The sequence below is a fragment of the Corapipo altera genome, unplaced genomic scaffold (genome assembly GCF_003945725.1).
Source record: "Corapipo altera isolate COAL_440 unplaced genomic scaffold, ASM394572v1 44, whole genome shotgun sequence".
NCBI classification, from domain to species: Eukaryota; Metazoa; Chordata; class Aves; order Passeriformes; family Pipridae; genus Corapipo; species Corapipo altera.
The window spans coordinates 1,693,472-1,765,560 of NW_020884880.1; the positions used below are offsets into that span (position 1 = coordinate 1,693,472).

At 38.9% G+C, this 72,089-nt stretch overlaps 1 protein-coding gene and 1 long non-coding RNA gene across 9 annotated transcripts in view; both read left to right on the forward strand.

Moving 5' to 3' along the window:
• Positions 1 to 1,726: 1,726 nt before the first annotated feature.
• On the forward strand, positions 1,727 to 50,943 carry LOC113945140. Of its 2 annotated transcripts, none has more exons than XR_003526962.1 (5): positions 1,727 to 1,825; positions 3,161 to 3,424; positions 40,815 to 40,913; positions 43,913 to 43,945; positions 50,838 to 50,943. It is a non-coding gene; the product is annotated as an uncharacterized LOC113945140 (long non-coding RNA). The 2 variants fall into 2 exon arrangements; XR_003526961.1 differs by lacking the exon at positions 50,838 to 50,943 and adding an exon at positions 45,945 to 46,844.
• A 15,927-nt stretch (positions 50,944 to 66,870) lies between these two features.
• The window catches only part of AKAP9 (A-kinase anchoring protein 9), a 114,156-nt gene continuing 108,937 nt past the window's right edge, over positions 66,871 to 72,089 (forward strand). For 4 of the 7 annotated variants that reach the window (XM_027639508.1, XM_027639512.1, XM_027639513.1 and 1 more), the window contains exon 1: positions 67,033 to 67,265. In XM_027639508.1, coding sequence (XP_027495309.1) covers positions 67,218 to 67,265 — 48 coding nt within the window. In that variant the 5' untranslated portion in view covers positions 67,033 to 67,217. Of the gene's footprint in view, positions 66,921 to 67,032; positions 67,266 to 72,089 lie in introns of those variants that run through there. The other 3 variants (XM_027639510.1, XM_027639509.1, XM_027639507.1) reach the window with 2 other exon arrangements.

Below are 72,089 nucleotides of genomic sequence, written 5' to 3' on the forward strand. Positions count from 1 at the left end.
CTTCAATGAATCAGAAGAAGTAAGTGTGAAGAGAACACACACAAAAACAAACAAACAAAAAAAGCTGCAAAATACACTTCCACTTTAATAGAATTGGTCTCTAATATTTTTACTTTAGTTAAAAAAAAAGACAACTGTTTTCTGATCAGAACCATCTGAAAAACTCTGCATGCCCCAATGTGATCCACAGTCCCTCTTGCATACCTGCTGAATCTGCTTTAAAGAGAAATTAATGGGTCTTCTGATATCTCAGGTGGAAGTGCATATGCCCTTCAGCATGTCTGCCATTCACTTGGCTATCTTCTTGATTCCTCTAGGTCTCTCCTTCTTCCCTTTCTCCTCTTATTTTCCTTTTATTCTAGAGAGAAAAGGTCAGAAAATCTAGCCTAAACTTTCATTGGAACAAAATTATATGACTTATTTTTATCTATATTTTAACTGTCTGTATTTTGCACAAATCTGAATGCAATAAACTCATAGGTGTATTTTTAAAAATCCATTTAAAAATTGCCATTTTTCAAGCACCCTATTAGTTGACTGATGCTTTCAACTACCTTTCCTCTATGACCACTAAAAGCTCAGTAAAGGTCTTGCTGATCCTAACAGACATCTTTCAAGTTGTCACAAAAATATTTCTCAACCAAACCCTAAAGGCACTATTTTTATCAATGTTTGTCAAGTTCAGCTGAAAATATTAAAATTAAATGAGAGAACTACAGGTCTTCAAGGCACTAACTTGAATAAATACCAGAAAATTAAACCAAATTCAGTCATGTCTCCAGCAATTCCACTCAAGCCAGTGGCATTTCAAAGGTTTCAGATAACAAGAGAATTTGTCCCAGTCAGTGTTTTGCAGGCAATTTACAACCAGAGTTCACTGACTTCAGTGAAAATTCCACCATGATAACCATGACAGAGTTGGAAATGATTATATACAGTTAAGATATAAAGACCTAATGAAGCATGCACAAATCAGTTCAATACTTGGAATATTCTCTCAGGACTGCTGGCTAGATAATAACTTAAATAGATTAAGAGTTATAAACGGGATTCTTCTTTGTCTTTATCTTCTAATTAAATAAGGACTAACCTACACTAGGAAAGTAGTAATCTATAAAGTTATTCAAAAGACAATTGTAAGAATAAATAAAATCCTAGAGATGTTTTCCCACCAAAAAAGCTTGCCCTTTCGTCCTGCATTTTTCCGGTCTTAACTAGAGCAATCTTGTTCAGAAATGTGTGGAGCAGCCAACCATATATCCACTGTCACTTCTCATTTATTGATGGTTGATATACTGATGTAGGCGCTTCAGATTTGTCAGCAATTATTAGAGATCATTCACATTACACATATATGCACAAAATTCATACAATATTGAGCAAACTTCTAATTTCTTTTCCATTTCTTTGAAGATAAAAAATCACTGTCTGGTTTTTGGAGCATGAGGAACAGCATGGAAAATACCGTAAGGGACTATTACCCTGTCTCCAGCATGGTCTCCCAACAATTCTCTGGCAGCTAGGGAATTATTCTTAATTATGTCCTGGACACTTGTAATGGTTTTGAGTTTAGGTCTTCCTTCCTGGTTGCCAGGAAGGAAGGAAGGAAGTATTCCATCCTATTCCTTTACGTAATCCAGCATATAAATAGACGGAGAGAGAAGCCTCTTTCTCTCTTCCCTTCCGGTGAGGTTTGGAGACAGCAGACTCGCTCCTGTGGGGGAGCTGAGGCCTGGCCGGGCCTACAGGGCCTGTTGTTTCTGCCGATCCAGTGTCTGGCAGTGTGGCGGCGGCGTTTGGGCGATTGTACTATCCCAAGGAAATAGTAAGATATTCTTTTGCTGATTCTTTAGTTTACCAGATCCTGAGTTTTTTGATTGTGCATATCTGTTTTGGGTTTGTCCTTTTTTTGTCCTTTTTTTCCCCTTCCCTTTCCCTTTTCCTTTTGGGATTGTATATAGTATTTCAACTGTATATAACACTTCACCGCCTTCTACCATGCAATAACCCTTAAGAACCTGGACCATCATATGTAACTGGGTCATTATCAGTTTTAGCAACGGAAATTAATCACCTCTGGTAGAGCTGCATTGGTAGAAATTGTCGTAGAATGTTACTCAGAGTTTCACTACCGTCTCTTATCCCTAAAAGGACAAGATGCTATGACCAGTTCAGGAGATGGATGGTAGATGTTTTCCTGTTTTCAGGTACTCACAAAGAGCTTGGCAGCTCTTTCATGCGTTAATCCTGCAGGCAGTACTAACTCAGAATTTCCAAAGACTTGCCATCACAGTGAGATGTGGAATGATTATGCAGTTATCTAAATGGAGTGCCATCAAATGCAGGTATGTCCAGAGTATTGGAAAAAAGCCTCTATAAGGTGCAAAACAAAATTATTGAAACAGAAGAAGCCACTGAATGCAGAAATAACTCTAATATAATTACACATTATCTAAAAATACTGAGGCTGATGGTAATAAATACAGTCATAAGAACTGGGGTAACATTCAATCCATCACAGGATTCAAAAAAAACAGTTAGAAAGAAACAAGAATCATAACAGATAAGGAACAGAACAAACAGAACAAAGTGCTGCTAATCCTTATTAGGGTAAAAAAAAGTCCAGTCTTTTATGTTCTCACTGCTAGACACTGCTTTCAAGGAAAATTACATGGTTGATATCTGATTTTTTTTCCATATTTTGCATGATCAGTATGACAGCCTTCCAATCTCTGCCTTCTCCACTTCCTGCCTTCTGTTTATGTGATGATTAAGGACAATTTAAGGAGCAGAGATTTCCATTGTGGCAGCCCCAGATGAGGAACTGGAGGATTGTAAAGCTAGTCATCCAAAGAGTAAAATGGCTTCCTCACACTTATTCACTGTGCTGTGGGCTATAGACAGCCCATGGGAGAGCTGTGTACATGGCCTATGTTGCAAAGAGAGTGCAGACCAGAGTCAGAACTTACAGTTACCTGAAAATTTTAACCAAGTTGCATATAATCAAAAGAAAAGAACAGGGAATCATGCATGGCATCACCAGTTGAACCTTCTGTGTTTGTGGCCCTTTATTATCACCATTATCCATGTCCAGATCATTCCATGTAATTGTTCAAGACTGTGTTTATAATCACAACATTTCACCCTTCCGTCACGACAGATGGGCTGCTGATTCCTGCAGCACTCCAATGACTGCTGCAATCCATAAACAGAGACCTAAGAAGTACTGGCAGAGAAAAAATGAGCTGCAGGCAGAAAGCTCAATATCAGTGTAAGCCATTTGAAAAGCCATTTGACAAACTACATAGACCTAGACCCAAAACCTCTGCTGGTTTTGGGAACAGTTCTGAAAGATGCCCTAATCTGCTTTCAGCTCTAGTGCTCCAAAGAATGACAGTGACAGATAGGAATAACAAGAGAACAGGTGCAGTAGTAGGGATGATTGAAATCTCTTATCCAAAATGTTGGCTTTAATCAGATTTTAAAAAGAGAAAAGTTCAAAGAAGGCAAGTTCTATTTTGCAACAATCCCATGAACTCTCAGAAAACAATCAGTCAGTAAATTTCTTACCAAGCCAGCATGTTTATGAAAAGTAAAAGAAAAGTATGTTCATGAGAGTACCAGGTTCGTGAGTGCCTTGCTTTCATACTTGCTCAACATTATCTTCTTCCTGCCTTTCCAAGGACTTCACAATGTGTACACATACGAATTTGTGAGTAAATGTATGCTTTTTCAAAAATTTCTAGTTAAATTGAAAATAAGTTTGTGCTACCAGCTAGTGACTTTTGGTTATAACTTCTCATTTTCTACCAATCGCTGCTTTAAAGAAAACCATGCATGTTTCTGAGCTTAATGATCCTACTTTTTCCCTGGAATGAAACCAAAAGTAAAGCTCTAATCCTTGTCACTTAACTGACAGATGACTATCATCTTAGATAAATGCAAAAAACTCTGAAAAACAGATCTCTACATAATTGTGTCAACTATGCTTGCAGGGTCCCTTCACCTCCAGCATTTTGTGTCTGATAGCAGTCTCCTGTCTCTCGAAATCAAAACTGTGTTGGTCAGAACTTTCAAGGCTGAAAATTTTCCTTTCTTTTTTCACTTGCAATCAACTGGCTAAACAGTTGTTTTGTAATTGTCACATGAAAGTAAAGCCATTTATGCAACCCTTTCATTACTAATTAAGATTTAAAATATTTTTATAACTTTCTAGAAAAAAACTTGATGAGGCCACTTTGTGAGAGAATCATGGACATCTGCTGATCTTTATCTGAGAAAAATTCATTATCAGAATAAATTCACAGAACAGTTACAGTGGCACTGCAGCTGGTGGCACACTTCGTCCTATAAGTTCAGTTCCTTTTTCTTCATGTCCTTCTTTAGAGGTTTGTCCTTTCAAATTAAAAGAAAATAAAATAATATTCATTGCAAAACTTTGTTTAAAGAATTAATTAAACATTGAGTAACTGAGTATGAATAATAAATGCTAAATAAAAGAACCCTTTTTTCCCAGCTGTGTGGTGCCAGAGAACAGTTACAACAAGATATTTCTGCCCTGGTCTGTTCCTTCCAAATGACTTCAGAGTTGATTTTTTTCATGGTTATTCTTTTTCTATTCTTCATTATTATTTTTTTAGTATGGATCTTCCCCTTCCTGTGTTTTACAAATCCACGAGCGAAAAACATGTCTTTTCCTTAAAAGACATTTGTCTCTTTTTTAAAGCAAATTACAGCAAAAGGACCTCCATTATCTGAACTGAAAAAGGTCTAGGATACCATAGGTAATGGAAATATGTAGGAAACATAGGTGCTAGTTAACCACAGATCCAGCATAAGTGTAATTTGGCCAGTGCTGACACAGAACTCATAAGCTTATCCTGACCAAGTTGAGAGCTCATACAATCCACACCAAAAATGCCCCTGCACTGTGGCTTGCTTAAGGACCAGGTCCTTAAGGTATCTATGTGTTTGGATGGAGAAATAGTTATCAGAAAACATCACCCCAACAATAGGAAAAGTATGTGCTGAGAAGTAAAACATGGAAATATCCCAAAGACTAGAAGTCCTGCTGAATACACAACATGGTCCCTGCTCGAAGAGGGGCTGGGGCACATCGCTTGATCTGTGCTGGCTCTGTGTCCTCACTCAGGGCTGCATAGGAAACCACAATTCCCTCTCACGGTATGAGAAGATGTGGAAGCGGGTCAGTAATGGCCAGTATGAGGTTTAGAAAGTCTGACACCGAAGGGCTATGTCTCTACTCAGTGTTTTCAGATCCTTGATTCTCCACAAAGGTACCTCAGATCTACCAGGATGAAAAGTCTGGCCTTGTTCTGGGTGCAGAACCAAGAGTACTGTCCTAGGACCTAATCTGGGCATGGGAGAGGAACATCCTCCTCCACGTAGCTCTGTGCCTGAGCTAAGCTTCAAGGCAAGACACTCTCCAAAATTCTAGGCAGTGGGCAAAAGAAATGTGTTGTATAAACCAGTAGTATTTTCGAGAATATGTCAGTGGTATATGCTTTGCTAAGTGCATCAAGGATTGCTATGTATTTTTATTAATTCATTATGGTTGATCCAGTTATATAAACAGGAAATGGCAATAGATTAGCTCCTGGAGAGTGTTTCATATGGGATTACATTTAATGCTGAAATTCCTGTCAAACTCTTAACTTTCAAAATACTGATAACACAGTACATACTGTGCACTTTTTTGAACACTTGAGCAATGCATTCCCTGCAACACGCTCAGAGCCCTAATAATCAAGATTGCGTTTAGAGAAGCTTAATTTTCATTCTATTAATCTCTCCAGTGGTAAGAGTAATTATTCAGTATTCACTGAGAAGCAATCCCATAACATGCACAGGGTGCCAGTATGTTAGCATGGTTTGAATGACCGCATAGTGAGAAGAAATGTTTCTCTCTCACCAGTAAATTATTATGCAGGTCCTTAAAAAGACTGTGAATTGTATTTGCAAGATATGAAATTCCCTCTGATACTCCAAATTACCTCCAAAGTGTCCTATCTTGTTTAGTACCATCTTTAAGGTCTTCCTTCCAAGACTGCCTTTCCTTTTATAACTACCTCTTTTTTTTCACCATGCACTTTTGTCCAGCCCTACATTCTGCTAAGGACTTTTACCATTATAGTCATTTCTTATTCCTCTTGCCTAAAGCCTTTTTAAACAACTCCTTCTGTATCTTGTGCAGCCTCTTCAGGTGAACAAGGCAGAAAAACAGTATTTGAATAACGTAGGAACCACTGAACGCAAACTGATGAGTTTTCTTTGTGTTAAAGCCATTTCTATTTCCAGGAAGTAAAGATTATTTTTTTACTGTGACTTTTCTTTGAAGAAAATATATCTTCTAACCAATTAATATCTTCCATTGTAAAAGATGCAGAACAGTGAAAACTAAAATGGTCTCTTAGATGACGTTGCAAATCTGTAAGTAACTAAACCTACAACTTAAACTTTGTACCTGTCAATATTATTAATCATGTCTCTTGTGTTTATTTCCTTCTGCAGACTCCTGTCATATATTTTGACTATCCTGAAAAAAACCCTATCTATAGTTTTTATTTATTTAATAACTGCAACATGAGAACAGTCTATACTGGTTTTGAGAATTTGCCCTGTGCACCTGACAGGCAAATTCCTGGATACTCAGCACTGGATGGTCACAGTTATTGTATCTAAGCTTCATATGTTAACTGACTTCTCAAATTTACAGTGGCTGAATAAACATCCAAAGCAAAGTGCCACAGGGATCTTGTCTCTTCTTCTTCAATGTAACTTCAGTAGGCAGCCATGGCACCTGCCCCTGTCTGCAGAGGCTATCTGATTGCTATTCTTTGTTCACTCTCTTAATCCTTCTAAATCTTCTTATTTCTAATTATTATTTAATCATTTATCTCGCTCTATCATCATTATTTATTTAAGTCTATCCTCAGGTGATTCACCTCTCTCCATATAAACTTTGACTACTCTTAATTCTTCTTCCCCACCTGCACTCTCAACTGCTTCTTCACCAGTTCCTACAATTACAAATTTATGAGAGTTATCAAGTCCTCCAGGTCAGGCAAACATATGTTCTCATCAAACAGGAATAAATTCATGCACGCAGTATGTACCTGGACTCTCCTCTTGATATTTTAAGGGGCACGATGTAATGAATAAGCTTATGAATCACATTTGGAAGATGCCAGATTCCTGCTGTATAAGCATTCTTGAGGGCCTGCGGGTACTATTATGTTTGCTTCAGGGTTTATGAAGATGGTGAGGAGCCAGGTTTTGAGAGAGGAATTATTAGCTGCAACGAGCCTGCCACCTCTAGATGAATGTGAGTGATCCTGTAGGAGTCGGCACCACATGCACATGTTCTGGCTTCCTGGAATCCCCAAAGGGAGCCAGACTCCATGTCTCCCTTCCAGAACAATGCAGTCTAGGATAATATAGTGTGAAAGGAAGGCTCATGGCATGCTCTGTGGAACTGAACCACCACAGCTGTGAATATTATTTTTGACTCATACAAACACACATCATACTCAGCGTAGGTGTGTTCTCTGGCGCTAAAGGCTGCACTGTCCTCAGAGAGTGCTCAAAGTTATGTTAATCCCTTGTACTGCAACTATTATGAGGAAGTATTTGTCCGTTTTAAAGAGCTATCGTATGAACTGGAATTATTTATTTTGATCTCCAGGAAAGAAAACTACTGCCATTGTTGCATCTTTATGCTGAGAATTTCTCTTCCCTGCTGATGGGAAACACAAGTCCGGGTACTGCCCTCGGCTATGTGCTTACCAGAGGAGACATCAGAGAAGATGACTGCTGTCAGTAGCTCTCTCCACGCTTTACATGAGCGTGCCCTGTAAAAAGATTGGCTTCTGGTAATCTGCATCTCAGTGAAGTTACAGAAAAACGTCTTGACACAGTTTCCATTTACAGAAGACAACTGCCTCCTCTGTCCCTCAGGCTGGCCTGGCTACCATTCCACTTTCTCCTGAATTCCCCTGAGATTAACTCTTCGTTGTCCAGCACTCCATCATTTATATCACTTCATCACCCCTCAACCTACCTCTTTCAGCTCTCTCCACATTAATTTTGACTCTTCCTTAGACCTCAAAATCATTTAGGCTTTTGCAGTGTGTATGCAGCTGTGTTCATGGTCAGACTCAAGGTCTACCTGAGAGCCAGTAAGGCCAGGGTGAACATTAATGTGTAAGAAATGAGGAAACCATTGAGTGTGACCTTGAATCCTAAACTAACATGACAGTATAAACACAGTCCCAGTTATTGCTCATATGCTCTCTGCCTGTCTGAACAATCTCTCTCTTTTTCTCTCAGGTTCCCCCATTCACTGTCACCAAACTTTCCTTGCTTCCTTCACCATTCCTCACTCTCACTGTGAGATTGGAGACCTTTTAAGCAAGTTGAATAGAGGTATTCAAACAGTACAGAAAGGCTACTAAAAAACACCTGGTCCTGAATGGCTTCACATACGTCTATGCCATAATGAAGTTCAGTCTCTATTTGGATACCTACAGGCCTCTGAAATTCTTAAACTAATCGGTCAGTGATTCATCCAAATTATTTCAGTACAGTCCTCAGAACTCACCTATGTAAGAGAATTGTGAATTCCTGTCCACAGTGTCATGACTTTGCCCAGTCATCCTTCTATCTGATTGATCAGCACTGGTACACAAAAGTATTGACACAAGTGGCCTCATCGATGGCAGAGACAGAGTTAGAACCCAGAAGATGCCTCAAATTCTGCTTCACTTACTTATGGAGAGTGGAGGAAAGCACTGTTATGCTGAATAGTTTTTTATTAAATATTCAGGTTTTTGTGTCTTGCTTTACCTTCACAAAGGGTTACCAAATTTCAGCGTATTCCCCAGCCACTGCCGTCACTCTTCATTCTGATAATTGTTTTACAGGCAGGAAACCCCACTATTTATTAAATCACTTTTTAATGAACATATAATAACAACTAACAATAAATGAAACTGGAGAAGGCAAGAAGGACCCATAATCTTAGCCATCAACTCTGTCTAAAAGTGTCAAACATGATGCTAATTTAATTTATGATTTAAGATTACAGAAATTGTACTATATTAATTTCCATTTCCACTGCCTCAGCAGTCATCTAGCATTGGACAGATGGCATCACAACCAAAACATTTTTTTGTCCCTTATATACATTTCCTCCAGTAATTTACTTTATCATGATATAGCATATCTGAAGAAAACAAAAATCACAATGTCTGTTAGGATTGTAGAAGATTGGTCTCAATTAGGGGTTACATATAAATTTCCTTTCCTATGGTTTTTCAAATAAATTATTAGTTTTCAATATCTAGTTCTCAACAAAAACTTTAAGGTTTTCATTGTTTTCCCCCGAAGGTCCTCACAAGCCTGGTTTTCCTGGATTACGTGATGGATCAGCAAGGGATGGCATATCACAGAATAAACAAACTGAGCAATAGAGAATGACAGACTAACAAGAAAATCAACTAGAAATTTTATCAAGTCTCTAGCTGCATATTTGAGTTTTGATTTTTAGACAATTTTTGTGTTTAATGTCAAAACTTCTGGGTTCTCCCTCTTACCTAAAAACTTTTTCCAGTCAGCCCTATTCCCATCTTGATAGTCTGATTCTTGTTACAAATGCTTCATCTAGACTGCAAGATTTCTTTCTATTTTCAACTTTCATTAATTATACATTAATTTTTTTCTCTATGTCCTCTGTACTCTGATGTTTCCAGACACAACCATTCTGTGACAGACAGACAGGGACTATACTAGTTGTTCTTTTCAAAGTTCAGTAATTTTAGTATGTTTACAATTCTTTTTCCTCTCCTTTTATGAACCTGACCATCTGTGACAAAGAGGAAGTGTAACCAGCCATTCAAAATACAGTAAGTTTTAGCATTTAGTTTAGGATAATATACTACTTTTTTTATAAGCTATTGAATACAGAAAAAAGCATGTTCTAACTGTACTGTGGTTTAGTGGGTACGTGAGAGAACCAAAACTAATCCTAGTTCTGGTGAAGTCCAAGACCACCAGGAACAACAATCTAATGTAGTATTCACCAAGGTAGGTGGCCTTCTGGATCAAACAATACAAGTGAAATCGTTACTGAGAATGAAACAGAGAGGTAAGAAAATATGATCAATATTCAGGAATGTATCTGGAGAAGGAGCAAGACACCTGGCATTTTAGAGGATGCAATGGAAGGAATGAAAAAGTAGGCAGGAAAGTAAACTTACATGGGGAGATAGGTAGAGATTTATAAAATGGGAGATCTATGAATTTTATGTAAGACATTCTCAGGTTTCAGTTATTGGAAAACCATGTCTGCAGCAAACATTTCACAAGAGCATGCAACATGAAGCAGTTGGTATGGAAACTGAGATGCATAAGAATATAACTTCAGAATACTACAGAGTCAGAGCAAAGACTGTCAGCACAGTATCCTGTATTTAACAGTAATTAATACCAGTTCCTTAGAGAAAAAGCAGAATAAAGACAACAGGTACAAAGTGACCTCTGCCTACTATGTATTTTCTGCCCGGGAGGAAAGCCTTCTTGAGACAGAGGGAAGTTAGTGGTCATGAACAGATATGTGTCCAAACCCCTCGTTGAATAGACTGCTTTTGGCTTTCTATGAAAACAATTTCATATTTTCATTCTGAATCTCTTCAACAAGTCATGTCTGCTATAGAAAGAACTAAAGTGAGTCTAGAATGGAAGCATGCAGAGAGATAACAATCTGTTATGATTATACTTTTCCTGAGGAAACTGTCAATTTCACTGGTGAATCTGTATATACTCACATTACACTGCATGTGTTATACCTGGAATAAGAACATCCCAAACCCTTTGCTCTTCACCATCACAATCACAAACCAAGTGCTTGGAAAGACACGGCACCTGGATGAGTTCAGGCTCCCTCCACTGCTGCCAGCAGTGTTGCGCTCAGTACAACTTTGAAAAGAGTCAGTTGCAACTTTCAACTACTTTTCTGGACAAAAAGAAAATTGAAGAGTCAAGTAAACCTGAATCATGGTTTCCTGCTAAGTTACCTCTACGGCTAGTCTGCTGCAGGACACCACAGACCTTCACACGTCAGTTGGCCATTCCAAGTCAATGATTGAAGATCCAGAAAAAATAGAAAGAGCAGTATAAAATAATGTAAATAATTCTAAAACCTTGTCTCTCAAGTCAAGTGTGTTCTTCTATACTTTCAGCCATCAATTTTAACATGCCAGGAAGCTTGACTCTACGTGAGCAAGCTGCATCATCTCCTTCGATCAGTGCTTTTAAAACATCATAGCTCACATCAGATTGTCTAGTGCAATTTCTAGATAGACTGATTTCCAATAGCATCAAAAAGGCAGTGTAAGCAGCATACTCCTCTCTTTACTTTTTTATGAACCCTGTGAAAAATTTGTCTTTTTTTTTCTTGCACTGAGCTTTAGGCTGTTAGACCAGTGAATGCTACACCAACCAGCATGACTTCCAACATCTCACAGCGAGTCATTTATGTCTGAGTGATTGTTTCAAAGCAAACAGTGGCATACATGAGAGGTGCCCAGGCTCCCCACAAAGGCAGGCCACAGGACCTAACTCAACACCTCTGCAGGTGCACATTTGCAGCACGCACAGCAAAGCCTGCCCTGAACACTTTCAGGGTTGGAGCATCCACAACATCTCTGGGCAACCTGTTCCAGGGTCTCACCACCCTCATAGCCAAAAATTTCTGCCTAACATCTAACGTAAACCTACTCACTTTCAGTTTGAACCCATTCTCTCTTGTCCTATCACAGTTCCTGATGAAGAATCCCTCTCTGGCTTCCTTGTCCACTGTCTTCAGATACTGGAAGGTTGCTATGAGGTCTCCATGCAATCTTCTCCAGGCTTAACAGCCCCAACTTTCTCAGCCTGTCTTCACAAGGAGGTGCTCTAGTAGTACCCTTATCAACTTCACGGGTCTCCTCTGGACTTGCTTTAACAATTCTATGTCCTTCTTATGTTGGGTGCACCAGAGCTGGGTGCAGCATTCTGGGTGGAGTCTCACAAAAGCAGAGTAGAGGTTCAGAATCATTTTCTTTGATCTGCTGGACACGGTCCTTTTGTTACAGACCAGGATTCATTTCATCAACCATCACTCCCAAGTCCTTTTCTGCTGGGCTGCTCTGGTTCACTTTTCCACCTAGTTCTTCTGCAAGATCATGTTTTTTAGAACTAACATGGATGTATTCCCCCATTTAACTGAGATTTATCATATTCCGCCCAGCAAAAGACCTGCAAATCTGAAGGTTGTCTTCCTGTCATGAGCAAGAAATTCCATGAGATACGCAAGTGGTCAATACCAACAGCAGCCAGAGCAGACAGAGATCTTACAGCTTCTGTAATCCTAAGCATCTGCAAGCCACATAGACTAGAAATCTCATTTCTCTTCAGAAGTTTGACTTTACCATGTATCTGTACATAATTAAATACTTCTGATTCCAAATATCAAGTATAACAATATAGCCCAAGCTAGATTCCATTTATAGTAACCACCTCCAGATTTGGATAGCATTCTGAAAAGTGGTAAGCTAAACATTTTCAGCTATCTTTACAAATGTAGTGAGAGAAAAAATAAAATGACATTTATAAGCAGGAGAGAATTTCCTTTTCAATAATTCCAGGAAAGACTATTCTTATGGTAGGGATTATACTACAAATAAGAAATGGTATAGATTTAACCCATTGTCATTAGTCTTAACGCTGTAATTCTGTGGTTGCAATCAAATGTCATGCCTTTGCTATTAGCAGATGTTCTCCAGAGTCCAGACAGAAGTAAATGTGTTCAGAAAGACCTCAGGAATATCCTGTTTTTCTGGCACCAATTTAAAATATAATTCTCATTAGAATGGTGTCTCTTTTTTTTTTTTCTAGAATTAAATATATTTTGCCTTCAAAAGAAATCCTGTTACCTTTAAGTGAAGTGCTCTTCGGATCCTATTGCCAGAACCAACATTCTGTCATTTCTATCACAGTTTACTTTGTAATATGATGATCATTTAGCTAGAAGTTTGATATTCACATTTAACAGAGAGGAAAGGAGTGCACTTTCATGCCCTCTCTATTTTTCGTATCCAAAGCCAGAAGCAAGGGTAGTTTCCCCACGATTTCAGTGAGAGCAAGACTGGGACACCAGAATATTGGGTTATGGGCACAGGGATCAGGTCTCTCTCTGTAGTCTGAACGATGCCAAACACAATAGTTGTACCAAGCAGACACTAAACACTAATAGCAATGAGGAAATCACAACACATGTTGTGGATTTTATTTGGTATATCTAATAAAACAATGCATTATCACGGGTTTAAGACTGTCTGCAAAACAACCCCATGTCAGAGGGAGCACTGTAAGGTGATCCTGGTCATTTCAGAGTGCCAACCACTTTCCCCCCATACCCATACCCCTGCTGCATCGAATGGAAGAGATGTCCTCTTCTCTTTCCCGCTCTGCCCCCTCACTTTGTCCCAAATGGGACAATGGAAAAGGAGCAAGACTGGAACAAAACCTGCAATTCATGCATATGGAGCCCAATCATCCTCAAACTATCAAGCAGATTTTCAGATGAGGTAGTAGAGCAGGGTGTCTTTCCAGTGCCAGGCAGAATTCTGCCCCTCGCTGATGTATTTCTGGATAGGATGTTTTGTTGGGTTTAGTTTTTTTTCTTTTCAAGCCAGTAGCAGATGGCTCACCCGTCTGATTTCATCTGGCAATTCCCCTGCTCCTGCATTGCCTTCCTGGACCACTCCACAGCCACAGTATGAGGCAGTTTCAGAGCTTTCTGGTGCATAATTGTCATATCTATTCAGAATTACAAAGTGAGATACTGACAACAGGAAGTTATTTTAAGTTCTGGGCTTATTTCTATCCAACGTTTCCTTCTACATTCAATTTCTTCCTAAGCTGTGAACCATTCAAACTACGCTTTTCATATAGCTGAAAGCAGATTTGATTAATATGATTTCTTTGTGAAAACCTGAGAAGATTAAGGAGCAGTGATGTAGAGAACATATGCCCTTTCTCAACATGACATTCTCTAACATTATACAGGGGTCTGCAGATCCTTCCAGTCATTATATTGTTCCCACTAGTAGTATCTAAATAGAGAAAAACCTATCATCAGGGAAGAATTTCATTTTTTTCATATTGTAGTTCCAATCTCATGTGCAGGTCAACAAATCTGCAGCTGTATCGATTTCATTCTGTAACTAGGCAGGAAAGGCCACATTTCAAGGGAGAATTTGCAGATTGTTTTTTCTTTGTATTACAGGGACTTTTTGTGATGGTCCCTTAGAAAAAAATTAAGATTGGCCAGATGACTTCTATGCTCAGTGAAGCAAAATGCCAAATAAATATATTTATAGGTACATCATTTACTGTTCTTTCTCTGTGTATCCCAGAGTGTTACTAACCATGAAACACTTTCCAAAATCAGTGGGGGGAAAAATCAGTCTGGTATTGATTGAATATGGTTTCTCATCTGTCTCATGACCTTTTCCATCATATGTAATTAGAAATGGAAAGGTCTTAGCTGCATGCTTGCAGTACCCTCCAGAATACAGATAGAAGGTTTGGTTCAGTGTTGAGATACAGTGAAAGCACACTGTCCATAGATTTTAGGATTTGGCAATGTGAGTATTTGTTTCTCAAAATAAGAAATACAGACCATGCCAGTACTTTCAAGCTGATGCAGTATAGTATCAGTAGTTTTTAACTGTATTACCATAATATCTTGGATTGGATTGCACATTGCAGAGGATTAATACAGTTTGCAACCCTCTACAGCACAGGAAAACATCAAACCTGATGATTGCATGATATGATTTTTGTTATGCTGCTGCAGGGATTTTTCTATGTCAAACAGTCAACATGATTTGCTAACCAGTGGTTAAGGAGATGATTATGATGCCTGTTTCCAAAAGCATTTATATGAGTTCCTTGTGGTGAGTCAGGCTGCTGCTTCCGAAAGTCTGAAATCTTAAGCAGTCGTATTGACCACAGACCCTTGCAAAATTAGGGCAATAGCACTTCTGATTTTGACACCTATACTTCCTTGATTTTGGCTGTATTTAAAGGTTTGTATGAATGCCATTACAAACTGACCCTGACCCCATACACACAAGGAATTAAACGACAGAATCATATGCCTTTCCCAATGTGAAAAGCAGAGATGTTGGTTATGGGAACAGAGAAAAATTAAATACCTTTCACTTTCAGATACAGCTCTATTTCTATTTTAATGTGAAAATATTCTAGCAAAGTACCAGAGAAGTTGTTGTTGATGCTTTCTTCCTGTGTGGGGCCTGCAGCTCAGCAGGATGTGTTTGTTGGCTCACTATTTGTAACTCTTGTAGAGAATTGTTTGAGAGACTGATTAACGATGGGTAAAATAGCTTTTCAGTATGGAGGATGATGTATTACTTCAGATGATAAGCAACTGTCAACCTCCTGTAACTATTTGCTGTGTGATTTCGAAAGGACAGTTACTCATATTGCACAGGACACAACTAAAATTATCACAGACTCAGAGGAGAAGTCATTGCACATCATGGGTGGCTGAAGAGATTGATCCAATTTTTGAGACTGTCATCCGCTTTAGAAATCTTTCCCCACAATCTGCGTGAGTCCACAGGGGCATGACATCTGACTGACAGTATCTGCCAATCCCATGTCTTTCAAAAATCACACACATACACAAACGCATTTTTTCAAACAGCTGACACTCCTTCCTGATTTCGGGGACCTGCTCAAACCCCTGAGGACTCTGATTAAGCAGTGCGTAAAATGTAAAAGATTCAGATCATTTCAACTCCCTGCTTTGGTTTCTGACCTTTACAAAGGTGTTGTACCTGTTATAGGAGAACAGCTTTATTGAGTCACCATAAATAAGAGATTTGTAATTCAGTGATATGTAATTGTCCTGGTTGTGAATTAATGGACTGTAATTTCTATTGGCACCACTACAAATTTTTTAAAACATAGATGTGAACAGAAACAACATTTCACAACAGAGTATATACAGGTAGTACTCTAGATACAGTTCTTCAATTTGTTTTTACCAGAAATATAATTGGATAGTAAAACAATAATGTGCTTATCAGACTGCCAGCTAAGAGCACATTGGCAGTGAGAAAGAAACATGTATGTGACAATGTGACGATTCATCATATCTGTAAAAACAAATAAACACCTCCAAAAGAACAAAACAGAAAAACACTAGTTAGTGTTGTTTCTAAAGTCCTAGTCTTCTTGTAAAGGAAAAATAAAAATAAAACAATGATGGTTTTCTTGCAAAAGATGTGATACAATGCCATCTCCTGGTTAAAAATATACCAGTTTTGTATTGAACACTTATCTACTTACACATGTGCACAACTGGATTATTTTGTGTATGATTTCACAACAACCATACACTCGATTGCTCGGACTAGTAGACCACAATATATCCACCACTGAACTCTCTGGAGCCCAGCCTGAAGGCAGAGTCTTACTACTCAACAGTTAAAGTTCAGTACAGGTTTATATCTGAAGACAAGAATATCTCTATTTCATATGCTAGCGATGGGGTTTGGCCTCCAATTTTAACATACTCATTTTTCATAAAGTATCAGATTTTTTAATAATGTTTCCTTGTTCAAAGATTTATCAGTTTTGGCAGCACAAATGTTTTAAAATTAGGCCTTTGTGAATTTTCTCTTGAGAACCTCATGTGTTATTAGAGTCATATAGCCACAAACTCTTAACTCTGTAACATGCAGAGGCATTTTCATAGCAGTTTGGAGATATGGAAGATTTAAATGTTTCCCAGTTTAACCAAAATAAGAAACATTTGCCACTAGGGAAGGCAGCAGCTCTTTTAAGATACCTTAAATACCTCACTCCTCTGGTTCTTTTGAACTGCCAAGTACTTTAAAATAGTGACAGGATCAAGGTAAAGGTAGTGCTACTGCTTATTAAACTGAATAGCTGGAAGAGTTGATAATTAATACTGGACACACAAACGCACAGAGATATCAAATTTCTGCAATACCTTTCAGTCCAGGGGCAGGGTTTATCCATTGCCTTTTACGTTTGAAGAAACTCTAGGACTTAATTCACGATACTGAAACTTTCCCTAAAATCTTCATCTATTCCAAGATCCTTTAAAAGGAGGCTACACCCCTTGTATAGTAGTTCAGCGTCCTGTCCCTTCACTGCCAGGCTACATAGTCCAAAAGTACACTATGGTCTACAGAAATCCTCTCTACAGAGACAAGCAAAGGGAGAAACCTAAAGAGGACTTGAGCATGATGAGTAGAATTGGTGGTGTTTCCCACTTCTGATTCACCCTCTTATTTCAGAATCCCACTTTGCCTTGTCTGAATTTTCTGTATGCATCTCATGAAGGGGAAAATGGGAGAGAGATGCATGGAAAGGCAACTGCCACCACTCCAGAGGAGTAGCACAAGGGAGCTCCATGAATGCATCAGTATGACCACAGTTATTGCAGCATATTTTTACTTCTTTAGACTTAGAAATATCAGAATTGTTCCTGATGGGTGATAAATTCCTTAACAAGAACTTGATTTCTATGTATGATAAGAGAATAAAGCTGATCAATGGAGAGAATTATTATATTGTAAAACTACAGCAGTGAGAGCACTGTGACAATTACTGGGTATTTATTCAACTGATTTTCCTTGAGGAATTTTAATGAGGATTTCACACTTCATAACCACATGCTTTAGATTCTGTCAGTAAAAATGTTAAATGCTTCTGTTAAAGTAATGTGACACTGCTTTTACTGCACTCACTTATATTTTAGCAGGACGAGAGCATGACCACTTTTTTTTCAGATGTCCTGGGAATGTTTTTAATTATTTATGTTGTGGTTGAATCCCTCAGTATGTCACTAAACCCAGACAAAAATGACAATGCCAGCCTCATAGTGGAACAGTTGTGGAAAGTCCTTCAGCTTCCCATGTGCAAGTTTCCCTGTGCTCTCCATGTAGCTGGCAGCAGCATTGTGCGTAATGCACAAGAAATGCTTATGGTGGGATTAGAAGTGGCAAAATCCATCAATTTATGTAGAGAAAGTTCCAAAGTTAAACTAATTTATTTGCAGTAATGGCCATCGCATGTTATTGATTTGTATGATTACAGAAAAATTAAGCTTTTGGTTCCCAGTGCTTAGATTTAATCTTATGAATATGGTAGTGGGATTTGAATAAAGAAGAGGATCAATTGAGGGTTTGGACACTCAGTTTATATTCTTGACTCAGCCCCTGATCTACACTATGATCTTCACAGGCTTCATTTTTCTGTGCTTCTCTTTCACTCTTGTCTTGCAGATTTTAAGTAACATTTTCAGAAAAGATTGTCTCTGATTATGGGATTCTACTATGCCTTGTTTAAGGGGGTGCCAAAGTCATTGAAGCCTCTAAGCTTTACAATACTGCACATAATAACGTAATAACCCATAATGCACCAAAATCATACTTCACAAACTGAAAATTATAATTTGTTATTCCAGATTGCCATTACTGACCTGTGTTTCTGACAGGAGTTGTTCTGCACTGGTTCATGGACATTTCCTAGAATTTTCAGACAACATGGTAGTGTTTAAAGTGCAAAATGTGGAAATATCTTTCAGATAATCTGCACTAAATCATTCATTGCTGTACTCGTTTAAGTGTTTCCGTGTATATGGCATGGTCTGTTTTTTTCTTCTTGGATGTTTAATGTAAATAATCACAAAAAAAGTAAGTAGAGCTGTGTGACCCCCTTGTACACAACAACATACATTTAGTTTTAAGCAATTACTATTTCCACTGATGCTTATGCCAAACCACTGTCATTTACAACTCTGTGAAGCAGAACTGAAATTTCAAATCGGGGGTCTAAATTCCTTCTTGGTGTAACTCTACAACAGTTTATGAGATTACACCAGAAACTAATACAGCCCAGCAAAAGAAAATTACTATCTGACATTTTGGGTTTGAAAATGTGAAAGAAAAATGTCTTTCTTATTGCAGACTTTAATGTCTCTCAGTCATGGTAACTAAAGGTTTGATCACACGGACATTTCATGTGAATAGCTCTTCCTTATTCAGTCATACCACTGATACCAAGCAGATAACTGGATAAAAACAACTCAAGATAATAAAACCTGCAATATTTTCCCACACTAACAATAGGTCATACTTTTTAAAAAAGGATATCAGAAAATCATCACGAAGTTAAAATGTGTGTGTTCGGTTGAAGAGAATCTCCACCATTGAAAAGAGGAGAAAAGGAGAAGTGAAAATTCTAAACTTTTGTAAGGGCTGAAAGCGAAATTGCAGTGACCAACAGTGAAGCAAATAAAAATGCAAAGACTAAAGAGCAAGAAGTATTAAAGTAGGTGAAGATTAAATATGCCGATATGTATTTTAGAGCAGTTATGAATGAATCTAAAAATAAGAGTAAACTTTTTGGCGTAAACTATAATGGTGGTTTGGAAGCTTTACATGTGTCCAAGCTTTCCAAATCTCTCAGCTGTGCTGTCTTTAGAAACCCTCACCCTGACAAAGATTGATAAACTCTAGAAGTAAATCTGGGTGAATACCTAATGCAAATATAGACTACACTCATCACAAATAGCAACATAGGATCAGGGCCATAAAAAAATAAATTGCTTAGGACAGATATAGATTGTGTCTGCTTTCCTTTGGGAGGTAGCTCTCAGCTGACACAATAAAATGGCAAATAGTAATAGCAATGGTTTCAGGTATTGTTCATCTGGGCAAAGACCTCCAAAATGCCTTCTACTACATTCCCATGTATGGCATAGCAGAGGCCAAGGGACCAGCCCTCTCTGTAGGTCTAGTCACAATGACCACATTCATGTATGTAAATGAACAGGCTGCAGGGTGAAGCACTGGTCTAACCACAGAGGGGGTGCAGAACACTCTCCTGGCTTGGGCATCATCAGAGAGTTAAGGAACTGGAGACAGGACAGCAAGAGTGAAGCCACACCCCTTTGAGTGGGAAGAGAATGGGTGCAATGAGTGCCATCCCATTTGGTCTTGGGGTGGAAGGTTGGGATTTGGCCTGTGTTATGTACTTGCCAAAGGGTTTTCTGTGAGTGAAAACCATCTCTAATAAGCAACAGAGACATACCTGTAGTAAACTAGCTCAGTATCCAGCCAAGAGCAGTGACTGACATCTGCTGCTCCAAGGGAAGGTGGAAAAAGGAACTTGGCTCAGCCAGAAGTGTCATGCACTGCATGGGGGAGAGAAAGTCCTTGCTAATAATGTCTGTGGGGACTAACATGTTCTTTAGGCTTATGCCACTTCACATACCTCCCAGGTACCTAGCTAGGAGAAAAGCAGTAGCAGCTCTGGCTCACAGGGATTCACAGTCTCACAGGGAAACGTCCTTCCCTTGCAGCTTTCCCCCAAATCAACTTGCAAATAAGCATGTGGGGAGCTCACTCCTCTGCATGGCCAAGGGAGATTAGAGACAGCATTTCATTTGTGCAGGCCTCTTGGCAAGCGCCTACTGAACTGAATGATTACACAAAAAGTCAGTTATTTTTCTGTTAAAATAAACTTGCTTTTTTAAAAGGAATCAACAAAGCAAATTTTCTGTGAAGTCATTAAACAAATTTTAGTTTAAAAGAATTTATCAGCACTGAAGGATTCAAAGAAAGAGAAGAATTAGGGGAGCCATAGCCAGTCAAAAAAGAAGAAAAGAGAAGAGAGGGGGGAGAAAAGGGAAAATTATTTCTTCTCACTGTTTTCCTTAAGCTGAGGAAGTCAAAACAATCATGAAGAAGAAAGGGAAAATGTGGCATCTGCATTAATCGGCATTAAGCACTTAAAATAAGAAGCTTCAATAACTGTGCAAATTTAAATTTTTGAACTTCTCCTTTCTACCCTTCCTCACTGATATTCATGGGGCAGTAACCATTATTTCCAAACAAAGATAAAAACCAATATTTACTCTTGCTGGAAAATGCAGCTCTAATTTGCTATGAATGCATTCAATTTAGTGTGAATCACTCTGCAAAACTTTTGTAATATAACCCAAAAAAGAACTAGACAAACAAGTATGCTTTTTTGGTTCAGTCACTAAAGAAAAAAGAAAACAAAATGTAGTCAGTTGAGTTTGAATCAGAACACACATTTTACGGTTTTTTGAAAAATATGGAATTTTCGGGGGATCAAGCTAATCTGTAGTGATTTTTACTTTCATTTTAAAACCTTTCTGTTTCAGTGAGCTATTACTAAATACTAAAAAGAAGTTTATTTTTAAAATGTCAAAAGTAAACATTCTATCATTTCTAAAATAGAAGGTTTTTTTTCTTCAGAAAATTCAGGATTAAATTTTTCTTTTTTAATATAATATCTGTTTTACACTTCATTCAGTTTAATTATCTGCAGATGATCATATTTGCAAGCAATTTCAGTCCTCTAAAAAATTCTAGTTTGTACTATTAACACAAAACCCTTCACACAATTTCAGTAAAAACCAGGAGCTTCTTCCTATTTGTCTGGAGTTCAATTCTGCACCTGAAGACTCAGGAAATATTTTGAAAATTATTGTTTATTTGCTTGGTTTGACCTGACTTTGCTTGGTTAAGTAAAACCAGGCCAATTTCCAGTAGATCCTGGAGTGACTTATATATTTGGCTGGAAACTCCAAGGGGTTTCATGCTGGGTGCTAAAATCTCTCAGCAGGTGAGAACGACTCTACTGGTCAGGTCTACGGGCTCTGAAAGGCCCCAAACACAGAACAAGTTCATGCAGAGCTTCTTGTAATACATAGAAAACAGACATTTACCACCTCAAATGTCAGGATTCGGAGCTGTGCTGTACCTACCAGAGGTGTAGAAAGTCAGCACTTAAGGCTGCTATTAGAGTGGGAAAAACAAGGAAAAGAATGAGCTGGGAATGTACATCTTCCCTCTGTCCCCAACACTAACAACTGCCCCAGACACCTCAGCAGAAGCAAACATGAGTTTCCAAGCTATGGCAGAGGGAAAGCAGGTACAGACACATAAGGATGATCGTAAGTCCGACCAAGGGACCATTTGGTTCAGCATCCTGCCCCAGCAGTGGCCAAGAGCGGCTGAGGAAGCATGGAAATGAGGACAAGCATGCAGTAATATCCCCTTGGCTTTGAGCACTCAATGACCTCCAATATTTTCTGAGCCAAAAATGGCATCTTTGTGTTTTACAGCCTTTAATGGTCCTTTTTCTGTGGATTTATATAATCCCTTTTGAAGCCATGTAAACTTCTGTCATTCTCAAAATCCTGTGCTAATGCCATCAACAATATACCTACTCCTTCTGTAAAGAAAACCTACTTTTCTTTGTCAAACCTGCTACTCCATGGCCCTATTTGTGCTACCTCCCTTTTGCTAATCATGATTTATAGATTTCTATTCCCTCTTTCCTCAGGTAACTCTTTTTCTACATAGTATACCAAGTTTATGTAGTCAATCCTCATCTGGAAGCTATTTTATAGCTTTAAGCATGCTGTCACCCTTTTCTAGTTCTGCTCTATCCTTTTTGAGATGCAGAGGACAAGACCACATGCAGTCTTCAAGGTACGTCCAACTCACAGACTTATGCCGTGCTTTCCATCCTTCTCTTAAGAATTTCAACTATTAATTCCAGAGTCAATCCCAGATGCATCAATTTACATCTTCCAACACTGAATTATATCTTCCATTTCATCATCCCAACAGCACCTTAAGATCCCTTCAAAACTACCCTGAATTTAAACATGTTAGGACCCTTCTTTTTGTGCCATGCCACTTTATTTCCCTAAAAGCATTTGACAAAAACTTCCTCAAAAGCCTTCTGGAAAACAGAGTAGAGCATATCAACAGGATTTTCCCATACAGTGCTGATTGATACCTTCAATGAAATCCACAGTGTTTAGGAGTAATTCACTATGTAAACACAAGGCTTGTGTCCTACTCAGTAAATCATATGTAAGTGTGTTCACTGGTTCTGTTCTTTATGTATGTTCATATCATATTTATGTATGTTCATTGTTTCTATTCTTTATTATAACTACTACCAATTTGCTTGTCAGATTTAGTAAGATTTTTTTATATCCTCAACTCCAGCATCAAGCCTTTTCTTTTTCAAATTGTGTAATTTTATCTTCATAAGCAAGGGCAAAATTTTAGAAGACTGTATGCCAGAATTACTCATTTCATAGTTAACTTCCTATATAACTCTTAAGTGAGCACCACATGCTACAGCTCGTCTGTTACTCTTTCTAGTAGAAAAAACTCAAAATATTTCTAACAATTGTTACCTATTTTCTTCAAAAACCTCTTTTTTGCCTATGCTTCATTCTATAACAGATCTTCTGAGATGTCCCATTAAAAAATATTCTGGAGCAAGAATCCATCTAAACTTCTACAGTGAATACAGCTTTAAACAGAGTGGGGGTTTTTTTGTGCTTTTATAGTTGGATCATAGTGTTTAAAAAAGCATTTTTAAACCCTTTAGCAAAAGGGTTTAAAAAGGGTTAACCAAGTCGGCTATGGTACTATCCCGAATGTGTTACTGTCTTAAAGTAACGCAGGGGGGAAAAAAGGGGATATATAGGATATTATTCAAAAATCTGTGGTGGGTCTGGCTGAGCCAGAATTTATTTTCCCATAGTAGTCCTCACAGTGCCATGCTCTGAATTGGTAGCTAGAGGAGTGTTGATAACACACCCATGTTTTGGCTACTGCTGAGCACAGCACTGTAATACTCCTTCTTCCGTTGAAGGCGAGATCCTAGGAGGGGACACAAGCAGGCCAGTTGACCCACACTGACCAAGGGGATATTCTAGACCATATGATGTCAACCCAGATATAAAAGCTGAGGCAAGGAGCAGGACTGGAGGCACTCATTGTCTCTGATGGCTGCCTGCTGTCAACTGTTACGCGTGTTGGAGCCCTGCTTCTCAGAGAAATGGCCAACCATCGCTGCTTATGGGAAGATAAACTGCTGGCTTCTGCTTTGTGCGTGCACACACTGCTTTTGCTTTTTTTTCTTTTGTATAAATATGAACTGAATTATTGCAACCCATGATTTGTGTTGTTTTCTTTTCCCACCCTACTCTCTCCCCTGTCCAGTTGAGGAGGGATAGAGAAGCTGGGTGGGCACTTGGCATCTGGCCAAGGTGAACCCACCACAAATTATTATTTATTTCTTACTGTCTAATGATGAGTGGAATGATGGTAATCTTGATTTCATAGTATTTATTTCTACCACATCACAGCTATTTACATACAGAGAGTGTGAGGACAGGCCAACCAGCACTGAAATATTCATGGAGGATTTGTGCACAACCAGTGCACTCTCCTCAATAACCTTCCCCTCTTCCTTCTTTGGAATGAGAAGTGAAAATGAATCTTTGCTAGTCGAGCAAAACCCTCTTTTTTTTTTTTATCTTCTTTACCTTCCCCAAAGCATCTGTGAACTATGACCCATAATCTGGCCCCACTTGTTTTATTTGCAAAATATGACAATTCAGTATAAACATTCCCTGTCTCAAGCAAGCTCAGTTTAAGTTATAAAATGGAGTAAAAACATAGATTAGATACTGCTGAACCTAACTTTGAAGTTGTTGTATTTAAGCTAAACATTAGTGAAATCAGAATCCTTTATTTGAAGCAGAGGTTGATAAATAAAGCAAAAAGGAATAACGAAAAGTTGATTCAAATAAACAACATCTACACTTACTTGCTTAGGCGAGAGTGCTTCCTGCCACACAGAGCCAAAAGCATTTCCCTCCTCATCAAGGTTTTCATAGGAAAGAACTCTGGCTGTGTGAGCTAGAATGATGCACTTTCCTATTTAAACATTTTGGGGAGTGAGTCTAAGGTGGTCAGAGCCCACTTGCCATACAGAGGCGAGACAGTGACATGTACTGGCCTTATGCCTAACAGCTACAGCTTTTATGCATCTTAGTCATAGAAATGACTCATCATATCTTCCATCAAAATCAAGACTACCACATACTGGTGTAGGAACAAGGTAATTCTCAACATGTAGCACATATGCCTGTGCAATTTACCTCACACTCACACCCAAACGAGTAGCTCTTCTGTAAGAGGATAACAGCTTGACAGTGGAGGAAGGTGTTTTCTATTGTTGGTCAAAGTCAATCCCAAATTCTGTCATTTATTTTAAGGTCTAAGTTTTGACTAAAACTCAAGAGTAAGTGAAAATATTTTTAGCATAAGACCTTCCAATGGAAAATGCTGACCTATCTATCTACCTGTAAAATACTAAGTTTCATTAATTTTCCTTTTTAAAGAAAACCTTGGAAGGAGGTTTTGAAACTGTCAAAACATTTTTTGGCATTTTTTCAACATTTTTTAAAATTTCAAATATGGAGTTCATTTATATTTGAAGTATTAAAAAGGAAAAAAAAAACAAAGGACAGAATTGAAAGAAGGCATGGTGAACCTATTGCAATATTTCAGCCACTGCACTCTGATTACCCATTGAATTATAATTCCTAAAATGAATTTAACAAATGCATTTTGATTTTTCAGTCTACTTTCAGACAAGAAGACTCTAAAAAATGGATATTCTTATAAAACAGGCAAACTGATTCTCCTCCCAATTCCAGCTTAAATCTAAGTTCAGAATTGTCCGTCATCCTGTGCTATTTTTGGCTACAGATTAACAAGTGATGTAGTGCAGAGGACAGGTATACTTGGGGTATTTTGACAGGTAAGAAAACACTCAACCCCCTAAAACAGAATCCTGAAGCTAAACCTTGAAGTGATACCCACTGAAGCGTATACTGTTGTGTATTTCAGCAATCTTGTATCTAACTTTACTTAAACTTGAGAGACAAAACATGACCTTAGTGAAATGGATGGAAATTTTGCTAGGTTAGATGGGACCTTAACCTGGCCTCAAATTTCTGCATAGAAGTAACATTGATTTGAGGATTTGCATAAGCAACACGTTTTATCAAAGCATCCTATCTCACTTTCATCCCACTGCTGCTGCCCCTGCTGTTACCATGCTGACCCCTCGTTCACATCACAATATTGGTTACCTCTGAAATTGAGATTTGAGTTCAGGATTTTACTGATAACTTTCAAGGTTCTTCAAGCCTTGACCCCTCTGTTCCTGCATAACCTGGTCCACATTTCTGTTTCCTTTCGTAACCTACTTTCTGTTTCTCATTTATCTCTGCTCCCGCATCACTTTTTAAGTTGACTGTGTCAAAATACAGTGCTTTTGCACAGTTGACCCCAATGTGGTGGAACTTCGTTCCTCTTGATATCTACAGATACAGGAGATAAAATCCCTCCCTCTACTTCTCCAAGATTTTGGCGGCCTGTCTCATAGGGTACAAAGTGTGGTCAGGCCATGTGATACAGCTTTCATTCCCCCCAGACCTCCTCCCTCTTCAATTTTTTAAAGTTAAGGTCAGGCTGTGTAAAAGAATCAGAGCTCACAGCCGAATAATTGGAGTCATCTGAGGCTCACGCGAAGGTCACGTAGGTTAGTGCTTTTGAGGAATCTGTGATAAGGAAGTTTCTGAGAGGGATTTATGATCCAAGCCAATATTTCTGCTTAGTGTAATTTATGGGAGAATTTAAAAAAAAATCATAATAGGGACAAGCCCCCTTTTGCTGTGCCACTTATCATAAAGTTTATGAGTTTTGTGTGCAATATTGGACATGTTAAGTTGATGTCCCCTTGTTTTCCTGAAAAGTCTTTGTAGCTGTTGTTGCAGTCTAACTCTGCTATTGAGAGCTTTCTTCCCAAATAAACAGCTTGAAGACACCTCAAGTATGTTTAAGAATTCATTCCTCCTTTAACACATTGCCTTTTGAAAGAGCATGGTTTGATTTTGAGAGAAATATGAATTAACTGGGAAAAATATAATTTCAACACTGTATTAATTTAACTTAGAAAAATGCCTTTGTTTTACTTATATAATTTTGTATTTCAGAAAACCCTGGAAACAGTTGCACTGCTCACAGGTTTCTTAAACTACAAGAGGAAAAAATGTCCTTTCATATTTTTCCTATATAATGGCATTTTTTTCATTACTATTCCAGGTTAGTTTCATTTTGATTATGAATTTTATGACCATAAGAATTAGTCACAGCAGTCAAGCATGTTTCTTTACAAAGCTATTTCTTCCTTTAAGTCGTTGTTTGCATTACAGCAGGTTCTTGAACAAGGTCTCCAGTATAGTTAGCACTGAAGAGGGACTGAACAAGATTCTTCACCAGGATTCTTTTTTAAATAGCTTGGTTATTTATTTTTGTTAAAGAAGAATCAAAAATTAATAAGAACCAATTCTAAGAGTATCTTCAGTGTGCTGCTGCTGCCCTTACCAAAATGTGCAATTTCCTGTATTGACCAAGCTCCACAGAGAGAAGACTTCAATATAAGTCAGGAATGAAACATGTACCTTGTGGGGCTAAATTTTCTCTGGGCCTGAAATAGAGACCCTGATGTGGATGAAGAACTTGACCAGATTAGCTTCGGAGTTTGCAAAAACATATTAAAAAAAAAAAAGAGAGAGAGAATGTATTTGTGATCTGACCTTAACTTCTCCTAGCAATAATAGTGTGTTTCTCTTTCTGTCGGTGAACACTTCTCACCCAAAGCCAGCTTGTCATCATATAAATCAACCTGAGAAGTCACACAGTAGACAGAGAAAACTGTGTCTCTTGCATTTAGACTTTTTGTAACTCTAAAAATAATATAAAGCAACAAATAGTAATCTGTATTTTGCAAAAACAGAATTCAAACCTCTGTTTCAGCATTTCCTGGAACTAAGGTAAAATAGCTCTTTCAAAGGTATATTTGGAAAATCACTTGCAGTTCACCTTTCCAGCTGTGCAGTGCCTTGACTTGTGTGTGCCTTTTCAGTGCAATCAAACATCCACAGTGATACAACAAAGCTCAAACTTGCATTGAACTTTATCAATTTGTGCAGTCTCACAGGCTCAGGTGATTTGGGCCTTTCAAAGAACAGTTCAGCTAAGCTCTGCCTTGGCAAGAACAAAGACTTGATAAATGTTTATCTCTTCATACCACACTTCCCTCCTAAACTGACTGCCAGGTCATCAAAAATTCCACCCAAAAATGGGTGGAATTCAGAATAATGACTATATCTTAAACATGTGGGTTTTGCTAAAGAAAATGATTCTTCACCAGTCCCTCACATTAGGCCTTTACTTTACAAGCACAATTAAGCACTGCTTCCAAAATTTGTTTTCTGCATATTTTACAGATCTTTTCAGTGATGTAGGATTATTGGGTTGGCTAACCAACAAATATATGAGTTGTAAACATTCCTCAGGAGTGCAGCGTCCCACAGCATAACGAACGGCTCCAGGAATTCTTTTTTCCCCACTCTTTTCCAGATCTTCTGAAGTGTAACAGATGGTTGTTATTATTTCTCTTTTTGGTTTCTACTCCTTTTATCTTTACCCAAAGTATTTCACCACCACATATTTGTACTGTCAAATTGCACCATGCTGGAATTATGCACACTTCTGGAATGTAGGATGATCTCTTCAGTTCTTCAGCCTTCCTACCACTTCCAGATAAATCCTCATTTTTGCTGGCATTCTAATTCTGAGAATCGTTTAACAAATTATATACTTTTTCTTTCTCCCCAAATCACATTCTCTGCATTTTAGAGTGATTTTTCAGTTCTACTGTTGCTTTTCTTTCCTTATTTTTCATTTACAGTGAAACATACGAATATTAAAATACTTATAATACACAATATCCTTTACCATAAATTTGGTTTCGGAAAACATCTCATCTGGACAAAAGGCATGATCCCACAAGATTTCCAGGGCTCATGCCACCACCAGGTTTGTCATTGCTTAGATACCTTGCTTTCTTCCTCCAGACATAATCCTGCACTGATGAAAATTTTTCAGACGTATCATTCCAACTTTCATTTCTTTCTTTACAGGGTCATGACTTTTTCATAGGGAAACTATCCCGTCCTTTACTTTCATATGGGTTCTTTAAACAGTAAAAGATACCTTTCAGTCGTTATCATGCCATCTGATATATATATCAAAAATTAACAGCATTATGGAAAAAAACCACAATCTGTGGTCTGTTCATAACTTCTGTAACAAAAGCATCAGCTGGCACTTACTTAGTTAGACAGTTGGCCTCCATTTATACTACTCTACTGATGCACAATTTATTGTTGGACTCATTTGTTCAGTATGGCTACGATTAATTTCACAAGTTTCATCATTATTCAGAAAGATCTTCCAGTGTAGCCATTCTTTATATTGTACTCTTATCACACCTCTTAAATAACCTAATGCATTTCAGCTCAAATAATGTCTGTCACTTGCATTTACACTACAAGACTATTCATTCTGAGCAATAAAGCAAGGCACATTTTATTCACATCTTACATTCTTCTGAAGATAAACATATTTATCAAAATTCCTGTTACAGTTTGAGTTTGTAGGATGAGGTTAAAGAAATGACAAATTCACTTTAGAAAAAATATTTCTTCAGAATGCTTTACCCCACTTCTAGTCCCAAGAGCTGTGCCTTCAACGTGCTTGAAAAGATTTCTGTATTGGCAACAGGAACGTGGGTTTTAATTTGAACAAAACAGGTATTATAGAAGAAGCTGTATATGAAAGCAGCAAGAAGCCTTTGAGGTTCAAGAGGCCTTTATTATCTTCCTAAGGGACCTGTTTAGCTCTGGCACAAAAAATAATTTTTATACCTCTAGTCTTCTTTATTTTCATAGGAATAATTATTTCTTCCTGTTACAGTTTTCCTTCTGTTGCTACTTTATCCCTAGTGCAGTTTAACCTCTTTGTAACATATAGTTACAAAACATTGCTTGCAACATTAATTTCAAAGTGGCATCTCAACCTTCTTTGAAGGTGTCTTCAGTTCAGTATATGCAGCATTTCTCCTGCATTCGGATGTTTTTTTCCCAAATTTAGTTAGCTATTTTTATCAAAGATGAGCAGAACTGCTGACAGGACAAAAAGCAGAAAAAACAGGGTCTCACAAGTGTGAAAAGAAACAGATCAGAGATGGTAGCCTGAGTTGTGGGTTAATGTAAATTGTATACACCCCTGCTAGAAGTTATCTCTCTGTCTAGTATGCATAGGGACATCCTTGCTACTCTACTTACACAGTTCAAATGTCAATATGGCTAGCACAATAAAGCATCAAGGTAGAAGGTAAAAAAAGACATCTAGAAATAATCTCATATCAAAGAATTGATGTGAAACCTAGATTTAAAAATTAGATAATCTAGAGATGTGATTAATCTCTATGGGAAGCTGGAAGTAGAATGCAGTGACTGGAAGTCCTAAACTGAATTACCTCCTAAGCAATTCATAGAGGGCCACATAATTATAGGAAAGGAGATTTTTTTTTTCTTTCCAAAGTTGTCAACCTTCTGTTCTCAGCTCAGGTTTGCAAAAAAAAAGCTAGATATTTTCTCTTTCTTACACTTTCTTCAATAACACACTATGCTTCTGTAATTCAAAATTCTCTCATTACTTTGATACTAATTGAAGTAGAATATGATCTACCTCCCTTTTCCTCTGCTGCACGGAAAATAAACTGTAAAATGTGGGTTTGTCAGTTTTATGCAAGCAGACAGGACTTAAAGACATATGGGGTTAAAGGTTGAAACATTTTCAATTCATCATCCAGCTCTAGTTCTCAAGTATTTGGCTGTTCAATTTTGCAAGCACAAGACAGCAATTATATGTGGAAATTGAGAAAATAGAACTCTTATCAAGCCCATGTATTTGTATAATGGCGCAATTTAAAAAAAAAAAAAAAAACAGGGTGTGTAAGGGCACATACAAGGACTGCAATGTGGTCTGAAAGGGTATCAAAAAAAGATAGAATCTATCAAATGTTTGCTGAGTAGAGTCTGTATATGTGTATGTGGGAGGCAGTGGTTCTAAAAGATGCTCTTAAAGGAGATAAGCATTTCTACATGTCTTTATGGATAGCTGACTTCAGTTTTTTAAATATGCAGTGCCTCTGAGCATTTCCAAGCATTATTATTATCCTGCTCCATTGTGATATAAAATGAGTGAAAAGCATTGAGTTGAACATTCCACAAAGATATATAATGAGAATTTAAACTCTGAAAATTGTGCTCGCTGCAAACAACTACTAGGTTTTCCTACATTTAAAATCATAATCTTGATATGGGGCTTGACTTTCAGAAGAACAGTCTCATTTTATACTTATAAGAAACTGCTGCAATTTTCCAAGTAAAAATTTTCACAAGATTGTTATTCCATGACTGATCCTCCTTCCGGCTCAGCCGGCCCCAGCCACACCAAGGGGGCTTCTCCTGGCAGCCACGGGGGCTACAGCCCCTGAGGATAGGAGAGGAGGAACTTCAGAGCACACAGAGGTTTGCCAGTTCAATTTGGGGGAGTGGGAGGGGGTCCGGTGGGCTGTGGGGTCCCCGGATGGGCAGGAGGGTGGATAGGGCAGTCCTGTTTGGAGGGTTGTGGGTGGGCAGTGTAAGAAAAGTCCTGTAGTAAAATATGTCCATGGGCAGAATGGGCTCACTAGCCTTCTGGCAGTCATCCTAGGAGGACAACTCTAATTCCAAACCCAGGCAGATGGAGCTCACTTAGCCCTGTTAGGCCATCCATCTAAGAGAAGGATACTCTAATTAAACCTATGTCCTGAGGACCTCACTGCCACCGTCCAAGCTCTCTCGGCCCTGGCAGATGAATCCTAGGACTAAAGGGTGGGTCCAGTTCTGTGCATGCTGCGTCTCATCTAAAAAATCCATTGTGCAGGCCTGAAAGTTATACCCACATTTGTAAAGCCCTGTAGCAACAGGCGAGGGTCGAAACGGTAGGTGAAAGGTGCACTGGAAGCCACAGACCCAACCCTGCATGCAGGCGGTTCAGGACATTGGTCGCCTGAGACTGATCCCAGAGATGACAGTCTCTTTTGGCAGCATCCTGAATGACCAAGTAGCCTTTTTCAAGGAGAGCACTGTTTACTCCACTTGGAGAGGGACCTAGAAAAGGGAGCCTAACCAAAGCTCATCTCCACCCTTCACCTGGCTGGTTAACCGCGGCCAACAGACATCTTCTACAAATGCGGTCACACAAAGATCAAAAGACAAAGGCACACACTTGCCTTCAAAGGTGTACCCAAACTGACACACCCATGCTGGAACATCAGAACCATGCTTGATACTGGGGATAATGGATGTCCTGACCGTCATTATGCCCTAATTGCCCACAAACTATCATGTCTCAACATCACTCTCAGTGAAGTTCGTCTCCATGAGGAAGGTAGCCTTAGAGAACATGGTGCTGGTTACACACTCTTTTGGTCAGGTAAACCCAGAACCAAAAGGCATCTCTCAGGAGCAGGCCAATAGGTCATTCTGATTGCATTATCTCCCTACGCCTTCCACTACACAACAAGCAACATATTGTCCTCTTTAGTATATATGCCCCAACTCTCCCAGCTGACCCTGCCAAAAAAGATACATTTTACACTGACCTGCACCACCTTACCCAAAAGGTTCCCACAGATAATAAGATCATTATCCTTGGTGATTTCAACACCAGAGTAGGAAAGAATTTTGAAGCCTAGAAAGGAGTATTAGGCAAGCATGGTGTTGGAAACTGCAACAATAATGGTTGCCTTCTGCTAGAGTTTTGTACAGAGCAGTAGCTCACCATCACTAATACTATCTTTCAGCAGAAAAAATAGACTGAAGACAACCTGGATGCATCCTAGATCCAAGCATTGGCACCTCATTGATTATGTCTTGGTGCGATGGAGAGATGTCCACGATGCCCACCATACCCGCATGATGACCAGTGCAGAATGTCAAACAGACCATCAGCTTGTGCACTGTAAACTCAACTTCGACCTTAAGTTCAAGCCTAAAAGGAGCGATATTCCAAGGAGGAGACTCCAAGTTAATGATCTTCAAACAGCTACAGTGAGAGATAGCTTTCAGGCAAACCTTCAAACTAGGCTCGAAGATCTTTCCATAGATCCGTCTCCTGAAACACTTTGGCACCATATTAAAAACAGCATCCTGCAGTCCTCTGAAGAATCCTGAGGGTTCTCCTTCAAGAAGAACAAGGACTGGTTTGATGAAAACAATCAAGAGACTCAGGAATTGTTGAGGGAGAACTGCTCACCAAGCACACCTTGCTCAGCCATCTTGTCATGTAAGAAAAGCAGCTTTTCATCTTGCATGCAGCAAGCTCCAACAGAAACTTCGTGACATTCAGAACAAGTGGTGGATCAATCTAGCAGGAAAAATTCAATTACACGCAGATACGGGTGATCACAGAGAATTCTGAGGCCCTGAAAACAGCATACAGGCCTACATACCAGGTCCAAAGCCCTCTACTCAGCCCAGATGGTCAAATGCTTCTCACAGATAAAACCTCCATTCTGAATCGATGGTCTGAACACTTTCAGACTCTTTTCAGTACTAGCCGTGTAGTTCAACACTCAGCAATTCAATACATTACACAACAATCAGTGAAGAATGAATTGGATATTGCCCCTACTATGGGAGAAACTCTTAAGGCCATACAGCAGGTGAAAACTGGCAAGGCAGCTGGGTTGATGGAATTCCACCTGAAGTCTGGAAACATGGGGGCCAAGCACTCCATGCTAAATTTCACGAGTTTGTGGTGCACTGTTGGGAACAAGGTGTACTACCATCAGACCTCCATGATGCAGTCATCATCACCTTGTATAAGAAGAAAGGAGATAAATCAGACTGTTCAAATTATCGAGGTATTACTCTGCTCTCCACTGCTGGCAAAATCCTGGCAAGAATACTAATACCCATTACAGCAGAAGGAATTCTACCTGAAAGTCAATGTGGTTTCAGAACCAACAGGAGTACCACAGACATGATATTTGTTCTCAGACAACTGCAAGAGAAGTGTAGGGAACAGAACAAAGGTCTTTATGTAACCTTTGTCGATCTCACCAAGGCTTTTGATAATGTGAGCAGAAAAGGTCTGTGGCAGATTTTGGAACATTTAGGTTGTCCCCCCAAGTTCCTTAAAATTATCATCTTACTTCATGAGGATCAGCGTGGCCAAGTCAGATATGGCAATGCACTTTCTGAGTCCTTTCTAATAACCAGTGGTGTGAAACAAGGCTGCGTCCTTGCACCAACCCTATTCACAATCTTTTTCAGCATGATGCTCCAAAGGGCCACTGCAGACCTCGATGATCAGGACGGTATCTACATTTGATATCGTACTGATGGAAGCCTTTTCAACCTAAGGCGACTGAAGGCCCACACCAAGACCTTAAACCATCTTGTCAGGGAGCTGCTTTACGCTGATGATGCTGCCCTTGTCGCCCACACAGAAGCAGCTCTGCAGCATTTAACATCCTGCTTTGCAGAGGCTGCTGAGCTTTTTGGGTTGGAAGTCAGCTTAAAGAAGACAGAAGTTTCCTATCAACCTGCACCTCAGGAACCTTCCATCATCCCTGTATCACCATTGGCCAATCAGAGCTCAGTTCAGTCCAGCAGTTTAATTACCTAGGTAGCCTCATCTCCTCGGATGGTAAGATTGACGGAGAGATAGACAACAGGTTAGCAAAGGCATAGAGTGCTTTCGGAAAGCCTCATAAAAGAGTTTGGCAAAATAAATACTTGAAGAAAAGTACAAAGAACAGTGTTTACAGAGCCATAGTGCTGTCTACTCTCTTATATGGATCTGAAACATAACTGGTCTACTCAGGCCTTCAACCGGGAGGTCTGGAGACACACCATCTATAACGCTGTTGTTTCTTTTGAGAACACATGTGGGATCACTCTCGAAGAGAAAAGACAATGCAGAAAGAATCGTGTCTTTTCAATACCACCCAAGGAGTCTTTCTGCTGTGCCTTTTGCAACCGGACTTGTCTATCTCTCATTGGCCTATTTAGCCACCAACACGCTTGTAGCAAATGTGGGTAGAGCCCTTCCCAAATCTTCATTCGCGAAGCCCAGCCATGATGATCCTCCTTCCAAAATCCAAAAGCAAAAGTGGGGCTCACCTGTTAATCAGGAAATTGAAACTATTCTTTTTCATTTCCATTTCTTGTTCTATCAGGGCCAGTTTTCCTACTCTCCCCTTGATCCATAGGTGAGACTAACTTGTGAAGTTTTCCCCCTACTCAGATATGAATGACCATCACCACAAACAAATAATCTACAGGATACAGCTCACATAGATTGAAATCCAACAGCCCTGCTAACCAGGGTGTCTCTGCATCTACAGTTCATCAAAGCTTCAATTCTGCTCAGAAAAAAATGCAGTGAATTCAGGACAAGACCTCACAAGTTCATCCAGCAATGCTTGTGAAACCTGATGTGCTGTTTCTGAAGAAAAATAGACAGGCAGATATTTATAAATGAATTGGTTCTCTACTAATGTGTTCTCTTTGACTAATGTGTTTCTCTTCTAATGTGTTCAGAACACATTCCATATCCGCTTGGGACACAGGACTATGGCAATCCTTTTAATAGGAGCTGCAAACTCCTAAGCCTTTTGATTCATTTTACCCAGCCAAAAGACTTTGTTTTGGATCAGAGAATTTTCTGCGGGTTGAGAATTTCAAGAGCTGATTCTCACTTTCTGGGAAGTTGTGCATGATACTTGCAAAGTTTGTTTGTAGAGAGTAGAAGCCAGTGTCCATGTTCTGTCTCATACTGTCTGTGGAAACCAGGAAACACAGTGTTGCTCCCGGCTTTCTTTTTCATTGTGAACATCACTCTTTTGAAAAGGTAGGATGAAAACTGTTGCTACTGTGATTTAAGGACAGGATGATGAATTAAGTAGAAATAGTTACATTAAATCTATTTACAAAGTGACTGTTCATAACAAACTAGGAAGAGCTGGCATTGGGCCTCAGAAAGAAATGGAAGTCAATTCCAAGTAGAAAACTTGTGAATGCTTTGAGGCTTACAAAAAGTACATTATTTTTTTAAGTATCTTTGTACATCAGAAACAGTATTCACTTAGGAGTGGGACTATGCCCTACTTTTGTATCAACAGAAAGTCCCAGTGCAGGAGCAGTTCCACAATCAGAACCCCCTTTGCCAGTGCTACTTCTTTCATTCAGGGCTCCTGTCTAAGGAATGCCACCAGAAGACATCTGGCAATATTAACTGTGTCTGCATTACACAAATTATACCAACAAAATCTTTTGCATTTCCTTGACTCCCGAAAAATGACAGGGGAAGGATTCCTCTAAAAGAAAAATGAGCCAAATATTTGTCTAGTCTCCAACCATGCTGCAACGAAGAATGGAAAATTTTTCTGTCTTCAGAGAAGGTGCAGATTAGGTTGCTTTTAGCTTCTTATCAAAATTTCTATCGACTGTTTGGCTGCAAAGCATGTGCCCGGCCACACGTACCCCAAAATGTAAATTCAGGAGCAGAAACAGTATTCTACAAAGAGAAACAAACTTCCACTGCAGTTTTGAATTATTCAGGTAGCAATACTACTCAATTTGAATGTTAGTAACCGGAACATAAGTGAAAACTTAAGAGCTGTTTGGATACTCATCCTCCTAGACTCCTTTGAATTAACTTGCTGAGAGAGTAGCATGATGCTCTAAAAGTAATTATGCTGGTAAAAAGAAGGTGAAAAAAGTTTCAGCTTCTCACCATGTTTTTTCAGCTTCATATTTCATTTTGGATGTCTGATGTATAGTGAAAGCAAAGACAAGGAGAAGGCAAAAAATCTTTACTTACTAAAAGAATATTTATTTTAGTCATCTTGATTAGCCTTAGTTGTTATTGTGTCAAACAATTATTATTCTCTTTATGGAATGTTACCCCTCTATAGGTCAGATGTTCAAAATATGCCTCAGCTCAGTGTCTAGTTATGTGAAGCAAAATCTCTTGCATGTGCCTTTTTTCCTACTAACAGTTGAGAGCCCTAACACCAATCAGGCTATCAAAAAAAGAAAAAAAAAAAAACAGACACAACTGGTGCATAGGAGTTCTGGGTATAAATTTGTTAACACAAAAGATAATGGACAGAAGAGCCCATGCAAGTGACTTAGGCATATATGAATGGAGATCACACTAAGTCTCCAAAAATTTGACTTTCACTAAATTTGCAATACTTCTTTCTTATGCTATCTGAACAGTACTGTACTTGTTACATTGTAACAAGCTAGATTTAATGTTAACTGTCTCTGATAGTTTAGATATTTTTGTTTTCAGACTCTACATTTAGGCAAAGTCAATGCCATGGATCCTTCAACTGTGCTGGAAATCGCCAGTGAATATTCTCCCCTCATTACACACAGTGAAATTTCATTAATATCAATACTGGTTTGATACATAGAATACACAATATAGATCTATACTGAAGATAAAGAATCACAATTTTGCTTTCTGTATTAAACTTCAGCTAAAGTTTAATAGAAGTATTGATTCTTTTGCTACCTGTTCTCCTCAAGGATAACACTAAATTGCTTGCAGATTTCATTATAAAATTATAAATTGAGGGTACATGAAAAAATCAATGATGGAGACCTGTAGTGATTAATGTGTCACTAACAAACAAACTTTCCCAATTTCCCTATGTCTTATTTACTCATTTTGTAAGAGACACTGAAAAACAGCTTTAAAAACATAAAGTGAAATATAGTCCTTTCTTTCTGGGGAATAGAATCCACAAGTTTAAATCATTAAACTATAATTATACTCTGAACATTGGAAGGATTTACAGTAAAAATATCAGGTTGAGATTAAGTCAATAAAATTAATCACTCGTTACCCTGAAGGAGCAAAAGGTTTGAAAAATGCTACAAAATTGAAAGCTACCATGAGCAAAGGGACTCAGGGAATTCATTTTAATTCACCACAGGCAAGTTCAAATACAAGCTGTTCTTTGTTATTCAACCTGAGGTATTATTTTTCATACAGACACTCACATCTGACCAAGCCATAATCACATACTGTAGAGCTTTCTTTATCTGATCGTAGAAGCTTCCTGTTTTAGCTATATATTAACAATGAACTGCATATGGATGGGGTGGCGTCACAGAGTGGGCTATATTCTGCTCACATAACCACATCTATCAGTGTATTAAGTGCCTCAAAGCTGGGACTTGAGCAATGGGTAGTAAAGCTGGCCTTCCATCACTACTCTCTCTCCCTTACATGGGCCTAACAGACATTTTGTATCGTGGATTCTTTGCTTTTCCAGCAGCACAGGCAGCTCTCCTGCAGTGGTCTAAGAGAAGGTTGTGGATTGAAATAACCTTTTCTCTCTCATCTGGTTTTAATGATTGATCACAGTGTCTAAGACAGTACTTCTCAAACCCCCCTGGTATGTTCTCCCCGTGAGAAACTGCAAACAGCAAATGTAGCCATCTCCCCTTCAAGGACCCACATGCTATGATGAGGGGCAGAGACTTCTTAGTAGAAATTACGTAAGAAATGAGGTGTGAATTTAAAGGGTTGAGAAGGACCTTGGAAAGGTTGTATAAAGGACATGTGATCAACACTCTAAGAAGTAATTTGTAACTCAAATACAACATCCTTGTGCTTTTGGATCTGAAGTGACCTGATCCATCTGCTCTGAAAATCAAGATGCGTCTGTGAACTGTGGGACTGTGCACAATGGTTGAATTTTAATTTGGCTGCAGAGATTTAGGTTCTTCCTCTAGCCCTGAGAAAATCAAAACCAATTAATAAGATCTCTTTTTGATTCAGTGAAGTATATTAGCCACCTGATTTTACAGCTACAAAAGTGGGGACAGATGTGTTTGAAGACTCGGAAGCAGTGGAGAGAATTGCTTAATGCATGATGTAAAGTAACATTTCCAAGTGAAATCAACCAAAGTTCAAAGATTTTTTCAACGAATGCTTTGAAAAACTGCCAGCTCACAAGCTATTTATGTTACCAGAAATAGTAAAGTAGAGGGTGTATGAAAAAGCATATATGCCATTGCCCATTCATAAGCAAAATCAAACATTATAACCAGTATTAGCAGTGAAATAATTTCAGTGAGAACATAGCCTATTACTGGCCTGACATGGCATTCTTTCTAGAATATTCACAAGAATTAGCTGAAACTTTTGTTTTATTTACAAGATTTCCACCAAAGCTATTTTAAATAGACAGATTTCTTTTTTAAAGATTTCCAGAAACATATAGCAGCCATCTGCAGGCAAGTTTATTTCTGAAAAGGCATTTATGAATTTACGTCCAACATAAATAAAGAGCTGTTAGGCAATTAAGCTGGAAAACGTGCATTTTTCAGACAGAAAATAAACATTTGTTTCCAGCCAGTTGATGTACAAGTACCATGATTTAAAATTTGAAACCATAACTTTCTGCACCCAATGTTGAGACTAAATTTCTGCTTGAAAAACGGAATGTGTAAGTGTTCTTGACTATACGGATTTCTTTTATTCTTCTCAGTGTGGAAGATGCTAATCTTCCACATGATTTAAAAGGAATCTTCACTCACCTCTCCCTTTTATTCTTACCCTATATACAAGACCTTCCTCATGAGCTGTACCCTAAAAAACTTTTCCAGGCAAACGGCTACTTCAAGTCAAAGGGAATTTTGCTTTACAGTCCTTGAGGAAGGACTTTGGAACTAAATGTAATTCCTGGAATTATTTTTATCACCTAGGGATACAGATGACATTTGAACTTTATTTTAGCTGCCAATACTCGGGTGGAGAGCACTGAAGAATACTATAGCTTTCCTTGAGTCACTCTATGGTAAAGGTAGAGTTTTCCTTTCAAACCCCTGTTTTCTTCACTTTCCTCAGCTATTACCTTTGGTCTGAAATATTTTGTCATTGTTTCTATCCCCAGTGATGTTTTTTATCTTTTATACTATTCATGTTTGAATAATATCCAGCTCTTCCTTCAGTTATGCAGAGCCTAAAATAATGTAAAAATATCTATTGGGTCGAAGATCTGTTAAGACACCTTTGGAGTAGGTTAAGCAGAAACTATTTGGCCTTAAACTATCACATGTAGCACTTGTTTAGCTCCATGTGAGGAAACTGATACATTTTTGTGATAGAAAAGTTGTGAAAGAAAAGAATGAGATCGTTACAAGCCATACTATTTTCTGAGGTGTATATAAGGTCTTGGTGCAGCAACAAATCAGAAGATGACTTTCCACATCTATATGAAACCCTACTAGCATTATTAGTAGCAAATTGCATTGATGCATTTCTTACAATTAGTCTTAGAATTACACAGGCTCATGTACACTTCTGGGAATACAAAATGAGTGGCTGACAAGGCATGTGACTCAAAGTTGTTAATTCTGTTGTCCACTTGGACTAAAACTGCATTTCTTATGCACAGGACAAACGAGATCTGACAGATATGCTAGGCTTGCTAAAGAAACAGAAAGGTAATATAGGTCTTTTCAATATGATTATCTTTAAATAATACCTATAGATTGCTGCTGTGCTCAAAGCCATTAAAACTGAAAAGAATAAAACCATTACAATTTTTTTAAAGGTAGAATTTAGGTGTGGTTCCCCAACCTGCTCAGGAAATAAAAATGCATTTGGAAGAAGTGAGTTAATGGGTTCTGTGCTGTGCTGTACCACTCCCCAAAATCTCTAAAAGCATTAGAAGCTAGTCCACATTATTCCAATCTTTGTAGTATTAACTTTCACTCACACACTAATATTTATATAAGCTGTGGTATTTGCCTCGTTTTACTTTACACTTTGTTTTAGAGAAGAAAATGGATGCAGAGGGCAGGTCGATTAGTGTCTGTTGCATATGCTCTGGCTACACAAGTCTGTCTACAGCTGGTGAGTGCCAGAATTGGGAAGGTACAGAAGTATAAACGTCTTGTTACTCTTGCCCTGTATCTTATGTATGTACCCTAAGAGTCAAAATTGTCCAAAAGGAGTCTGTGCTAGCTGGGTTTGGTTTTATGTGGTACATTTTTATATTCCTGTTCCCATTTTCACACTACTCATCACAGCCTCAGCTAAGGGTCAGGATCCCCTGTGCTAGATACAGCATAAACACAGAAGAAAGTTCCTATCCAAAAGGACTTAGTAAGGCAAAAAGGGGAACAGGTACACTTTGTCCAAGAGCGGCACAGAGACACCAAAACATAAAAGACCCTATCTGTTCACTTTACAGAGAACTAAATCAACAAATCTATTTCAGGTGTTGTCTAACTTCTACTCTCCATTCCCTCAACATACTGAGATGCAAAGTAACCCTGATGTTGCAAGCAGTATGCACTGTAGATTGAATTTCCATCCCTTGCCTCTGGTTAACAAGTGACAGTTCTCTGCACCATGGAAACCATAAACCATGTATGTCTGTTTGGAAAGAATGGTAATTGCTGCAATAATAGGTGGAATCCAAACCCCTGTCCTAAACAACATGTTCTGCAACACAAAAGCTTCCTGAGACAGAAATACTCCTAGAGACTGCTGAGATCATTCAGGTAGTGGGACACAGAGTCCTACCACCTAAGAGATCTGCAAATAAAAATAATGGAGGTACCACCCTAACCATGAACTGTGTCCTACCTCTGAGTGATGGTAGTACATCTCAACCTTCAGTCCCCATTTCATTCTCCTCAAAAAACAGTTTACTCCCTCTTTGTGCAAGCATTAAACTCTTATACATAGCTCTTCTTTCCCTTTAAATGATGTTCCTGAAGGCAGGCTGGGTTAATTTTAACCTGTATGGGAGCTCAGAAACACAATAATGTGAAAGTGTACACGTAAGATCTTGAATATCTAACCCTCAAGTATCTAAATCCTCACTGTAAACCACAGTAATGTCAAACTGAGAGTAGTGCCCTGATGCTCCAGTATTCCTCATCATTGATTTTCTATATAGATTACAGTAAAAGGTTTCCCAGAGTCAACTTGTAAAAAAGGGCTAGAGTTTCTGTGGATTACCTCCTTGTTAAATTAAATTTAAAGTACTAGTGCCTCCTGAATATATGCAAAATGAGATAAACCTTTCATGTCTTGAAGAGTGATTAAAAAAAAAATATCTGGAAAGTTGTCTATGAGGAGGGAAAAGGAAAATGAAAAAAGAAGAGGTAAAAAGTATAAAAAGTAAAAAAAAATGTAGAAGTAGGAAAGAGAGAAAGGGAAAGGGGGAAAAAGAAAAACGAAAGGGAGAGGAAAAAAGAAAAATGGAAAAGGAGAAAAAAAAAAGGACAAGAGAAAAGAAAGGAACCCATATTTAAGCTTTAAATTTTGCATTCCTAAAGAATCCTGCTTATTTAAACCAGACTTTGGAAACCTTACTGTAGTTTCAGACTGTAAAGCAACAATTTGCAATGCTGAAGATATTTCCTTTTGGAATACTAATCCAGAATCTCCTTTTTTTTTCTTGATTTAAGAATATTTTAATTGGAAAGATTATATTTTTTTTTAGTTTGCTTAAGCAAGCGGTTTTCTTCTAAAATACCCAGATTTCTGTTAACACAGTTAAATGCTTCATCTTCCTTCCTATGCACATACACGTCATGTCTGGAGCAAAGCAAAACACGAACCACATGTTTCATATAAACAGTTAGATGTTTTGCATATAGATGGTGCTCAGCTGGAACAACTATAAAGGAATAAACCAGAAGGAAACAGTAGGTGAAAGACTCAGCATTTTAGTAAGAAAGCAGGAACATAAGCAATTAATCATTAATATGGAAAAAAGTGGATGGCAATAGGAGGAGGAAAGTAGTTACTACAAGAGAAGAAAAGATTTGGTTAAACTTCCATTTGAGGTGAGCCTCACTCAACCACAGTTTGAGTCTTGTTTAAAATATACATCCAGGGCCACACTCTGCCTTGACAGAACCAGTGTCAAGTCCTAAACATTCATTTTCCATAGATATGAGTAAGAAGAGAATTTGTTCTTTCATCATTCCATAAATTTGCTGAATGTGTTGTTTATATTTCAAGTGTTCAGAATTAAAGACAACAGTATAACTCAGACAGAATTTTGTTCCTAATTGCATCTGGTAAAACGCAGAGGAACTCTCTTAAAATAAACTCAGATACCTAATTTTGTTAAGTAAACTTCAGTAGAGTGACATAGATTTATCATTGTGTAACTCAGATCAAAAGCTAATTCAGCCAAAAGCAGTATCGAAGTGAGTAGTGCCAGACTTGTCAAGCCTCATACTTCACACACAAGACATCCATCTGGCTCCATCTTGCTCTCTTCAGTGTGGTGTTTCAGTCTCAGGCGACCACACAACAGCTCCTCAGCTTCCCTCCAGATCGGGGATCCAACATCAGATACATATGTTTAGACTGCTGACAAATTAAGTTTGGCAGATGGGGTCCTGGGTGGGGAGGGAGGGATGTTGGAGCATGATCCACAGCCAGGAGCGATTGCTGTTGAGGGAGATCCCACCCTCTGAGTCCCTCAGGTAGGCAGCAGGTCCCCAGCTGCAGCTTCACACCACCATCTCTTCCCCACATCATCTTAAGCCCCACATTCCCTCTAAAAGCAGAACAGTCCTGTAAAACCAAAACTAAGCTCTTAAACTTGATGATAAAAATATCTAAAGGAAATTACTTCAATGATTCTCATTACAATGGAAAGTTTGCTAAACAGAACCTCAGGTTGACAGGTAAGCTGTCACAGGAGTAAGAAATTTTGCATTTTCTTAATGTTTTGTGGAACATGATAGTTCATAACTATTGTTTTCCATAGTGATCACCATGGCAATGCACTATCAATTCAGTGGATAGTCTCTGTGAGATGTGTTTTCTTCCTAAAAAGACAAGAAAACTAAACACTGAACATTGCTAAAGAATGATAAATGCGTATTCTTTTTGTTTTCTAGGCTAGCAGTCACATCCAGGCTGAAAAATAAGAGGTAAATGAAAACAAAAAGGTTCTGAGAAGGGCAATCCCAGTACATTACATAAACATATATTGCAACGTTTTTAGGTCTTCTTGTAATGGTGCATAAAAAACAAGTGCTGCTTTCTGAAAAGCTTTTGTAATATCTACCTGATCAGTGGAGATTCTATTGTTGATTAAATTGCTAAACAAAATATCCACAGTGATAGACATGCTACTTTATTTCCTACAAATGGAAAAAAAAAAGAAAAGGACAATGAGATTCAGCATTTGACTTGCTCCAGGCTAGAAAAAGGTTAAGAGCCAGATTCTGTCTCCTTTTTGCCAGGCCTGGGAAGAGAGGGGGCTGGGAGACAGGGTAGGGGGTCAAAGCACAGTGAACTTCACTTACTCTTTTATCTCCCTCTTTCATCCATTATCTTCATCACCCAAGTGAAATTGTCTCTTAAGGATAATTAGGAAGCAGTTTAGTTTAGAGCAGCCCTGCCTGTGGCTGTCCTGAAACAAATGGTTAGAAGAAGAAGAATAGAAAATACCCTCATTTTTTTTCTAACATGGAAGCACATGGGACTTAATGAAAAATATACAGAATTAAAACCAGAGAAAGTCCAAGATTTCCTGACTCCTGGTTCTGTCTGAAACCCCTTATTCCTCATTCAGGCATAAAGGTACTTCAGAGCCTCATTTAAACTAAAAGCTCTAATGGGATTCCCTACCAGATAAGGGTATAGGTCCGTGGACTACAAATTAGGAAATAAAAATTACTGAAATTCAGCAATGATCAACTTTCTAGTTCACTGTCAATACCATGAAATAGATTGAAAAAACTGTTTGAAGCTAAATCATAACAAGCCTTTTTTCAATTTTCCTCAAAAAAAAAAAAATATAACTTCTGAGGAAAAAATACTTTGTTAAACTTTTTTATTTGAGTGTTCTTCTGACTCTTAAAGAAAAAGAAAACTTCAAGATGATAAAAAGATACATGTCAGGTAGTCTGCATCTTACTGATGCATCTTACTGATCTATCAACAGGCTGGGAAATATGTGTAGTGACAAAAGGAAGCAGATGTGCTCTTAATCCTCCTAAAGTGAACTATGGGATGGGTATCCTCAATCATCCAGAATGGTTTCTCTGGTGCCCTTATGTCTCTTGGTAAAGGCTGAACAGAGTATTTGTCATGGAATCAGGTCTTCACTCAGGATTTGTGTATTTTTTAGTCCTTTGATCATATGTCTCATATATTACCTTAACTGAACCTTCATGGACTTCTGAAGACAATCATTGCTTTCCATTTTTCACCAGAAAGAGCTACTGGCACGAGCAATCATCCCTCTCTGCAAGCACTCCTCTTGAAATGCAGGAAGTCACTCACCCAGCCTACTGACAGACAAGTAAGATACAGGAGGTACCAGATTCAGGCCATTTTCAAAGAACAGTTGTTAAATCTTCAGTTCTTCTTGTTGATTGCAAGCTTATTTAATCTTTCACTGGTCAGATCCAAGAGAGGTGAGAAAACATCTTTAATGCCAAAAAGGGAGTAATGTTTATTGCACCTTGTTCATGACCATGGTTTGTGTAACATGGTGTGCAGAGGGCAGTCACTGAGCTCTGCTTGGCACTCTCTCCAACACTATGTATATGAGAGCTTAAGGCAATCTTAGCCTATTTTTGAGACAGGAAAGCTGCCTTTACCAGTTTTCAGTGAAAGTGGTGTCCTATTTCATCAGCACGTAGAGGAGAAGTAGCCATGCTTTGCTAGAGAAGCCGAATGTCCCACCCAAGTATCTGAAAACAGCAACAAAAATACCCCTTGTATTTAAACACAATATGCATTATGGATCCAACTCCCTTGGAAACAGGAGCCTTTGGCTCTTGTAGGAAGCACAAGACTGGAGAGCAGGTCAGTGCAGTCATCAGTGAGCTTTCTTCTTATTGTGAAGAAAGTATGAGCTAGCTCTTCTATCAGCAATTTTCTCCTGGAGTGAGCCCTTTATCATTGTCTATTCTGCAGATTCATCAGAACAAGAAGAGAATACAGAGTCAGGACATTCTGCACTGCAGCAAACCCAGACTGACATTTAACTACTGCTCTAAACTCCACCAGAGCCAAGACACACATTCAGAAATTCGGAGGTCTATAAATGGTTCATTTCCTCTGTACACATAGTGCCTTTGACAAAACAGTACGTGTAGTGCAGTATAGCAACCCTCTTACCTTGACTGAGAAAGCAGTGTAGCTTTTGTTTGAACACAACCTCCTTTGCAAGGTATTTACAAGTATGGTATATTAGATTGATCACAGGACAAAGCATTGTGCACCATCACACAAAAGGCTATAAGTCTTTTGCTCATAGGAATTAAAAAACACTGGGCAAGTGATTACTTATTAATATCACATAATGAGACAGACAGAGCTCTGGCTGAGGCTCAGGTCTCTTGCCACCCAGATCCATTGTAAATCACTAGGCCGCTTTTCCTACAATCAGATTACTTAACCTTTGCATGTCTCATTCTCCCCCAAAATAAAACAATGTGCTATAATACTCCTTCATCTTTCATTGACGTAACTGGAGTGCTAAACATTCATAGCACACTTTGAAAATGTAAGATACTCCATAAGAAAGAAAAAAACTGGTGATGGTTTAGTGCTTGTTTATCTGCAGGAAAAACAAAATTATGCAGTAACGACTGCAGGCACCTTCCACAGAGGTGGTACCATAGGAGTCTTCCAGATCAGCTCAGGATAGACAAAACTAATTAATTCATTCTGTGACACTTTTCAGCTCTGGAACTGGACCCAGATGAACTAATATAGATGATTGCCATGATTTGACAACCTTCTTTACACAGCTAAAATGTTCACTGACAAAAGGCAGTGTTTCATTGTGCTAACTAGAGAAAATTGGATGTTTCATATAAAATTGACCTGTGACTCAGGAGTTCTGAATTCAGCTGCCATCTCTACTACATATTCCTGTAGGACCTTGAGCTAGTCAAGTGTTCTTTCCATTCCTCAGCTCCCCATGTGTAGCTATTTCACTAGCAAAGCTGCTGGGATTGACAAAGGAATTGCTGGAAAAAAACCTACAGTAAGTATTGTGGATTGTACATGATTATCAAGGCATAAGTGACATAAAATCTATGGCTCTGTATCTTCTAGATAGAAAGCCTATGCAACTGTTCAATCTTGCAAAGCTAAAAAATTCAGCTGGTTCTATTTAACATTTTCCTAAGCATCCAATTTCTTCTTTCCCTTAGCTGCTGAAGTTTTGTAATTAGAAAACATTTTGTTCTCAAAGTCTTGCCATGCTTTCATTACCATGTTTTTTACAAGCTAAGTGACAGAGGAGATAAATGAAGGCTCAGCCATCTGTGGTAAAAAAAAAAAAAAAAGCAGTTAAAAACTTCTTAACGATTGGGCATAAAAGCAGCAAGACAGATGATTATCTAGTGGTTACTTCCATTAAGTGGTCCTGAAGGATAAACATTTCAGGAAAAATAAAAAAATATTATATTATCCCTCAATCATTTAATTTGTTTTATGAAATAAAAACACTCCCTTTTCCCCATCCCCTTTAATTTCCATATATAACCCTCCAAGTCAACTACATAGGTATAGACAATGCCAAGGAAATATCACCTGATATTATACCTGATAGGTATAAGCCATGATGAATACGAAGACTACAGCAAAGTTATAACATCATTTACTAGTAATAAAACCAAAATTTAAATTTTATCTTGTTTACTGAATTGCCAGAAATTAAATAGCACATTTTCACCGAAACAAATTTTCTGTGTAGCTATATATTAAATATACTCTTGGACTTTCAAATTAGCTACTCACTGTATTTTATAATTCAGTACTGATGTTTAGACTAAATTTTAGTGTTGCACTCACCCCATCTAGCTGCAAGCAGCAGGAAGGCCAGTTAGACAAAGACAGAACTACCCTCATGAAAAGGAGCATAAATCTGGATTAACTAAAACACAGAATCTTACTTTTTACAGAAATAAAGTTTAAGACATTTTGAGTTGTGATCACTCAGTACTGGTTAACAACCCACTGAGAATATATTCTGTTGTGTTTCGCTAACAGAGTTGTGGCACTTCTGCACTTTACAGAAAATTTATGTCAGAAAAGCATTCTTAAAGGTGCTGAGAAGTTTAGAAATGTAGAAACTAAAATTCTTTGAGAAACTTCAGTAATTTCTTTAGTTTGCATGCACTCTCTTTCAAACTGTTATCAGTACAATAATACGCTATCTTCCCCTGTGGAAAAATAACCAAAATGCTGATTACCAACTTGTTGATCTCAATTCTCATCTGCTTACACAGCAGCACTCTCCATATCCTCTGCCTATCTCAGTCTCCTTGAGAACCACATAGTCCTTGCCCCTGGGCACATGGAGAAAGGTTCCTCTGCCCATTTTATAGAATCATAGATCACAGAATATTCTGAGTTGGAAGGGACCCACTAGGATCATCAAAGTCCAACTCCCAGCTGAGTAAGTTTTAGCAAGACTTTTATTTCCAGACAATGTTTCTTGCTAAGAAAGAATTCAACAGAGCTGCTCTTTCCTTTCCCTTGTCTCATTTGTTCTCACTGCCACACAAAGGGAATGAATTAATACAGAGCAGGGGAGAAAGGAACAGAGAGCATGGCAGAAGACTTGAGAATGAGCATGGTTAGTATACCTGCAGGAATAGGTTTTGACATGTAAAAGGGGCTCAGGAATAATGGACACACTGGCAGTAAGCCAGGTACAAAACAACTGTGTTTGTACAAACTAGCTGTATATTTACTTCTGCCTAGTAAAAGGTTATAAGTTTCCTGTGCTTTTGTAGCACATTATTGGTCATTTGTAGATGGTGTAAGGAAGAAATCATTTGCAGTGAAACAAAATACTGGCAGGAGGGGAGGGGAGGAATGGGGAGGGATAGAATTTCAGTTAATAAACTGTAAATGCATAGCTTCAAATAAAAATTTAGTAAATAGCAATCAATAGTGAAAGCATTATTTTTTTTTGCTTAAAAGTTTCCTTTTGTGAAAGAACAGAAATAACTTAATGGGTTGCTGCGATTAGAAATCAATGAAAATTTTTTTAAAGTTTTTCTTGTACATTAAAGAGAGGCCTAAATTTAAGATAGACCCAGCAGTTAATCAGGACCTAGACTGCCATCATATTTTCAAGAAAACAAGAATAAAAAAGGAAGCTGAGTTTAGGGAATCCATTCATAAACTCGACAGCAGAAAAAAAGCTTGCTGACACTGAGAAAAAGCAGAGACAGACTGTAAAACCACATCTCCAGAAATCCCTTAAATGTGATAGTGCATGCAGTCTGGTGGTCTGTACAAGTGAGAGAGAGCAGAGAAACAGGAAATCAGGGACAAAGATAAGACTGTAAACCAGCAAACTGCAATGAGTTCCACATAGAGCCTAGAGAGTTAATAAAATGCCCACTGCTGTTCTCATACTTTTGGGATAGTTTCACCTGTAAGAAGACTAAAGAACTGATAATTTTACTATTCATCATAATTTTTTAAAACTGTGCAATCAGTCTTTGTTACTAGTGGTAGTTGCAATACAAGAGTCTCATTGGTTTACTTATGCATGCTGTGCCATGAAAGTCAGCTGAGTTGCTCCATCCTGTGTTAGGAATGAATTTGTGCTGTTGCTAACGAGTAGGAGTCTGTGACTGCCTCATTTCCCCCAGTGTGTGAAGATCTCACAAGAGCCTACTCTCTCAACATTGGTGATTTCTGCTTCAAATCAGCCTTGAAAATTCCTTCTCCTACAAGTCTTGTGCTAAATGAATCAATAGTGCACTCTGTACTTTGTCTTTTAAATGTGGATTTCAGAAGCTTAGCAGGAAAATAGAACTCAACAGGAACTACATCTTTTATCATTAATAACTGTATTAGTTCCTCTTTCCATTCTCCCCCTCTTGCTTGTTTCCATAACATTAAGAGTTATATCGAGTCAATCCCGATTGCAAATTCTTTGAGACAATTTTCCCAGTTTTGTTAAATACCAGCCATGTTTTGGGAAGCTATATTAAAAATTAGTGTCAGCATGAGTCTATCTAACAAAGTGTACACCCAGTCCTCTTAGCCAAAGATGCCATCCTTCCTTGGGGTGTCATGCAGACCCACAAAACTTGATTAAATTTGTCAGCAGTGAAGTCTGATAAGGTAAAATAATAGTTTGTAGCTTCTTGTACAGCTATAACAGAATTCCAGCTGGTGGCAATTCTCCTTCTGTTCCAGGTTTCCTCCAAGTGAAACAACATTTTTAAAACAAATAATTTTAAGGGAGCATATGGCATATATATAAAAAAAAAGTCTAAGGCATCAAAAGCCCAAAGCAATTTTTATTTTGACTGCCAAAGAAAGATTTAAAATTTCTTTTTGGCATTGCACAGAAAGGGACCATTGTGAGGCTTTTAGCAGCACTTTCTCTGTCCCCCCTTCATCCCAGAAATCTAGCATTAATAATTAAAAGTCTTTAAAAAATACCATAAACACAGGATTTGGGTGCCAATGTTTCAGGTCTATTAACATGAAACATTTGGAATTCCTTTTGCCCTCTAAGTCATCTGTGGCAGGAGCCACTGAACAGGTCGTTTTGCTTGTTTTGCCCTGGCTGCCAGTACCTCAGCTAATCTAGAACATTTTTAACCCATTCCTTTGGACAGCAATTTTCAGGCAGGCTCCTTAAGGGAAGTGAGAGTTGGATTTCTCCTGCTCTTGCAACTAGTTTTTCAAGGGCTTCTCTCAGATAGGAAAGTTCCATCTTATCTTAAACTAGTCACCTCTTCTGAGGCAGATTTATAACTAGCAAGTTTTCAGCTGACGTACTATATTTGAGTCTGTTCTTAAATTTTGTTTTTCTGATTTCAGATTATGTCAGGGAGAAGCTAATTGTGCATTTATTTGACTGAAAATCAGGATATTGTTTTCTACAAGGACTCTACTTTCAACATCTTACAGCAATGTTTATGTGCCATTCACATGTATCATTCCCAATAATAGCAAATTTATTATTTGGCAAAATTGAGATGTGTTATTTTTTTACAAACTATCATGTTGGTTTCTATTTATCTTATTATTACTCTTTCTAATGTGGGGAGAGGAAAGAAAATAAAGTGAAATTATCACGTCCCTTCTGAAAGAATCTTTCAAGCACCACTCATTCCTCTCTCTACAGTAAATTGGATCTTCCTGAATAGATAAACTTATATCTCAGATGATCTGGTAGCAGAGAGGATTTACACTCCTATAGTTCATGTCTGCACACTTCCTGTATATGAAAACATGACCTCTCACTACGCAGTGTAATGAAGTCAAGTAGTTGACATTGTTGTCTTTTTAATTCCCTCTGTTACTGGGCTCACAGAGCTTCAGGAATGTAAGAAGCTTAAGAAACACTGAAACGTCTACAAATAGGAGCAAGTCTCAAGACAAGCCCAGGTCAATGTCTAAAGTATACTGAAAACAAGGACACCTGCTTAGCAGAAGCAACCAAATTAAAACAAGTATTTCTGTCAGCAGCAGCCTCCCACAAAATGCATAGAACTCTGGTAGGATGTTGAAAACAGCCTCACCTTCAAATTTATCAATATTCTCATAAAGTCTCTGTTCTGCCACTGAAGAAAGAGAAGGATTCTCATCTCTATTGAGAAAAAATTTTTTGTAAGGAAATTTCTAAAAGTTCACACAGACTGCAAATTCTAATGCACTTGACTGCAAATTCTACCATTTTGGGAGTTCTGTGATAACTCATCTCTCTCTCATTTTCAGCTCGAAAAGTATTTTCAGTGAAAGACACAATGGCTGATCTAGACCAAATAGGTACATTATGTGTTAGATCGTTTCCCAGAAACTATATGTTTCCTCATATTTGTCCTGGTTTTGACTGGGATACAGTTAATTTTCTTCTATATTGCTGGTACAGTACTGTGGTTTGGATTTAGTATGACAGAATGTTGGTAACACACTGATGTTTTCATTGTTGCTAAGTAGTCCTTAGCCTAAGTAAAGGACTTTTCAGTTTTCCATGCTCTGTCAGAGAGCAGGTGCACAAGAAGCTGGGAAGGAGCACAACTAGGACATCAGACCTGAACTGATTAAAGGGATATTCCATTTCCATAGAATGCCAAGGAATTATTTTTAAAAGTATATAATGTGTAGACAAAACATAGCACTTTCCTATATATAGCACATGTGCAGGCTTTTGCTCTGAATTATCTCATAGTCCAGATGTTTTCTTCAAATCCCTTGACTTCAGAAACGATGGTAGAAAATTGTTTCCCTCATGAAATTTATTCTCAATAGAAAAGAAACATTGCCATTTACCAGATCTGGCTGGCTGGTTTTGGCCTTCTTGACTATAATATAGGCAAAGTATTCTGCTATAAAAGAAAAGGATTTTTATTGATTTTTAATCCTTTTCCATGATGCTGAGACAAAGTGGGCTTAACTGTCTAGGCCCACATAGAACCTTCCCATGATTTATGTTGTGGTTTCTTTAACAGCCATTCAACTTCTGTCTGTCACCATTCCTCCCCTATCACAGCATTTTTCCTCAGCTGTGCCAGTAACATACTGCCGTCGTTTGTTTCAGTTTTTAAAATAGCTATCATCCCAGTAATATTGAATAGTTTATATCTGTGCTGTCTGTAGTCACATACAGTGGTGAGGAGAGTAAGGAAAGGTGTTTGTTTTTCAGAATAATTTTTATTCTTCAGAGGTGTTTTTCACCACTGAGAAAATTCTATGATGTTAAAATGCGTGAAGAGAAACCACCTGGGAACTAGCACCCACCATTTACAATCATTGATAGAAACTAAGAAAACTTTACTAGAAAGAAGAACAAAAAAGCTTTAGCAGTAAGATTTTTACCAATTTTCCAGGAAAATATAAGAATCGAGAATTGGAACACTGAAAACATAATTCTGCTTTTCTGAAGATACTGCAAGTTAAGAAACATACCTTATCCAGAAAGTATTTTTTTTAAAAAAGCCTCACAATGACAAAACAACTGATCTTTCTTATGTACATTTCATATACAATTGCAAAATGTTTTACATTCCCTATTAAGCTAACACTGATGATCACGCTGACAAGATACACATTTTTCTGTATCTTACTGTCGTGGTTTGAGACCCCTAAAATCCAATTCTTGAGTCCAAGCCCCCCTCCCACATCTCACCCCAGTGTGAGATGGGTTTTCCAGACACAATACAAGACTCAATATGGGGGGAAGGGAATTATATTACAATCGCTGTACAAATAAATATTACAATACATCATATACATAATCTTAACTATCTCTCCTATGATAAATCAGTATTTACAATGGATCAATCTCTTCTCCCTCCAATAAAAGTCCAGAAGGGAAAAGGGAAGATCCTTTCCACTCTCAGGGCAGCAGTGTCTCTCTTCTTCTATGCAGCAGTGGTAGCTGGATTGTTGTAGCTGGATCTCTCTCCAGTATATACAAGGAGGTCTCCTCTTCCCCTCTCAGCCCTTTGGCTCCAATCAAAGGTCTCTTTCTCTCTTCCATGGACTGCGGTAACCAGGACAAAGGTTCGCCTCACCACGTCACATCACGAAGTGCAGGGGGTCTTCATGACAGTCCCTTTCCTCAGGGGATTCACCCCTGAGTCAGAACATCTCAGGCAGCTTTCAGTTGAAAAGCCTTTGCCTCAAGAGTTCTACCAGAGCTCCTGTGCTCTGTCTCAGAACTGCCAGCTTGGCAGCAGCAGTGGGGGGGGGAGCAAGGTCACCCCCTCCGCATTCCATCCAGCCATCCCAGTCCACTCCGGGACATCTTGACCTTCTTAGCTCCTCTCTCCGGTGCATGCTGCACTCCAAGACTCCTCTCAAATAGGAGTCCATCTCCCCCTCCTCTCTAGGAGGTCTCAGAGGAGTTTGGGGAGTTTGTTTCAGTTCTTACCCCAAAACTCTGTCTCTGTAGAGCTTAGTTCTCTCTCTGCTGCTGGCTCTCTCTCTCCTTGCAAGAGTTCTCTCTGTGTTGCTTTATGCCGTCTCTGCTGCTTCTCCTTATCTCTTCTAGCTCTCCACCACTGTTCTCCGGTCAGTGCTGTTTCTGCCACTGCTTTTCAGTCCTCTGCTGCCCACTCAACGTGGAAAAACTTCCCCAGCTCTTAGCTGCAGATACCTGGCCCAGTTTAATACTGTTCCAAGTCCCTGTAGCTCTGTCTGGGGGGCTGGGGGGCCATGACCCCCCCAGTGGGGCTCCTGCCCCTTCTCCTCGTGGCTTTAGAACATGGTCACTTCTCTCCAACAACTACCACATCACCCTTCTTTTCCAGTCTGCTTGTGATATGTTTATATTTTGCAGGAGCGCTCATTGGGTCCACATCAAGTGACACCACCCCCTCAGGAGTTACCATTTTTTTTAACTCCAGGGGAAAACTTTTTTTTTCCCACCACACTTACAAAGTTCAACTAAAAGATACCAGAGTCAAAGAATTATTCTGTTTGGAAGAGATTTTTAGAGATCACCTTATTAAATATGCAGCTTACAGTACGCTAATTTCAAAATTAGATCAGGTTGCACAGGCCCTGCCACGTCAGATACTGAAAATTCCTAAGGGTGAAAATACCACAGATTTTCTAGACAGTCTGTTGCAGTGCATAGCCATTCTCATTCTTCATATCTAAGCAGAAATCTCATGTTAGCTTGTGTTCTTTCACTGTGTACCTCAGAGGAAGAGTCTAGTTCCATCTTCCCTGTGACTGCTGTTTAAGGAGCAGAAGATTTTGGGTTACCCACCATTCTGTCTTTCCTTGTCCAGGCTACACAAATGCAGTTCCTTTAGCATCTTCTCATTTTTCAGGTGCTCCAGTTCCCTAAATGTGTCTCAGTGGTCCTACAATGATCTATCCATTTTATCAGTGTCACAACTTCCTTCACCTACAGTCTCAAAGCACAGTCCTAGTCTTGTTACCAGGATGGCTTGAAGAGCATTCAGAGGACTAAACAAGGCAGGATATCTGAGCATCTACAGAGATGTGTATTTTGACTTCATAATCAAAAGAATCGAATGGATGATCTTCTGTTACCTAGAAAGGCCACGACTGCTTTGAAACATACTGTGAACTTCATACTACATATGTACAGTAAATAGTTGGAATAGAATACCACATTAATTATTTCCCAATTCCATACTCTGATCTACTGCTGTCAAATACAATGACCTTTCTAATAACCAATGATCACTCATTTTTTCCATTTAAGAGCTACTAATGCTGTATTTTGCCTTCAAAAATTTCTGCTTTCACAAACACAGTAATAAAAATGAAGTTAGGGGGTTTTGGTTTATCCTCTTCATTACTTAAATAGGAAGAAAATGAATATTCCTTAAAGAAAATCTGGGGTTGGAGTGAATGATACACAAAAGTATAATTATTTGTAATTTATCATGAAATTAAATTATAATTTCTAATAATTAAGTCATCTTTTTTAACATCTCTCTAATTATTGTTCTAATGATTAATTATATTAATCACCTTCCAGTGCTAAAAAGGAAACAATTGCTGTTCTACTCTGGAATGTTTAATTCCAATTTTTACTCCCTATGAATATGTTACAGTTCTTCTGTTGGCAGTCTCAAAAACTCTCTATAAAGGCAGCATTTACTGCAGTTTCTCTCAGAGCCAAGGAATACAAATGGAGCTTGACGTTTTTGAATTTCCAGGCATTGAGCTACAGTAATTATTAGAACTATTGCTCTTACTATATTACACTGTCTTAAATGTACAGCTTATGGAAATTTTTATTTGTTCACCATAAAGGAAAAAAATGGCTTTGCATAAAAATGAATGTTGAAATGGACAAAAAGTCTACACACAGTCACTGTAGGTCTCTAGGATCTCTGCTTTTTTGGTTACCAGGAAAACAACACTAAGAGAAATAAAACCAGTCTCTTTAAACCACTGGAGAGCCTTCTCAACTGAATTGTGTACCAACCGCAGATACAGAGAACCTTATATTTTAAAAAGAGGCAATTCTATTAATTCCTGAGGAAGGTGCATGCATTTTCTCTTTTATCACCTGTCCCTTTAAATAGTAACAGCTAGACAATTAAACATCCTATTTTTGCACTCTGATTTCCTGCCGTAAAGAAGGGTCAACTTTCTAATCAAAACACTTTTTGAATCATAGTTAAGACAAAAATTAAACCAAAGTTCTCATTAAAAACCAATCTGCCTTAACATTTCTCTCTTACAGTAGATCAAGCCCTCCTGGCACCCATTCCCTCCCCAGGCATTCCTAACAAGATGAAATAGTAAGAAAAACACAACTGTGGAAGAAAACTGACAAAGAACAATATCTAGAGAAACTCTGTGCAGTTAATAACTTTCTGCTCCATATGACTAAAACATTTCTAGAAACAGTATTTAAAAAGCTCTTTGTTTTCACTGCATACAGGTGACCTCATGCATCAGGTACGTCATCAACCAGTTCTAGTCTGCTCAAAAATACTTGTAGTCCTCTGTTCAACTAATCACAAAGGTTTTTAGATAACAAGCCAAGAAAGTAAAAACCAGTATTCTTTTTTCCACATTGCTGTTACTACAGTAATGAAGAAAGGACTCTAGGAAATCTTCCAGAATATTTTTAATTTTCGCATCACCCATGGTAATATTTTTCCCAACGTTTTTCAAGAAACTCACAAGATGACCCACGGCTAATATTAGATGATGATGGTAAAGAGCAGATTGGTCTTCAGGAATTGCTTCAGGCTCTGCTTGTGATCAATCTCCTTAGAATACCCAATGGCTGTAGTCTTATTATTTTGACATCCATTCTGACACATGCCAACTTGCTCTTCGTGTGATTCTGCATCACCACTGTTATCTTCTTTATGGAGCCAGAGAAGGCCTCAGTCTGAATATAGTCCCCACTGAAAATCTAATAGCCAGAAATCATTTGTGTTAGAGAAGTAAAGTGTTCTTCATGTGTATCAATCAGCTGACTACCATGGGGATCAGAAACTGTATATACGACTTTTCTTGCATAGTTCTTCATCTGGACATGAGGAGAAGAAAAACCATTCAATGCAACCAAGTTGACGGAAAAAGAAAAATGTATTGAGGCTTATTTTTTTCACATTAGCTACAGACTAAAAAGAGAAAAACCCATAACCAAATCAGGAAAAGGCACACAATTATTTTAAAAACTGGCTAAAATTATCCTACAAGTTAGTAGTAACTCAAACTGTTAAAAAGTTAATTTGTACTTCAAACTCAAATGTACAGTATAGGGCTGTTTGGTCTTATCATGGAGCCAAATTAAGTTACATTAAAGTTTCATTTGTAAGAAATGTAAAACAAAATCTCCAACCCTCAGAGAAGGAATAGCTAATATGAATTGAATCTTCTGCTACACTTTCGCAGTTCTGCATGACCTAAGTCTTATAGTACTCAGCTTCATGCATTCTGTCCTGAGAAACACTACAAAATACGGTCTCTAAAATGTTGTCCAGAATTTTCCATTAATGTTTCCCCCCCAATACTCTGCAGCTGTGCGTTGTATATACCTGCTAAGTAAGAGTTCAAGGAGTCCTGTAAGGAGAGTATCTAGCTGTTTTTCCACAGCAATCTCACTCCAAAGGAGGTTTTGTCAATAAAAATGGGATATTACAATGCCTGATTCTGGTTCCCAATACCTTTTTTTCATGGTTACAAAGAAATGATGCATTTTATTTCGTAAAGATTAACTATTTTACAAAATCTTACTATGGCAATAAGTTCAAAAATTTCATAACAGTATCAGAGTTCCTCTTCACTGTTTTGAAGTGAAGTTTTCAATGTAATTTCAACTGAGTTTCAGCATAATGTGTCATTTCTTGGGCTTTTAAATAAAGTTAGTTGTTCAAAAAGCCCATGTTTCTTTTAATTTTCCAGCATGATCACACAGTTCAGGAAATGACATCACTCTCCTACTACCAAAAATCTGGTTGAAAGTCCTAAATCTCAGCACACTTTCTCAGCCAGTGACAAGCGCAGCCTGCTGAAGTGAATGAAACCTTTGTCCTAGTCAGTGAAACTGGGATTTTACCCGCCTTTTTTAAGAACTGTACAAAACTTACCTGTTTAGAAAGTAAGTTTCAAAAAATAAAAATCTCAAAAGAGACAAAATAAGATTCAGAATGGGATTCAGACCTCTCAGGATTAATTGCTGGCAATGTTCCCGAGTTTTAAATAGCAACTTATTTAATCTTAAAAAACAATAACAACACAAAACAACAACAAAAAAAACCCAAAACAAAGAAAACCCTATTCAAAACATGATCCCTTATTTTGTAATAATTAACAACAAACATGCAGATTCATAACAGAAAACAGGCACTGCAGTAACACGAACAGGAACATTGAAAGGCCACTTCTTTCCCCAAGTGTCATATCAATAATTTAGGAAACACTTCAGCTGAAGATCAACACAGGCCAGCACAGTAAACTAAATGTAGCTATCTATATATGATTATGTTAATGGAGATCAAAATTACAGTCCAATCCTGGTGACTGTCCAGTATATGCCTACTTCAGGGGAAACTGTTTCACTGTCCAGTCTCTGTTCACTGTTTTGCAAGTAGGTTTTGTAGCATGAGATGGGGATAGGTCACAAGCTATGCTGACACCAAAGGAATACCTGAGGCTACCTGTAAAAAAGAAAAAACAAGATTTCTTCCATTTCTTCCACACGTTTTGTGTGTTGGGGTTTCTTTTCCAAATGGTATGAAGCTGGGTTCAATTCAAACAGTGATAAATAATGTTCACGACGCTGAATTTTCACACTGTTAAACCAGGTCAGTGAATTCAGACTAAAAGGCCTTAAAAAGCCCACTGATAACCCTTCAAGTGCATGGAAACAACATTTACATTTTCTTCAAGTAGCAGACACATACATCCATCAATCCCTGTCTATATCCTACTGGAGATAGAAAAAGTTAATTCACAGCACCTGGAGCACATCATACAGATCACTGATAAAAGTCACCACGATTTTTTAGTCAACAACAAGTGTTGTGAGGTCTGCTCTTGTTCAAAAGCACTCAGCATGTTTCAGTGACATTCCTCAGCAATATGATGTCAGTCTTTACAGACCTAAACTTCAGGCATTACAGGAACATGAAGTACCACACATCATTTTGAGCTCCACACAATTGAAGAGCCAGTGAGGAACCACTTCATACCTTAGACATTGCCATTTCCTGCAGCATACAGCAAACACAAGGCCATGCAATATCCTGGAGCAATATAATTGAGGCTACTCCTTTAGCAAATATAAATTAAGTTCTAGTACTCTTTTGTTCTCTCCCTTTACCCCTAATGTCCTGCACACAAGTTTACTAGTTAAGCAATATTGCTTATTTCTTACATCAGGAACCTTTTTTTTCTGTCCTTGCATAAGAGGTACAACATCCATTCATAACAACCAACCACATCAGCCACAGTTCTACAAAACTGTTGCAACTTATGCCTCCAAACGACGAGTAAAGTGAGTGGAAAATCACCCAAGTTCATTTCAGTGGGGCCAGTGAAAGAAGCAGTTTCCCAAATGACTATTTTTTTTCTCCCCCAAAGCAAGCTTTCCAGGCTTTGACTTTACCTGTGTCAGTGGTCCAGTAAGTGCGTTATTTTGTTTACACTGAGCTATACTCCCAAAACAGGGAAAAAGAATACGGATCGACCCTGGATAATCATGGATTTATGGGCACAGTAGCTTTCCTCACCTCTGTCTTAAAAAAGCACAACTGGCCCATGCCAATGGAGGAGAGAAGCTAGGACACAAAGTACAGAATTACAAGGGTAAATATTTATTTATGCGCACGAGGTGTACCAGCCAAAATGGGGCACCACGAATGTGGTTTTACCCAATTGTTCTGGCCTTCAAACATTCAGGTACAACACAATTTTGCTGATCATTGACACCTACACTGCTGATTAGCAATCAGAGTAAAACTTTGTAAAGCAGATATATTTTTGCAGCATTCTTGCTGCTTGTCTACTGATCCAGATGTCCCTGAGATCAGTGTTGCTAGTTATCTATGACATGAGACAACACTAAGAGGGTTTCAAAGACATGTCAGAGAGGCTGAGATGCTGGTGTTATCTTGGTTATCCAGGCATATTCTTTACCCTTCCTAAACAGTTCTAAGCTTCCAAGAAGTAAAGGCTCTTACTTCCAGACTCAGGTAGTCATTTGGTTTGTTTTCTTATCCATGAATAGTAATAAAGTGTCCAGTAAAATTTCACTACGTTATGACATTACAGTACCTAACAGGAACCAACATATACGCTAAGATAATACACTTTCACAGAAGAAAGACTTACTGATACAATTATTAGGGAAGGTAATTTTTGTAACAATTCCCCAATGGGCTGCGGCTGCAGGCAGGCAGTGGGAAGGCATTTGGCCTCTCAATTTAAAATAAAATGTGGATGCCTAATACCACTGGAGCTCGGGGAAGGTGTCAGGAAACACTCTCCGGAAGAACCCGCCGGGAGGTGCGGCCGGCTTTGTTTCCACCGCGGCTGCTTTCCAGAGCCTATTTATTCACCATTTGTAACTGAGACAGTTGCCAGAAGATGGCAGCAGAAGATAAAATATCCTTGAATTTTGGTCCCAGCTGTTACCCGCGAAGTGATATCCCCCGAAGCCTTTTACAGTAAGGTTTCGATTTACTGCAGCAAGCGTTGTGCTACAAACCTCTTGTACTCCACTGATTTAGTTCTTAAACGGTCGGGTTTATAGCAGCAGGTAGAAAACAATTTGTTTAAAGAATGTTCAGGTTTGGTGACAACAAAAGCTGGAGCCATGCTGAGGAAGCAGGAGCCAGGACCAGGGCCAGCCAGCATGATGGCCTGGTGCTTTGAATCATAGAATCATAGAATGGTTTGGGATGGATGGGACGTTTTAGAGGTCATGTAGTTCAAACCTCCCCACCATGGGCAGGGTCATCTTCCACTAGACCAGGTTATTCGGAGCTCCATCCAACCTGGCCTTGAACACTTCCAGGGATGGGGCACCCACAACTTCCCTGGACAACGTATTCAAGTGCCTCACCACCCTCACAGTAAAGAATTTCTTCCTAATATCTATTCTAAATCTACTATCTTTTGAAACAATTCCTCCCGTTCTGTCACTACATGCTCTTGTCTATCTTTCTTATAGGCTCCCTTCAGGTACTACAAGGTTGCATTAAGGTCATCCCAAAACCTTTTCTTCTCCAGGATGAAACAAATCCTTTTGCCAGTGTTAGTGAGGTACACTGTGTCTGGAAGTCCAACTCACTTCTCTCAGCTCTGCTGTGTCTGGGGCACTCTTCATTTGAGGTGGCAGATTTCCCAGTAAGTACTAAAGTTAGGTTTAGGACATTTGTTGTTCTTACCAGTTCTCATGAGATTACCTGATATGCCACCTCTTTTTTCCCCATAAATAATACTAAAAAAGGCATGGCTCCCAGCATGGTAGAATGTTTTAGGAGTAATGCTTATTAAGTAATTATGTTTTTGATGTATTTTGAGAACTCGCTAAAATATGAATAACACAAATTTTCTCAATCGACCATATAGAATACCAGAATAGTAGGAAAATAGCTGACTTTTATGCCTTCATCTGCAATAGGCATAAGAGAATCATATTCTGAACCTTTATGTAAACTTGGACAATAAAGAAATGTGTACTATAACAGTTCTACATATATCAGATACAAATAATTGATTTGTGGTAGAACTTCATCTTCTGTTGGTATCTCAAATATCAAATGCCAATTTGAAGCTTCTGGGTCACTTAATTAATTAGCTGTACTAGTTGCAAGTTTACTTAAATTACCTTCTGCAATGTATTATGCCTGCAGAATAAATTATTAATTTTACAAAACTTCTTAGCTAAAGAGTCTTGCCTCTTCCTAGCCACAGTATTTACATCAAAGCAGAAAAAAAAATACCAGAGTATTTATCTTAAGTAATGAAATTATAAGGAAAAAAAGATATGTGGAGGTTATAATTTCTAAAACTATTAGCTGTACAACCCCAGGATTGAGAAAACAAAGACACACATCTCCAGGAGGTTTGTGTTACTGTAATAGTGCAAGACATCCATGCTTTACAACTTTTGTTGAAGTTATTTTACTGTTTGGTCTTAGAAACAAGAAATATGTTTGGTCTTAGAAACAAGAAAAACACTTTCATGTGTTGGACTTGACTGTGTCTGACTGAAGCATGTTAGCAAGCCCACATTTATTCATGTATTAAGTGAATGTCTAGATCATATGGAAGGCTTCAATATCTGATTTCTTCTGTTACCTCATAAGAAAACTCAATAAAAATTTAATTTAGGAAAAAATGTATGGTAAACAGACACTTGGTGGGACACTGTTTTTGATGGTTAATATAGATTTGCCTAAGTTCACAGTTGCAGATATGGGTTAAAAATTGCATTTTTGGAAAACTGTTTCTCCTAATGTGGGAACGTTTTATTTTCATCTTCAGCGTCCATGTTTTTTTCATAGGCTTTGGTACTTTCTTTCATTAAAAAATAAATATAAGAGAACAGAAATTTTAGCTGTTACATGGGACCTTGATTCTATAATATTCATAGTTGCCTGATTTAGCAATTTTTCATCCTTCTCCAGTGATTTTCAAAAGAAAACAAGCAAACAAAACCAGAAAGAACAACAACAAAATAAACCCCACCAAACTCTTTAAAGCATAAGATGTTTTCCTTACATCTCTAGCTCACCTGCTTTTTAACCACCAAGCCTCACTATTTATTCTGTAATGGCATTTGTTGTGCCCTGCTTTGAAGGAGAGAACATTTGTCTCTTTCTAAAACACAGTTCAAGGTAGTCCTGACATAAATAACACTGTTCAGGATAGTCCTAACATAAGTAACACACTTCAAATATCCCTGAGGTGAAAATTTTTATAACATGTAGTCAGACTACCTAAATACAATAGGTCAAGTTCTACCTGAATTTTGAACTGCCTTGCACTTACTAACAGACAATTAACATAATCCTCCCTCAGTAGTACCTACAATGGGTCTCTGAAATTTGGAGCTTTACATATTTTACCTGAATACCCTGCCTGCTGCAAACATGCCAACTAAGCAGCACTCTGGGAAACTGCAGTGCCAAGGCTCAGTACAGCTGCAGAGCAGATAGCAGGGGACAGAGCTGGCACAACAGACTGTGGCAAAGGCAGAGGTAAGCTAGTCATTAAGTCAACCTCATATTCTTTGTGCAAGCTCACTGAGCTGGAGGCAAATCTGTTTGGTTTACCAGCACTATGACAGGTATGCACTGAGGCCCTGCTTTACCGACACTGTGCGATTATACAATCAACCATAGAACTCCCAATGTGTTCAATGGAAGCAGGGGCATATCCTGATCAAATAAAACCTTCAGCATGGTCATCTCTCAGATGGTTTCTCTTATTTTCACTTTATCCCTTTAATGTTCACTATTGAGGGTGTTATCCTGCCAGGTAGGTTTTGTACGGGAGATTTAGTTTCACAGCAGAACTGTTAAAGCATACTGCGATAGTTGGGCCTTAGCATGTGTCCTCCCCACATATATACACACCCTCTCCTTTGCCATTGCCTCTAGTGGACATTATGATTTGTCCTAAGATAAGAACACCAGGTGGGAATTGCAGGAGGAACTCTGGATGCTGGTATAATATAAGAGGTGGGGAAGCTGTGATGATTGGGATTGACTTTGGTACACAGTGGCCTACAAGAGTATAAAACGCTGCTGAAGAGTGGACTAACTGGGTAAACTGGCCTCTTGAGGTTGCAGGCAGCTCCCTGGTCCTTGTCCCCAGCCTGTTCCCACCACATACCTCCAGGAATGCCTGCAGGGTAAGTCCAGACCTGAAACTGGGAACACTTACTTTAAGATGGGTAAGTAAAAGTGCTAAGAGCTGGTAAAACACAAAGATAAAATTCTAAAGTAGCTACATAGATGCTTTGTTGATTTATAATTCTGAATTTTGAAAGGCCAAAGACTGTAGACCTGTGTTTCTAGCCAAACCTGCTTATTTTATAAACCTTCATATCTGCTTATATTGATGTGCATTGACAACATTTAGATGCTGTATTAGCAACAAATCTAATCATAATAATCCACATAATCAGTGTCGCATTTCTCCTGCCTGGCTGACAGTCCTCTCTCTACCACTCTGCTACACATACGTATCAGAAGGTACCTATCCATTAGCAGGAGGACAACTCCTTTACCATATTATGTTGACCAAATACAGACATTTAAAATTTAAATTTAAAATTAAAAAAACAGGAAGCGGTGCGGTCATTGTATTGGTGCTAGGAAAACAGCCTACTGGTGTTAGATAATATTTTGTTCTTACAAGATGGATCAGGGAATCTTACATGGTCCACGTAGGAGTCTTCCATTCTAATATGAATTTGTTGTTAAAGAAAAATAAATTGGAGTTGGATAGTCTTGTTATTAAGTGGTATTTCTGAAGCTGTGACACCTGACAACACACAGTATCTGTGCAGTTTAGCTGTTGGAAGAGGTTGTACCATCAGTTAAAGCCTGTGATATTTTGTAATTTTTGCATGCTATTTATACATGTGATTTCTTTCTATGTAAAAATAAGCCTAGGCCAAAACACCAGTTGTTCCTATTTTGATGAATGTCTGATCCATATTTCTTACCTTGCTAATGTGGTTCACTTCACTTATACTGTTGAAAGCAGTTTACACATGTTTAACTTACGTGAATTCAATGAGCATTAGAGAATTAATCAATGTTTAAAGCAGTTGTAAGCCTCACTCTTGGGTACTATCTTACATTCTCAGGCAAGTGAAAATTTTCGGTCAATTCTGAGAATTAAGCAAACAAGATTAATGCTTTTCTGTAACTGAGAGTTTAATTGGCTAGCCAAGTTGTGAATTCCAGTCAGCTTGCCCTGCCTGAATGATAAAATAGGAATTGAAACAGCTGAAGTAGAAAACCACACTGTATAGATTTTTTTTTTCCTAAGAGAGAAAGTCCTGATTTTCTTATGTTGAGAGAATATGGAAATATTATTCTCTGGGATATTTTATCTAGTAGTAATTTCCACAGTACTCTATTACAGTTTGTCATTCTGGTTTTCATGACTTCCATAGTCATGAATTAGGTATTAGACTAAAATCCATTAGAATTACATGGATATATCTGCAAGTAAGAGGAAAACTAGGCCCATCATTTCTTAACTCAAGAACCTATGTATTTATAGGTTTGGGGAAGTTTGTAATTATCTTCTAAATGGAATACTTACCAATAAAGAAATTACTATCAAAGTGTTGTGTGTGTGTGAAATTTTACTGACACCTGATAGCTAGTTCTGCAACAGTGGCCTCTAACAGCCAAGAGGAATGTCATTGACACACAAAAGGTGATTTATTTTTCCCTCAGGGGTCTCTGGGCCTTTGTAGTTCCTGGGAAACATTTCTATTTGTACAGGTTTTGTGTGAGTTACTTTATTTTACTGACTTGAGAATGTATTTTTAAGGAATGAACTCAAATAAATATATATTTCTATAAAAATATTTCCTCTTTAATTAATTCATCTCATCTTCATTTGCTGTTTTTCTGTATAACATGCTTTTCCTCTATTGAAATGGGAAAGTCTGAGAACTTTAACAGAAACATATGCTTGCTTCAAATATGAAACAACATATAATGCAGACATTTGTCATTCCCTATGACGGATGGTGTTTTCTTTTGACATAAATGGTATTCATTTGAGGACATTGTTTTGTAAACACAGGAATGCACATTACCTGTACTGATCAACAAATGATTTTAGACTTTTCCATAAAATGTAATTTGGTTTAGGAGGAATGGAAATATCCTTTAAAATGTCAGACTGTAGGTTTAGTTTACTTTGGTAGTAATATGGGTGTGGAATTCTGTTGCTAGGACACCTAATTTATTTTTTTTTTGCCTTGTTCCTAGTCAGTAATACTGTGCAAATAATTTTTTCTTTTGTTTTGTGTTTGTTTGTTTGTTTTCTGTTTTGGGTGTGTCTGGTCTTTGCTGGGAAATTCAAGCAAGAAAAGAATGTATTCTAAATGAACTGTGTTCAAAAAATCAGCAAAGCTGAGATCTAAGTTAATTCAGAAAGATTTTGGATTTTTCATTTAATAAAGCAGAGAGATTCCAAATGCAGAATAAGGAATCTGTTCACATTGCAGGTGGTACACGTTCCTGCCGAGTCTTTTTTTTCCTTTGTGTGTAAGCCTGTACCATCCATCACACCATCACGAACGGAACAGACTTCACGAGTAACTGAAAGAAAAAGCACAATAGGGCCACGTGATATAAATTGCTACTAGCCTTGCAAGGCACACATTTAGTAGACTATTAAACAATCCCAGAATATTGCTTTGTATTTGCTGGGGTATAATTGCCACGTGCCATATTCCCCATTGTGATTTTAACACACTTCTCACAGCTCCTCCGGCACGAGGAGAGCATGCCAAGTAATTTAAAGGGGAGCTACACATCCTTTGTTGTCATTGTTACACAGACTGCGGCAGACGCTCGCGGAGCTTTGTTGCCGTATTGCCGAGCTTTAGATCGAGTTATAGGAGCCCTGCAATTTAATGATACACGCGCAGGAGTAAGAAAATCAGAACTGTCAGAATCAGCCTCGTAGCTGGATTCGCGGGCCAGCAGAACTCGGGCACTGTCTGTTCAGTCCTCCATATCGCAGCCACAGGGAGCGAGAGGCGCCCCGCGGGTGCGGTTCTTTTGTAGGCAGCGGGACCCCCCGCCTCTCTGCCCGCCGGGCGCGGAGGGGTGTGCAGGGGGTGTGGAGAGGGGTGTGCCCGCGGCCGTGTCCGCCTGTCCCCCGGCTCTCGCCGCTGCCCTGCAGGGAGGCGGACCCGCTCCTCCGGCGGCGGCTCCGGCGGGACCCGCCGATAGCCAGGTGGCCGGGCGGGGGTCGCCGGCGGGCGAGGGCGCTCGGAGCGGCCGGGGCGCGGGGAGGAGGGACCGGCGGCGGGAGGAGGAGCGGCGGCCACACGTCACTTTCCCCGGCCGCGTGTTTACGTGGAGCCGAAGATGGCGGCGCCGGTGGCCCTTTCACGGCAGCTGTCGTCGCTGTGAGGCGGGACGGGACGGGACGGGACCGGACAGCGAGCTTGTGCGCCCTGGCTGAGGGGAGGGCGCGGGGCGAGCCCCTCCTCCTGCTACTGCTAACACCCTGCTCTCCCGCACGGACGCCATGGAGGACGAGGAGCGGCTGAAGAAGCTGGAGGCTGGGAAAGCCAAGGTAGGAGGAGGAGGAGGAGGCGGCGGTGGTGACAGGGCGGCAGGGAGGCAGCAGGGTGAGGACGGGGGCGGGTTGTCAGCGGGGCCGGCCGCGGTGCGGCGGCGGAGCGGGGCTGCGGCAGGGGCTTGGCGCGGGGCCCCGCCGCGAACAAAGCCGCGGGCGGAGCTGGCGCTTTGTGCCACCTGCCCTGCGCGCCCCGCGCTCCCCCGCCCTCCCGCCGGGCGGTGGGTGCGAGTGCCCGATACAGCAGCCCCCGACAGCGGGCACGCCACAGGTGCCCTCGCAGGACCGGGCGATGGCAGCCCGGACGGCCCCCGCGGCGGCGCCGGGCGGAGGAAGAGCCGAGGAGAGGGGTTAACCTCCTTATCCTTCACACCCAAGGCGCGAATCCCGTTTGCCTCGTAAGCCTGGGAAACCCTGTGAACCTTTAAGGAAGTTGTATAAAACTGACAGCTGTTCCTCAGTGTGGAGCTAATGCCGTGAGAGAGCCTTAGGAGACAGGGGATTAGCGGTGCCTCCAGTGGTGCGGAGGGCTGGGAATGCCGGGCAGTGCGTGAGTCACCTGCCGGCGCCGCCGCAGCCCCGGTGCCCGCACACCTGCGCTCGGCCGTCACCGCCCCAGGGCTGTCAGGCGGCTCAGACGGTGCCCTGCGGGCTTACCCAAGTGGTAATCGGGGAGCTTATCCTTCTGCTCTTTAAGCACGGCTCAGTACACACCGGCTGAACAGCGTTTCGCCTTCTGGGCAACAGACCAGTTACTATGCTTTAGGAGGATCTCTTTTTTACTTCAAAGAAAGCTTTGGTGTGGTCAGTGAGATAAGATAATTAATGGCATCGTAGGAAAATAAGATAAAATTAGTGTTTTGGCGTCAGGTGTCATCTGTTTCCTTCCTGCAATCATTGCTAAATGATAAGAGTTCAGAAGTTGGCCGGTCATTCATGCTAAAGATATACATGTAACGTGGCAGGAGGTAATAGTACAGCAACAAGAAGACAAGCTAAAGATGAAACTATGAAACAACATCATTGCCTTATTTATGTGGATTATGGAAAAGAGCATATCATTCATCTGCAAAGTATGAATAGGTATTTTACTGTATTAGGAAAAAATTAGTAACTTAATGTGTTTCTGTTTGGGTTCAAAACGTCTACTGGGAAACTCTCCTAGACAGAGCTGTGTGTTTGTAGAGGAAAACCTGTTCTTTAAACGCTTAGTGCAAGAATGGTGTTTGCACAACATTATGCAGTACTCCTAAAAGGCATTGGGAAAAATTAAATCCTGGTGACAGTACATTCTGTCGCACACAGATTGGCTAATTCTTCTGCAGAAAATGAGGCAGTAGTTCACAAAGAAAATGGTTGGAGTAGATTTGGCATTATTAAAAACCACAAAGAAGAATTTATCAAGAGAATTTAGATTTTTCTGTCCATGTTGGATTGACACAGAAAACTAATGACAATTACTGAAAATTGAACCAAAAGCTAGGACTCTAGCAGGAGTTCAGTGGCCTCCTTCATACTTTGAGAAAAGACATGTACACACTTTACTAATTTGTTTTGCGTTTTAAGAGTATTGTTGTAACTCTCACTATTGTTGTAGTCTTTTCTGCTTAAAACCCAATGATGTTCTTAAAAACCCAATGATGTTCGGTATTTGACTGAAGACTTTAGTATTCTATGTTTTTAAACATTTCCCGTGGTTTAAGTAATTATCACTCTTTAAAATTATATGTGATTTATGTGGGAAAAGACTATAAAAGCAGGGTTAATTTTTCAGATTTTTCATTGGTGTTCTGTGTACCATTTACCCCCTTTTTTTTACATGTGAATGATGTAACTAAACGTGCTGTAGAGTGGAGACTAGGTCACAATCTTCCAGTGGCAAGTCACTGATAAAGGCAGAAAAGAAGAAATTGTGTTAGCAAAGAATGGAAGCAGGAGTTGCTCCTGTAGCTGCTTTTCTCTTTTTCAAACACATTCACAAGTAGCATAATTAGTGCATCTTTTAAGATGCTTGGCTCCAGTGAATATTTTCTGAGAACCGTGGCAACAAGCATCCAGAAAACTTTTGAACCTAACCACTTGAGAGTTGTTTAAATAAAATAGTTGAAAAATGTATTTAAGTATGTGCTAAGAGTGCAGGTATTGCTATACTGCGAATACATTAAACCATCCACCTGAAATTATAAATTTTAAATGTAAATAGGATGTTTCATAAACTTCGGTATGAATGTAGGTAATTGGGGTTATGGTAAACGAGCCTAGTAGATACCATGAAGACAGCTGCTACATTGCTAATGGTGGCATCATTGTTCGAAATTGAGACTTGCATTCTTCTTTGGTTTGGGTTTGGCTTGGTTTTTTTCTTGAAAGGTGGGTACTGCCAAATCTCAGTAGGTGCATATCAAACAATATGAACTTTCTGTAAAGCAACCATTTGGTTGTTTTCTCATCGTAATGTCAAGTAGGCAAACAGTGGATTTTTGTTTTGTGTGATTTGGTCTGCTTTTGAACTTTTTCTTGATGTCTTCCTAAGACACTGTCTCTCCACATAGCTCTTTTACAGAGAAGTGTATTAAAAATGGATTTTCTGCAACTGGTTTCTTCTGAGTCCTCCTTTATTGTTCCTGGAAATAAGAAGCTGCATTGTGAATCTTACCTTCATTGAATGGTGCTAAGTGTACTCAAACCTGGCAGAATGGGTCTCAGTGTGAGCACAGACAGCCTTTGCCAGTACATCATTTGAAAAATGGAATAAAAAGCTCTTGATGGAAGCTCACCAACATTTGTGTTTACCTGGTGATTTCTGGAGACTACGCCAAGTCTGTATTGTGAAGCAGTTGCACCACATGTTGTTGTTCTGTCTGTTACAAGCCCGAAAAGGCAAGGGAGGCACAAAGTTAAAACCAGTAAATTATGTGTTCCTTTTTCCAGGCCTGTAGTCATTCATTTTGTTTTGCTGCAAGGTAAATGTGCTGGATATTAACCCAGCCTCTATAAATGCCTGTCTCCCTCCCATTAAAATGATCTCTCTGTTTGTTTACAGAGCTCTCTTCTCTCCAAACAGGCAATTTCTTCATCTTATATCATGGTGTGATTATGATGGAGCAAGAAAAGTGTTTGTTAGAAAGGCCACTTAAGGGAAACAGGGTTGTCTGTGATGGAAGTTGGAAGGGAGAGGATGTGTGCCAGCAATAGAAATACAGATGCATGCTATTAGGTTGATCAGAGCCCTAAAACAAAGTGACATTAGAAATCAATCATATATGCTTTGTGCCTTGCTAAGGAAATTCTGTAATATTGTTGATGGTCCCAGATAGTGTAGATGTATCTGGCCTTAAAAAAGACTACAGAAGATGGTGGTTGAAGAACTTGATATGATATTTATGTGGACACATACTATGTGTGCATGCCTGCATGTATCAGTTTCCGTGGAAATCTCATCTAACATTACAGAGGATACTACTTATCGTAGTTGGCTTGGGTATTTTAATTTCATGTATTTATTTAGCAGTTTAGGAGCTGGCTTTTCTTATCAGGATGTGGCACCATTTTGATCAACTTTCAAAACTATACAGAGTAATTTTCTATCTTCAGAATAAAATCATCAGTGATTATATTCCTTTGTAAGAAAATGGCTGAGGGTATTTTGATGTAAAGCTTTTGAAACTTATAAAAATATTTTGATTTAATTTATCCTCACACAGACACACATGAAAGGCACAGCTATTATAACTGGTAAAATTGAGATGAAGCTGTCAATAGCAAATTTTATGGAATGATACATTTTACAGTACTGAAATTTGGGTTGCAAAGTATTTAAATATGTGTTTAAATTTCTGTTGAGCAAAGGGCACACTCCTTAGCTGTGTGGGAGGAGTGAACAAGGGAAAAACAGTAACATGCTTTGTAAATTGTCCCAGGTTGGTCTAGGATTTCTGTTCTAAGGTTAGAAAGGCATAATTTAATGTCTTTTCAAAGCTTCTATGTATGTTTGCACTGTTCAAAGAAACTATGTAATTGTTGGAGAAGCTTAAGAAATTAAGGAGTTGGTTTAGTTAAACACTCGAGCATAGAATAAGCAGTGTTACTGCTTTTGATCTATACCAGAGAATTACTGAGCAGATGGAACAGTGAAGTTGATTTGGGAAGCTCTAATGACACTCAATGGACAAGTACTACAGGTTGTACTGATTGGACAAGTTATCTTGACAAATTGAATAGTAAAAAGAAATAATTGCATATTTTGTCATCTGGTCATGCATGTAAATATTTCAGGCGGCTGAAGATGAAAATGATATGTATTATTAAAATAGCATTGTCTAAGAGTCTGGGAATGTTTGCTCTTTACATGCTACTCTTTCGAGGGTAGAAAAAGATTTTACGTGCTCATCACAAGTCTATGAGACCAGATGGGATCCACCCAAGGGTGATGAGGGAGCTGGCAGAAGAGCTCTCCAAGCTGCTCTTCATCATCTACCAACAGTTCTGGCTCACTGGGGAGGTCCCAGATGACTGGAAGTTGGCAAATGTCATGTCGATCCACAAGAAGGGCTGCAAGGAGGACCCAGGAAACTACAGGCCTGTCAGCCTGATCTCAGTGCCTGGCAAGGTTATGGAGTAGATCATCCTCAGTGCAATCACACAGCACCTACAGGATGGACAAGGGATCAGACCCAACCAGCACAGGTTTAGGAAGGGCAGGTCCTGCCTGACCAACCTGATCTCCTTTTATGATCAGGTGACCCGCCTGGTGGATGAGGGGAAGGCTGTGGATGTGTCTATCTGGATTTCAGCAAAGCCTTTGACACCATCTCCCACAGC